At 38.4% G+C, this 72,089-nt stretch overlaps 2 protein-coding genes across 2 annotated transcripts; one reads left to right on the top strand and one right to left on the bottom strand.

Moving 5' to 3' along the window:
* Positions 1-18,611: 18,611 nt before the first annotated feature.
* Positions 18,612-23,617, top strand: LOC147637695 (uncharacterized). Its single transcript, XM_086799009.1, has 2 exons — positions 18,612-19,158; positions 23,571-23,617. Exons 1-2 carry the CDS (start codon positions 18,612-18,614, stop codon positions 23,615-23,617), a joined length of 594 nt encoding a protein of 197 aa, XP_086655135.1.
* A 296-nt stretch (positions 23,618-23,913) lies between these two features.
* LOC147637694 (uncharacterized) lies at positions 23,914-59,419 on the bottom strand. The gene is made up of 3 exons (XM_086799008.1): positions 59,078-59,419; positions 58,561-58,630; positions 23,914-24,119 (listed from the first exon to the last, which is right to left on the bottom strand). The coding sequence occupies exons 1-3, from the start codon at positions 59,417-59,419 to the stop codon at positions 23,914-23,916; spliced, it is 618 nt and encodes a 205-aa protein (XP_086655134.1).
* Positions 59,420-72,089: the final 12,670 nt, after the last annotated feature.

Here is a 72,089-nt window from a genome sequence, read left to right as displayed (position 1 = left end):
TTGTCTAATGAGATAAAAATTTCTAGAGAGTGGTAAATCAATATTGAGATATTTTTAGATATATAAATTCTACAAATATCAAAAATAAGTTTTTTTGAAACAAAAAATCAAAATAAATTTTCCAAGGTGCAATTGGAATTAATTAAAAATGATTTAGAAGACCTTAGCCGCGTAAGGGTCAAGATTTTTTGAAAATTTTAGATTATGGTCCAATTAAGGTTCCTATAGACCAATTAAGGTTCCTATAGACCAATAAGATTAATCCAAGTGTTAGGATGAGAAAAATCCAATGGATACAAGAACATACCCAAAAATGAGTAAATTCCCACATAAGATGAAGAGTTGACTGAGTACAAGTTTTATTAGTTTAAAATTATGATTTATTACTAAAAAATGAGATATTTTGGAGTAATCGTACCATTTTGACAGCTTGGTAAGGAAAGGGGGAGCCTTCAAGGAGGTACCTATTTCACATGTGTGGAGGTAAGGAAAGGGGGAGCCTTCAAGGAGGTACCTATTTCACATGTGTGGAGGAGTTTTAAACTAAAAAATAATAGGATATTTTTATCTCTCCTCTCTCCTGGATCAAACCAAATAAAAAAGGGAGCCAAACTAGTCTAAATCTTGTCCAAACTGCAGCTAGAAAATTATAGAACTTAGTTGGACTCAATTAGTAGCCTCCCTCACCTATAAATAGACCCTCATTCTTTTGTATTCTCATCTGTGAACTAAACTATGCTGGTATTACTCTAAAATAAGCATATTTTTTATTATTCACTAATAATCCTCTACAAATTAAAGAGATTGGAGCTTCTCTCTCTCTTCAACCTTCCTTGAGTCTTCATCAACATACTAAACCAATTGATTGGTTGGGGGCCTCTCCATAGACTAAAGAATCAACAAATCAAGAGGTAAAGTGTGATTTATGGTCTTTTTTCTTAATCTCAAAATGTTTCTCACTTCTCAACCCCTCTCAAGCTTGAGAAGAATTCAATAATGGCTCTTTAATGCAATTGGAACTCTCTAATGAATTTTAGTGATAAATCTTATAAAGTTTCCATTTATGGTTAAATTAAAATATTTTTTTAGCATATCTCTCTCCCTCTCCCCCAAAGAATGGTTATTCCTATGACCTATTCTATATTCAAATGATGCTTTTCATGAAACAATTGTAGGTGGTATGCCTACCTTAATTTTTACATGAATCGCCAGGTAGGGGGACTGGGAACTCTTTTCCTCAGTACCCGGGCAAAAACACAACCAAATCTTTATAAAGGAATCCCACAAATATAGTGGTCGGGTGGTTGGCTAACCCATGGGCCAGATAGGCTAGATCGAAGGATTCCTGTGAAACAAATAAATATGATTAGTTATGTTAATTAGAATAAATCCTAAGAAGAACTAGTTTTGTGGGAGGGGATCAGCGGGGGTGTGCCTCGTAAAAGAGGAAAAAAGTTGTTATTCCATGGACCAAGTGCAAGTCTCTTCTTGATTTGACCATGTGACTTTAGGTTCGGTCAGATTAGTTTAACTAGCTACCTTAGCATAATTCCCCCGTTTGTAGATTTTCCATGGAGGAATCTCCCGTGCCTTCCGGGTGAGGGGAGTTTTTCTGGGCCCGGTTTCGGAGGAATCGCCCAGGCTAGCCTCTCGTCCGGACATCCGCGGTGGGTGAGGCCCCGAGTGTGGATCCCTGCCCTGCATGGGAGGCCGATGCCGCTTCCACTGCCGCCAGGGTACCACGGAGGGGGTAGGGGTCTCACTGAAAACTGGATGGAGCATCTGGACATCCGGATCCGGCTCCATCCTCAGGCCTAGAACCAACAAATGTGCTCAAGGTACCAACCTTGAGTGGAGTTGAAAAATAAGCATGAAGTAATAGAGAGTGGTTCTAGGGTTGAAGATCTGCACAAGGAGAATGAAGATCTGCATCAGGAAGTGGAGGAGATTTGTTATCCTGAAAGGAGAAGGAAAGAAGCTTGAGCTGAAATATACGCTAAGGGAAAGGAGATAATGCTCTGAACTAGCTTTGCACTAGACCTTAAACTGTGGGGCGAATGAACTAAAGGAATATGCATGGGCATCCATAAAGAAGTTTAAGGAGAAAGCAAGCAATGAAGCAGCTCTACGTGTCCAGATAGAGGAACTAGAAGCACTCATTGAAGAATATAAGGAACAACCAAAGCAGGATGGCCAGATCATCAAATCATTGATGAAAGAGGTAGAGGCAACCATACCCACAAGGGTGACCAAGGGAAAAAGACAAAAAATGGGTGTCAATGAGCTAAATGTGGCACAAATGTTAACATTAGGAAAAAAGCCCAAAAAATGGATGCCATGAAAAAGGCCCATGCCTAGGAATTGCAAGCCAAAGACAAAATGGTTCAGGACTTCCAAGGCTGGGCCAAAATGGAGAAGAAGGCAAGGGAAGACTTGCAACTTAAGCTGTAGGAGGAGTTGAACCTGAGCACCTAGAAAGAGATGACCCTTAAATAAATGCAAGAGTTGGTAAACTCTACGTAACAAGTGAGCACCTTGAAAGAGATGACCCTTAAATAAATGCAAGAGTTGGTAAACTCTGCACAACAAGTGAGCACCATGAGGCCTTCTAACTAGGAAGATAAAGCCAAATTTATGAATAAGTTGGAAGTGTCTAAAGTGGCAAGACAAGGCCAAATTCATGAATAAGTTGGAAGTGTCTAAAGTGGTAGGACAAGGCCAAAGCTCTTCAGAACCCAAGGCCAAATCTAGAGCCATGCAGAATGTTATGACTTGTAGATTCGGGTGAGGAGGCAACAACTCAATCAAAGAGCAATGTTGTTAGTGCCCCTCACCAACAAAGTAAGCTAGCACCAAACAAAGCAAAAGGGATGTCAAGGTCAGCTTAGTCCAGAATACCACACTACGGATGGAAGTGAAGCCCACGCAGTAGAAGAAACCCAAGAGAACTAGAGCATAATATTTTCAAAGATAATGATATCTGTCTACAAACAAACAAAACCACATGCCTTCGCAGTAGCGCTGACATGGCAATGGCAATGAAGAGAGCTAAGGACAAGTATCTAGATGCACAACCCATTGACGTGTAGTTCAGAAGGTTTGATGCCTTAGTGAGCAGCCGAAGAAGAGTATATAAGCCTAGGTATAGCCAAGAACGAACAATTAGGCTTAACATTTGGAAGACGTTCATCATGCTGCCTAGCTCTCCTTAACAATTTGAATAGGTTTTCATTGGCACTAGGCTCATCTGTTACCTCTTCAAGTATCTCTGCAACTTCCAAAGGATCATAGCACTGAACCACCTGCTCCATTCTCAAATTGCTTGGCCACACAACACGAGGATGAACAACTAACAAGAAGTGAAATTGCTAATCGCATGGTGAATTGAAGGCGTAAGTGAAGTGGGATGGAAGCCAGCCACGACACAAGGACGAAGAATTGACCAGAAGCAAATTTGCTTATCGCACGGTGAACTGAAGTCACGAGTGAAGGAGGACCGAAACCAAAAATGTATGGCACGCGGAAGGGGGACCGAAATAAAAAAAGCAAAATTTAAATAAGGCATGACTATATATAGATATTATTAGGTCTGATGTCATACATGTACGACGGAAGTTGTAAGATTCCTCCCCCAACCCCCTTTTGATGTCTAGTATCTTTCCCTGTAATCAATCCCTCTTCAGAAATATAAAGACCTTGTTTCTAACTGTTTTAACCTAGAGAGAGAAAATATTCTAGAGAGAGAATATTCAAATTTTTAATATTTTTGGATAGAAACTTATCTCATCTTATTAAAATAAGTTCCCCTGAAACAGAAATTCAAAAAGAACTTTCCAATGTGCAATTGGAATTAATTGGAAATGGGTATAAAGGACCTTAGCCTAAGGGTCTAGATTTTCAGAAATTTTTGGATTATGGTCCAATTAAGGTTCCTATGGGCCAATAGCATCAATCCATGTGTAGGGAGGAGATAAATCCAATTTGTAAAAGAAGATACCCAAAAATGAGTAAATGCTCACATAAGATGAAGAGTTGAAAATGTACAAGGTTTATTAGTAAAAAACTATGAGCAATATTAAAAATATGAGATATTTTGGGTATCCAAAAATGAGTAAATGCTCACATAAGATGAAGAGTTGAAAATGTACAAGGTTTATAAGTAAAAAACTATGAGCAATATTAAAATGATGCCATTATGACACATATGTAAGGAAGGGGAATTCTTTAAAGGAGGTGCATATTTCACATAAGACAAAGAGTTGAAAATGTACAAGGTTTATTAGTAAAAAACTATGAGCAATATTAAAATGATGCCATTATGACACATATGTAAGGAAGGGGAATTCTTTAAAGGAGGTGCATATTTCACATAAGATGAAGAGTTTAAAATGTACAAGTTTATTAGTAAAAAAAAAACTATGAGCAATATTAAAATGATTCCATTATGACACATATGTAAGGAAGGGGAGTTCTTTAAAGGAGGTGCATATTTCACATGCTTGAATGAGTTTTAAACTCATAAAAATTGAGATATTTCATCTCTCCTCTCTCCTCATTTAAGTCTAGTTCCAAAAAGTTAGCTTAACTGACCTAAAAATGGTCAAATATTGACCAAACTGATTTAGAAAATTCTAGAATCAGTTTGTTTGGTTAGGAGCTCAATTTTTCTTATAAATAGAAGCCTCCCCCTTGTTGAAAAATATATAGTGTTTATGCATCGTTACTCTACTCCACCTAAGCCAAGAACTGTGAATTCATTTAATAATTCACTAGTTTTTGGAGCTTCTCTCTTTCTTTAATCCCCATTAGTGGCTCCATCAACATACTTAACCAATTGATTGGTTGGGGGCCTCTACCGTGAACAAAGAATCAAGCAAGTTGTAAGGTAATTAGTGAATATTGATCTTTCTATAATTTCTCAATGTTTCTCTCTTCTCAACCCCTCTCAAGCTTGAGAAGTTTAATTGGTATGGTTTTTTTTTAATGCTATTGAAGTTTGAATAGTAGTGAAGAGTTACATAATGTTATTGAAGTTAATTTTCATTTATGTTTAAATTCTAATGATTTTTATGTAAATTCTCTCTCTCACTCAAGAAATGGTCATACTCATGACCCGTTCTCAATCCAAATCAAGCTTTTCATAAAGCTTTTCCTTAACCCAAGATTAAGCTATGCTTGAGGCCAAATTAATGGCTTTTTTTAATGCTTTTAGTTTATGTATATTAATGATTCAATCCATTATGGATTGATAATCCAATTAGAGATTATTTTAATTATTTTCTTAATGATAAGCATTATCCCTTAGAAAAATTGAGATTTATCAGTCATAGAGCAGCGGAGCTATGGTAAAATTTTTATAAAAATTATGCATAAAATAATCTCATTCAAAGCATAAAAAGAGGACTTCCTACCATATTCTAGGAATTAACATCCTAGATTAATTGAAAGAATTTCATTACAATCATGGAGAAATTGAATTTTAATATTATGCATAATGGATAAATTTTTATATCAAAAGTGTTATTTTTACCATTTTTATTTCATGCATAGAAGTATGCATAATGGATAAATTTTTATATCAAAAGTGTTATTTTTATCATTTTTAATTTTCATGCATAGAAGTATGCATAAAGGAAAATTTTTATATCAAAAGTGTTACTTTTATCATTTTTAATTTTCATGCATAGAAGTATGCATAAAGGAAAAATTTTTATATCAAAAGTGTTACTTTTATCATTTTTAATTTTCATACATAGAAGTATGCATAAAAGAAATTTTTTTTTATATCAAAAGTGTTACTTTTATCATTTTTAATTTTCATGCATAGAAGTATGCATAAAAGAAATTTTTTTATATCAAAAGTGTTACTTTTATCATTTTTAATTTTCATGCATAGAAGTATGCATAAAAGTTGATTATTTTATTATAAAAGTGTGACTTTTATCATAATTGAATTTCATGCATAGAGGTATGCATAAAAGTTGATTATTTTATTGTAAGAGTGTTACTTTTATCATATTGGATTTCATGCATATAGGTATGCATAAAAGATATTCTTTTTATACTAAAAGTGTGATTTTCCTCATAAATGGGTTTTATGCTTAACTTAGATGCATAAGAGAAATTCTTTTATTCTAAAAGTGTAATTTCCTACCAAACTGAATTTATGCATAAGAAGATGCATAAAAGATTGATTTTAATTTCGAAAGTGTTAGTCTCCTTAAATGGAATTTATGTATAAATAAATATGTAGAGAAATCTTATATCAAATATAAGAATTCTCTTTAAAAAAAAAAAAGATATGAAATGTGATAAGATGTGATAAGAGGTGTATGAGATGTGATAAGAATTGATAAGATGCGTATGGAAAGTCATAGGATGTGATAAGAGGTGTATGAGATGTGATAAGAAATGATAAGATGCGTATGGAAAGTGATAGGATGTGATAAGAGATGTATGAGATGTGATAAGAATTGATAAGATGTGTATGGAAAGTGATAGGATGTGATAAGAGGTGTATGAGATGTGATAAGAATTGATAAGATGCGTATGGAAAGTGATAGGATGTGATAAGAGGTGTATGAGATGTGATAAGATTTGATAAGATGCGTATGGAAAGTGATAGGATGTGATAAGAGGTGTATGAGATGTAAAAAGATGTGATAAGATGTGTATGAGATGTGATAGAATGTGTTAAGATGAGTTAGGATGTGTTAAAATGTATATGGGATGTGTTAGAAAGAGAATGGATGTAATATGGTTGTATGAATGTGATGTGGATGTATACATGTAGATGTATATGTATGAATGTGAATGTCAATGTGGATGTATGTATGTATGTGGATGTGGATGTATGAATGAGGACGTGATAATGGATGTATGCATGTAGATGTGGATATATGGATGTGAATATGAATGTAGATGTGGATGTGGATGTATGGATGTGGATATGGATGTGTATGTATGAATGTAGATATGGGATGTGGATGTATAAATGAGGATGTGAAAATGGAGGTATACATGTAGATGTATATGTATGAATGTGAATGTCAATGTGGATGTATGTATGTATGTGGATGTGGATGTATGAATGAGGACGTGATAATGGATGTATGCATGTAGATGTGGATATATGGATGTGAATATGAATGTAGATGTGGATGTGGATGTATGGATGTGGATATGGATGTGTATGTATGAATGTAGATATGGGATGTGGATGTATAAATGAGGATGTGAAAATGGAGGTATGCATGTAGATGTGGATGTATGGATGTGAATGTGGATGTGGATGTGGATGTATGGATGTGGATATGGATGTGTATGTATGAATGTGGATATGGGATGTGGATGTATAAATGAGGATGTGAAAATGGATGTATGCATGTAAATGTGGATGTATGGATGTGAATGTGAATGTGTATGTGAATTAATGTGTCGTCGATATGAGAAAATGGATGAGAATGAGTACACATTGAATGGAATGTGGAATAAGTAATGTGGACTAAGGAGGGATAATGTGGACTAAGGAGGGATAATGTGGAAAGACGAGAGTTCAATTTAGAAACTGTATTTTTGTGACTGTTTGTAAATGACTGTTTTATGTCAAGAATGCTGGGGAAGCATTTTGACCGTCTTATGGATTAAGGTCATGAAGACCTAACTGTTAAAGTTGCAACTGCTGACGGAGAGTCAATGGAGGACGTCTCGCGTAGCAAGGTCGACCGAGGTCTTGACCAGCCTCGGTTCGATTTAAATGGTGAGCTTCCGGTACGGTGGATGAGGGACCAAGGAAGCGGCCTATGAGTGAAGCGCTAGGTCACCTGCGAAGGATCCTAGAGGGTGCTGACCATACGGTGCTCGGGCTCTCGGTCGCCTAAGATACCCACGCGTGCGTCGAGGAAGATATTGGAACAAGGAGTAAGAGTTGTTTTGTGAAACCGGGCATGGATCTAGTTGATTGACCTTGCTGGTCTTCAATGGATGAGTCCATGGCTCTTTATATGGATCTGTTGGTTGATCTTGCTGATCTTCAACGAGAGTCCATCTTGATTTTTATAAGTGATTATATTGCCGAGTATTATGGGCTAGGAACTATTGAAAAGGCCCCTGTGTGGACAGGTGGTGAGCGTTCTAGTTGCCAATGATGCCATAGATACTCTGATGAAGGAATGATGGGAAATTATGAATCAACCAGATAAATTGGAAGGTTGTGATCAGTGGTACTATGGTTTCCTTAAAGGATTGTTTTAAAGTTAGCTGAAGCTAAGAAAAAGGCAATTTCATATTGGGTGTGTAAGTGGTGTGGCTAGTTTTATGTTTGCATGAACTTCCGGCTAGGGGGCCTTGGAACTCTTTTCCTTGGTACCCGGGACAAAACCTAACCAAATTTCAAATTGGATCCCATCACTACAGTGGTTGGGCGGTTGGCTAACCCATGGGACTGGATGGGGTTAGGCTGGATTGATGGATCCGTAAATCGAGATTTAATTTCTATTATTACGATAGATGAAGTAAATCCCGGATAGAAATTGTTCTATGGATAGGAATCAACGGCTGTGCCTCTTGATGGGGAAAAAAGCGTTGATCCCAATGATCCAAGTGCAAGTTTCTTCCTTGATTTGACCAAGTACCGTTAAAGATGCAGTCAGATTAGTTGATCCGTAATGATCTTGACTACGTTAGAGTAAAGAGTTATCCTGGTGGAATCGCCCATGCTTTTCGGGTAAAGGAAGTTTTTCCGGTTTCGGTTTTGGACAAACCGACGGATTAGTCTCTTGTCCGGATATCCATGGGCGAGGCCCCGAGTGTGGACCCCTGTCCCGCGCGAGAAGTGCTACTTCCGCTGCCAGTATCCTGAATCCGTTGCTCGGTGGGAACAGGGATCTCACAGTTGGTATCAGAGCGAATTGGTTAATAAAGATCAACTGAGAAGACAAATATGTCAAAAATTTATGTAGAAACACAAAAAGGTTGTAATTGTGTGATATAATTCATACAATTTGATATTCAAACTAAAATTCGTAATTTGGTAATTGGGTCTTCAGATGGAAGTACCGTAATTATATAGAATCCCTTACTTGCTTGAGGCCTAGACATGATGGTATTTACCTTATAATTCCAAGGGCCGTGACTACCCGTATATACCGAGAGTATACTGCAGCTCTTTACTGACAGTATATATGAGTAAATCTAAGACTTGAAATTATAAGCGTTAATGCTATCCAGAGGATGATTTCGAATGTGGTTGATATGATTTTTAATTCTGTTTGAGAATTGATGAATTGATTTGGATTCTGATTGAAAAATGATGATCCTTGAAATTTGGTTGAAATGTAATAAGCTGAACGAAACCTCAATGAGGATGAATGGGACGAGTCCCTGTGATGATATTCATAACTGGAATGATGATAATGATTTCAGCAAATCACTATGAGATTAGTGGATTGTGCTGTCAGATTGCTACTATTAATACTTGACCGTTAGATCAAGTTAAGGGATGACAAATTGAGAACTTACTTGACTAAAATTCCCGTTGAGGAATGTTCAGAAGGAAATTTTTCGATCTACATGTTAAAGATATGAATGATATGATCTGAATGAATTGTTGATGAGTTCTAAGGGATATTTATCCCAGTATTCTGTTGGGTTGACCAGAATATAAGGAACCCCAGAATAAAATTGGATCTTAAGAAAAAGAGTTATCCTCTACCTTGCGAGATGAGGACATCTCGCACTTTTTTAAGTGGGGTAGAATGTAAGATTCCTCCCCAACCTTCGAGGTATACAGGAGTAAGAATCTCCCTTTTTGATCTTATAATTATTTCCTTTATAAAATAAAAGAAAGATTCTGTTTAAAAAAGGAAGACCCTCTCCCTAGAATACTTCTCAAAAGTCACACTGTTTTAAGGATTCAGAACAATGAGTTCAGAAGTGAAAATCGGTGTTTTGGATACCACGGTTTTGGTTTTCATTCGAGTACGGCCCAAAAGAAGTTCTTTATCTCTTGGGGAGTATATGAAGTTATCCCCCAGATATTGTGAGCCTTATATCTGAATTCAATGAAAGTAGGTGACTTAGCCTACAAGCTTCTTTTATCTCTTCATCTCAAAATTCTTAATGCCTTCTATAAAAAAATGTGTCAAACTCAAATCATGGAAAGACGGTAAAACTTCAGTGGCAAGTTACCGTTGGCTTCTAAGTTACGCTAGGGCTCCTTCCTTTATATAAGTCGTAACTTTTACTTGTCGCTCACAGTAATCTTACTTCCATCGATCTCCTTTCTTTCTTAATCTCCTTCATGGCTTGGCAACAAGAACTAGTTTTATCCATAATGATTCCTCACCTTCAAGACGCAAGTGAATCTGTGAAGAAGGATTTTATAGAGCAGTATGAGCGCTCACTTTTCCCTCACTTGGGAACTTCTGTAGCACAAACCAAATGGCGGACCTATCAAAACATAACTAGGGTAACACCCTGGGGTCAGCAGCACTTTCGTAACAATGTCCGCTTGGCCATGGTTATTGAAGCTTTGGGTTTGGGTCCCCGATACTACTGCGTCATGAGATCAAGGCATCCTGGGTTTTCTGAGCGGGTCTTCTTACTGGCGTGTTTTCTTCCTCATGAGAAGATATGCCTTTACCCCGTTTTTGGCTTACCTCTCAGAGGTCCTTTTGTTAGATCACCTCATACCACTGAGATAGGTGCGGCAATAACCAGCAGAATCATTCCCATAGATGAGTTACCCTATACTTGTGCAGCTTGTGAGGACTGCTTTTGTGACCATATGATGGACGGGCTTATGGAAGTGTAAAGAGTTCTTCTATCTTTACTGTATAAGTTCCGACAATGAATAAAGTTTAAATCTTGTTCTTATCTTGAATCTTGCTCTCTTTGAGACTTTTTCTTGGTGGTTAATCCTGATTTAAATTTTTCTCTAACTCTCATAATTCGTGCATCTTGCAAAATTATCCCAATTTTGCGAGATGAGGACATCTCGCGTTTTTTAAGTGGGGTAGAATGTAAGATTCCTCCCCCAACCCCCTTTTGATGTCTAGTATCTTTCCCTGTAATCAATCCCTCTTCAGAAATATAAAGACCTTGTTTCTAACTGTTTTAACCTAGAGAGAGAAAATATTCTAGAGAGAGAATATTCAAATTTTTAATATTTTTGGATAGAAACTTATCTCATCTTATTAAAATAAGTTCCCCTGAAACAGAAATTCAAAAAGAACTTTCCAATGTGCAATTGGAATTAATTGGAAATGGGTATAAAGGACCTTAGCCTAAGGGTCTAGATTTTCAGAAATTTTTGGATTATGGTCCAATTAAGGTTCCTATGGGCCAATAGCATCAATCCATGTGTAGGGAGGAGATAAATCCAATTTGTAAAAGAAGATACCCAAAAATGAGTAAATGCTCACATAAGATGAAGAGTTGAAAATGTACAAGGTTTATTAGTAAAAAACTATGAGCAATATTAAAAATATGAGATATTTTGGGTATCCAAAAATGAGTAAATGCTCACATAAGATGAAGAGTTGAAAATGTACAAGGTTTATAAGTAAAAAACTATGAGCAATATTAAAATGATGCCATTATGACACATATGTAAGGAAGGGGAATTCTTTAAAGGAGGTGCATATTTCACATAAGACAAAGAGTTGAAAATGTACAAGGTTTATTAGTAAAAAACTATGAGCAATATTAAAATGATGCCATTATGACACATATGTAAGGAAGGGGAATTCTTTAAAGGAGGTGCATATTTCACATAAGATGAAGAGTTTAAAATGTACAAGTTTATTAGTAAAAAAAAAACTATGAGCAATATTAAAATGATTCCATTATGACACATATGTAAGGAAGGGGAGTTCTTTAAAGGAGGTGCATATTTCACATGCTTGAATGAGTTTTAAACTCATAAAAATTGAGATATTTCATCTCTCCTCTCTCCTCATTTAAGTCTAGTTCCAAAAAGTTAGCTTAACTGACCTAAAAATGGTCAAATATTGACCAAACTGATTTAGAAAATTCTAGAATCAGTTTGTTTGGTTAGGAGCTCAATTTTTCTTATAAATAGAAGCCTCCCCCTTGTTGAAAAATATATAGTGTTTATGCATCGTTACTCTACTCCACCTAAGCCAAGAACTGTGAATTCATTTAATAATTCACTAGTTTTTGGAGCTTCTCTCTTTCTTTAATCCCCATTAGTGGCTCCATCAACATACTTAACCAATTGATTGGTTGGGGGCCTCTACCGTGAACAAAGAATCAAGCAAGTTGTAAGGTAATTAGTGAATATTGATCTTTCTATAATTTCTCAATGTTTCTCTCTTCTCAACCCCTCTCAAGCTTGAGAAGTTTAATTGGTATGGTTTTTTTTTAATGCTATTGAAGTTTGAATAGTAGTGAAGAGTTACATAATGTTATTGAAGTTAATTTTCATTTATGTTTAAATTCTAATGATTTTTATGTAAATTCTCTCTCTCACTCAAGAAATGGTCATACTCATGACCCGTTCTCAATCCAAATCAAGCTTTTCATAAAGCTTTTCCTTAACCCAAGATTAAGCTATGCTTGAGGCCAAATTAATGGCTTTTTTTAATGCTTTTAGTTTATGTATATTAATGATTCAATCCATTATGGATTGATAATCCAATTAGAGATTATTTTAATTATTTTCTTAATGATAAGCATTATCCCTTAGAAAAATTGAGATTTATCAGTCATAGAGCAGCGGAGCTATGGCAAAATTTTTATAAAAATTATGCATAAAATAATCTCATTCAAAGCATAAAAAGAGGACTTCCTACCATATTCTAGGAATTAACATCCTAGATTAATTGAAAGAATTTCATTACAATCATGGAGAAATTGAATTTTAATATTATGCATAATGGATAAATTTTTATATCAAAAGTGTTATTTTTACCATTTTTATTTCATGCATAGAAGTATGCATAATGGATAAATTTTTATATCAAAAGTGTTATTTTTATCATTTTTAATTTTCATGCATAGAAGTATGCATAAAGGAAAATTTTTATATCAAAAGTGTTACTTTTATCATTTTTAATTTTCATGCATAGAAGTATGCATAAAGGAAAAATTTTTATATCAAAAGTGTTACTTTTATCATTTTTAATTTTCATACATAGAAGTATGCATAAAAGAAATTTTTTTTTATATCAAAAGTGTTACTTTTATCATTTTTAATTTTCATGCATAGAAGTATGCATAAAAGAAATTTTTTTATATCAAAAGTGTTACTTTTATCATTTTTAATTTTCATGCATAGAAGTATGCATAAAAGTTGATTATTTTATTATAAAAGTGTGACTTTTATCATAATTGAATTTCATGCATAGAGGTATGCATAAAAGTTGATTATTTTATTGTAAGAGTGTTACTTTTATCATATTGGATTTCATGCATATAGGTATGCATAAAAGATATTCTTTTTATACTAAAAGTGTGATTTTCCTCATAAATGGGTTTTATGCTTAACTTAGATGCATAAGAGAAATTCTTTTATTCTAAAAGTGTAATTTCCTACCAAACTGAATTTATGCATAAGAAGATGCATAAAAGATTGATTTTAATTTCGAAAGTGTTAGTCTCCTTAAATGGAATTTATGTATAAATAAATATGTAGAGAAATCTTATATCAAATATAAGAATTCTCTTTTAAAAAAAAAAAGATATGAAATGTGATAAGATGTGATAAGAGGTGTATGAGATGTGATAAGAATTGATAAGATGCGTATGGAAAGTCATAGGATGTGATAAGAGGTGTATGAGATGTGATAAGAAATGATAAGATGCGTATGGAAAGTGATAGGATGTGATAAGAGATGTATGAGATGTGATAAGAATTGATAAGATGTGTATGGAAAGTGATAGGATGTGATAAGAGGTGTATGAGATGTGATAAGAATTGATAAGATGCGTATGGAAAGTGATAGGATGTGATAAGAGGTGTATGAGATGTGATAAGATTTGATAAGATGCGTATGGAAAGTGATAGGATGTGATAAGAGGTGTATGAGATGTAAAAAGATGTGATAAGATGTGTATGAGATGTGATAGAATGTGTTAAGATGAGTTAGGATGTGTTAAAATGTATATGGGATGTGTTAGAAAGAGAATGGATGTAATATGGTTGTATGAATGTGATGTGGATGTATACATGTAGATGTATATGTATGAATGTGAATGTCAATGTGGATGTATGTATGTATGTGGATGTGGATGTATGAATGAGGACGTGATAATGGATGTATGCATGTAGATGTGGATATATGGATGTGAATATGAATGTAGATGTGGATGTGGATGTATGGATGTGGATATGGATGTGTATGTATGAATGTAGATATGGGATGTGGATGTATAAATGAGGATGTGAAAATGGAGGTATACATGTAGATGTATATGTATGAATGTGAATGTCAATGTGGATGTATGTATGTATGTGGATGTGGATGTATGAATGAGGACGTGATAATGGATGTATGCATGTAGATGTGGATATATGGATGTGAATATGAATGTAGATGTGGATGTGGATGTATGGATGTGGATATGGATGTGTATGTATGAATGTAGATATGGGATGTGGATGTATAAATGAGGATGTGAAAATGGAGGTATGCATGTAGATGTGGATGTATGGATGTGAATGTGGATGTGGATGTGGATGTATGGATGTGGATATGGATGTGTATGTATGAATGTGGATATGGGATGTGGATGTATAAATGAGGATGTGAAAATGGATGTATGCATGTAAATGTGGATGTATGGATGTGAATGTGAATGTGTATGTGAATTAATGTGTCGTCGATATGAGAAAATGGATGAGAATGAGTACACATTGAATGGAATGTGGAATAAGTAATGTGGACTAAGGAGGGATAATGTGGACTAAGGAGGGATAATGTGGAAAGACGAGAGTTCAATTTAGAAACTGTATTTTTGTGACTGTTTGTAAATGACTGTTTTATGTCAAGAATGCTGGGGAAGCATTTTGACCGTCTTATGGATTAAGGTCATGAAGACCTAACTGTTAAAGTTGCAACTGCTGACGGAGAGTCAATGGAGGACGTCTCGCGTAGCAAGGTCGACCGAGGTCTTGACCAGCCTCGGTTCGATTTAAATGGTGAGCTTCCGGTACGGTGGATGAGGGACCAAGGAAGCGGCCTATGAGTGAAGCGCTAGGTCACCTGCGAAGGATCCTAGAGGGTGCTGACCATACGGTGCTCGGGCTCTCGGTCGCCTAAGATACCCACGCGTGCGTCGAGGAAGATATTGGAACAAGGAGTAAGAGTTGTTTTGTGAAACCGGGCATGGATCTAGTTGATTGACCTTGCTGGTCTTCAATGGATGAGTCCATGGCTCTTTATATGGATCTGTTGGTTGATCTTGCTGATCTTCAACGAGAGTCCATCTTGATTTTTATAAGTGATTATATTGCCGAGTATTATGGGCTAGGAACTATTGAAAAGGCCCCTGTGTGGACAGGTGGTGAGCGTTCTAGTTGCCAATGATGCCATAGATACTCTGATGAAGGAATGATGGGAAATTATGAATCAACCAGATAAATTGGAAGGTTGTGATCAGTGGTACTATGGTTTCCTTAAAGGATTGTTTTAAAGTTAGCTGAAGCTAAGAAAAAGGCAATTTCATATTGGGTGTGTAAGTGGTGTGGCTAGTTTTATGTTTGCATGAACTTCCGGCTAGGGGGCCTTGGAACTCTTTTCCTTGGTACCCGGGACAAAACCTAACCAAATTTCAAATTGGATCCCATCACTACAGTGGTTGGGCGGTTGGCTAACCCATGGGACTGGATGGGGTTAGGCTGGATTGATGGATCCGTAAATCGAGATTTAATTTCTATTATTACGATAGATGAAGTAAATCCCGGATAGAAATTGTTCTATGGATAGGAATCAACGGCTGTGCCTCTTGATGGGGAAAAAAGCGTTGATCCCAATGATCCAAGTGCAAGTTTCTTCCTTGATTTGACCAAGTACCGTTAAAGATGCAGTCAGATTAGTTGATCCGTAATGATCTTGACTACGTTAGAGTAAAGAGTTATCCTGGTGGAATCGCCCATGCTTTTCGGGTAAAGGAAGTTTTTCCGGTTTCGGTTTTGGACAAACCGACGGATTAGTCTCTTGTCCGGATATCCATGGGCGAGGCCCCGAGTGTGGACCCCTGTCCCGCGCGAGAAGTGCTACTTCCGCTGCCAGTATCCTGAATCCGTTGCTCGGTGGGAACAGGGATCTCACAGAAGTGAAGGGCTGACGTCAATGAAGTGTACCATAAGGGCTAGGCAATTGAATGGATTTTTGTAGAGGTGCTATGTGCTCCTCTATGTCCCCTTCAACTTCTCCTACAAGGAGGTGAAGGAAAAGGTCTCACATGTGCATGATAGCTTAGAGACCCTTGTGCAGTTGGAGAAGGCCAATTCCTAGAGGCTTGCCCAAGTACCAGGGCAGCTAATCTGCAATGTTGGCATAGTGGAGGAAGACTATCTCTATATTGCACCTGGGGACATTTACATGCTTGTAGATAAGGATAGGGAGATTCATTAGGACATTTTGGAGGTCATTTGTAGGGCCTTGTAAGAAAATAGTCGATTCTTATTTTCTCTCTCTGGAAAAAATCTTGAAATGTTAAAATAAAGAGAATGTAAGAGTCATAAAAGTGTACTCTCTGAGCCAGAGAGGTAAATCTTCTCCTAGGCGGCCATCATAAAGTTCATTGGAACCTTCTTTGAATTGATACAATCAAAATTGCAAGAATAAAGTTAGTTTAGGAGGATGTTATTGCACAGAAGATAGTTTGGAGGGAATGAGAACCTTCCTCTCTAATTTTAAAAGACAAATGCAAGCCTTCTCTCACCATAGAGAGACATATTCTTTCACTCTGCCTCTCATATCCAACTTACTCATTTTTAGAACACTTCAATGGAGAACAACCATGTACACAGTCATTCTATTGAAGAGTCCAATCATGAAAGCATTAAGAGAAATTATCATCTGCACATTGATCTAGAGAGTGATTATGTGCCCATTCAAAAACGCAGAAGTGGTCAACTATTGCTCTCATTAGATGTCAAAGATCATATGAGGTTGTCGGGGAAGCAAAACATAGATCTTTGGTGTGATGGCTCCATCTATCCTATTGACCCCCGTACTGCTTCACATCCTCCATCCAACAACTCTCTTGTGTTTTGCAGGTGATGGCGCCAAAGGCTTACTAGGATATTGCAAGTCAATTTCTTACATGCAAGAAAGAGAGAGGCATTATTCACAACATTTAGCAATTGAGCTTCTTGGCTTGTTTGCTAAATGTAAGACACAGAAAGTTAGATTGGAAGAACAAGAGTGTTTGTTGCCATATACATAGGCAGTGATGTGTGTGAACACACTTAGGACCGTCGGGGTACTTTTTTCCTCTTTAGGAGGTTTTTTCCCCCAGCTTGTATATACGCCCATCATTCTAGGGCTAACTTATCTTTTGTACATTGACACAATTTAATACACTTTGTGTTGTGTGCATTCTTGCTTCTTCTTCTCCAAGCTTTGTGTGCTTTCCTGCAACCCTAATTCCAACAATTGGTATCAGAGCAGGCATCGGCTCTTAGGGCTACGCCACCAGCACCCTCCGACTCACGTTCTCCGATTGAGGTGAGCTTTCACGAGCGCTTGCAGGTCCCTATACTCTGCAAATCGCATCTGAGGTCGTTTTGGGCTCTGTTTTTGCATTTCAAGTTCTGCACAGGTGTTTTCGTCATTTTCTGTAGAAATTTTGACAGTGCAGTTTTCTGCAAAACAGGCATACGTACTCTATTGTGGACCGTGCTACATAGCACGAGTTGTTTTCTGTTCAGTCTTTGCTTCATTACAGGTAGCTTTTGCATCAGTTTCAGTCAGTGGTCATGGCTGATAACAGCAATGATGTATTTCGCATGTTATCTGCTGCTGATGACAAATTGGATGGAGACAGCAACTACCCACTTTGGGCATACATGATGCAGCATGTTTTGGTTGCAAAAGGAGTGTGGAACATTGTGCAGGGTATGGATGTACGTCCAAGTTCTGTGGATGTAGGATCTGTTGGAGGATGTTGCAGGTTCTAGCAGCTCTACTGTTGCTGCTATTTTACCCACTGCTGAACAAGCTTGTTGGGATGGTAAAGATGCACAGGCTCATGCCTTGATTGCACTTTCTGTCAAACGTAACATCACCCCACATATTCATTTAGCTAAAACAGCAAAACAGACTTGGGATATTCTAGCTGGTTTGTATGTAGGTCGTAACGAGGCAAAAATCGCTTACCTGCGTAAAGAGCAAGAATTGAAGATTATGCAGGAAGACGATGACATGAATGTTTTTCTTGCTGAGATTAAAGATCTCAAAGAACAGTTGATTTCTGCAGGTGAGATTATTCCTGATCATTCTCTTGTGCAGACTGTTCTTGATGCTTTACCTGAGACATATCAGACTTTTGCTTCCACATGGAGACTTCTTACTGAGGACAGACCTGATGCTGTCAAGTATGATACTTTAGTCAACAAGATCTTGCAAGAAGCGCAGTCCATGCAAAACAGGGCCAAGCAATGTGCAGTTGATCACGCATTTATGGCTACCCAGCAGCAGCAGAGAAGAAGTGGTAAGGCAGCCCCTTCCACTGTTTCTTCTCCTATTAGTAGGTCTGCAACTTCTTCTCCTTCCACAGGTAGCAACAATAAGTCTGAGAAGGCTCTTAATAAAGGCAAGAAAAAGACCAGGTGCAACTATTGTAAGGCAAATGATCATGTCATTAAGAATTGCCCTAAGCTAAAGGCTAAAGAGGCAAAGAAGAAAGAGTTAAATGCAGCTACAATAGCGGATGCTTCTACAAATGCAGATTCTGCAAATGTTGTGCAGGATACAAAATGGGCGTTTAGCGTGTATTGCCAGTATGACCCATTTGTACATGATGCATGTTTGGCAGTTTCAGTTGACTCTCATGTTTGGTATTTTGACAGTGGTGCTACAAAGCACATTACCTCGCATCGTGATATGTTCACTTCTCTTGAGGCTGTCCCTAATGGGAATACTGTCACATGTGCTAATAATGCTTCTTACCCAGTGAAGGGCATTGGTAAAATTATGCTTACGGTTGCAAATGGCAGAGCTTTCACACTTTCAGATGCTTTCTATGTGCCAGGGATAAAGAAGAATCTATTGTCTATCTCTACGCTTGCTAGACTTGGACTTGTAGTCAAATTTGTGGATGACAGATGTAATGTTCATGATTTGACTTCTGGTGATACGATTATTGTATCTGGCACCTTGTTTTGTGGACTGTATAGGCTCAATTCTTATCACAAGTGTGTGGAAGATTCAGCAAATGCAGTTTCTGATGAAAAGGCAGTTTCAGATGCAAAACTATGGCATGCTCATTTTGGTCATCTGAACTTTGCTAGTTTGCTGCGTTTGTAGAAATTTGATATGGTTGCTTCATTGCCCCCTCTTGAGGCACCATTAAAACATGTTTGTGAAGGCTGTATTTTGGGCAAAATGTAGCGTTCTGCGTTTCCAAATGATGGTTTTGTGTGGGCCACTCGCAAATTGCAACTTGTACATAGTGATGTATGTGGGCCTATGCAAACTCCGTCATTTGGTAAACACTTGTACTTCGTGACTTTCATTGATGATTACTCAAGGCATGCATGGGTATATCCACTAAAGGCAAAGTCCGAAGTGTTTTTGTGCTTCAAATAGTTTTTTCTTATGGTTGAAAATTTATCTAATTGTAATGTGGGCACCCTCTGTTTTTCTGATCGAGGGGGGGAGTACATGTCTAAAGAGTTTGATGCATTTCTGGCTAGTCGTGGGATAAACACCAATGTACAGTGCCGTATACCCCTCAGCAAAATGGTGTTGCTGAGAGAAAAAACAGGTCACTTATGGAGATGGCACGATGTATGGTCAAGAGCCAAGCTTTGCCACATGCGTTTTAGCTTGAAGCTGTCATGTGTGCTGCATATGTACTCAACAGGTGTCCCACTAAGGCCTTGCAGTCTATTACTCCATATGAAGCTTGGCATGGCAGGAAACCGTCTATTGGTCACTTGTGTGTCTTTGGTTGCTTGGCCTATGCTTTAGTGCCTGTGCAACAACGTAGAAAATTGGATGATAAGGCTGTCAAATGCATTTTTGTTGGTTACAGTGCTGAGAGCAAGGGTTACAGATTGTATCATCCGCAGTCAAAGCGTATCTTGATTAGTCGAGATGTTGTTTTTGTGGAGGATGCTGTGCAGCCTTTGTTATCATGTACCAAAGAGACAGGTGTGAGCTCACGAGATGTATTTGATACGTTGTTGCCTCTATTTATAGGTGGGAATTCAAATGTAAGTCCTAATGAGGCAAATATTCAGCCTATGCAAATTTCAAATGACATCATAGATCAGCCTATTTCTGATGCAGATTTACAGGATATAATTCATGAGGATAGGGCTGAAAATGAGCAGGCTAGAGGTATGCCTAAATGGCTGGTGCAAACCTTGCATGATAGTAAAATTGATGCACCTATATCTAGTCGTACTCGTTCAGGTTTTCAGCATGCCTCTTATGCATCAGATTGTTATGCTTTGGCTGTGTCTAGTATGTGTGAAGAGGAAGAACCTCTTTCATTTGATGAGGCACAAAAATCAGAAAATTGTTTGGCTGCAATGCAAATTTAATATGATGCTATAATGAAGAATGGTACATGGTCTTTGTGTGATTTGCCTATTGGTAAAAAGGCCATTGGATGTAAGTGGGTTTTTAAGTTGAAACAAAAGCCAGATGGCAGTGTTGATCGCTATAAGGCTAGGCTTGTTGCAAAGGGTTATGCTCAAGAAAAGGGCATTGATTTTGATGAGACCTTTGCTCCCACTCGTCGTATGACTACCATTCGTAGCATTTGTGCATTGGCAGCTCATAATGGTTGGAATGTACATCAGTTGGATATAAAGACTACGTTCTTGAATGGAGATTTCCATGAGGAGGTGTATGTATCGCAGCCTCGTGGTTTTGTTCAAAGAGGGCAGGAAAACAAAGTGTGCAAGTTGAAAAAGGCTTTATATGGTTTAAAGCAAACTCCACGAGCTTGGTATGAAAAGATACATGCATATTTGACTGCACATGGTTTTCAGAATAGTCCAACAGAAAGCACTTTGTATGTTAAACGTGTGGATGATGTACATCTAATCATTGCTCTCTATGTCGATGACATGTTTCTCATAGGACCAAATGAGAGTCATATTGCTGATTTTAAGGCTGATTTGAATGCCTCTTTTGGGATGTCAGATTTGGGGCATTTGCATCATTATTTGGGGATACAATTTAAGCAGTGTGATGGAGGTATTGCTTTGTGTGAGACAAAGTATATTGAGACATTGTTGCGGAGATTTGGCCTTGAAGACTGCAAGCCTATTGCTACTCTAATGGAGACAGGTTTGAAGTTGAGTCTTCATGATGATGGAGATCACTTTGATGTCACACTCTATCAGACAGCTGTTGGTTGCCTCATTTATGTATGCATTACGAGGCCGGACATTCAGTTTGCAGTCTCACAGGTGAGCAAGTTTATGCATAGCCCAGGGTCTCAGCATTGGAAGGCAGTTAAACGCATCTTTTGCTACTTGAGTGGCACCATACATCTTGGGTTGTTTTATCCCAAGGGGGGATCGTTGCTGCCAGATTTACATGCCTTTTCGGACTCAGATTGGGTTGGTTGCTATGACACAAGAGTGTCCACAAGTGGTTTTTGTTTCATGCTTGATAGCTCATGCATATCTTGGTTGAGCAAGAAGCAACCTACTGTGGCCACTTCTAGGTGAAATTGAGTACAGGGCAGCTTTCACAGCTACGGTTGAGTGTGTGTGGCTCAGACGGCTTATGGCTGATTTGGGTGTTGGACAGGAGTCTGCCACCTCTATTTACACTGACAGTCAGAGCGCATTGGCAGTTGCGAGAAACCCAGTTTTTCATGCTCGCACAAAGCACATTGAGGTGCATTATCACTATGTCAGGGAGAGACTCTCAGCAGGAGAGATCAGCTTGGCCTATGTGCCAACACAGGACAACCTCGTCGATCTTTTTACAAAGGCGCTTCCTCGTGAGAAGTTCGAAGCTTTCCGCAAAGCTTTGGGCTTGCTCCCCTTTGTGGATTGATCTACTTTGGGCATGGCACTCCCCTATACATGAGTGCCAGCTCTCGTTCACACCATCACTCCCAGGGGAGATTTGTTGCCATATACATAGGCAATGATGTGTGTGAACACACTTAGGACCGCCGGGGTACTTTTTTCCTCTTTAGGAGGTTTTTTCCCTCGGCTTGTATATACGCCCATCATTCTAGGGCTAACTTATCTTTTGTACATTGACACAATCTAATACACTTTGTGTTGTGTGCATTCTTGCTTCTTCTTCTCCAAGCTTTGTGTGCTTTCCTACAACCCTAATTCCAACAGTGTCAAATCAACAAACTAAGAAGTAACCTCCGCAAATACAAAGAAAAAGACATAAGCATTGGACCGCGCATACGGAGAAGAAAGCTCAAAAATGTCAAGAACATGAGGCTCAATTCTGGAGGCCTGAAGAAGAGAATCCAAGCCATAAGGTAAGATTGTACTCAATGCATTCCCATTCACATGTGTTTTATATTAGCAATTAATATTATTTTATTTGCAGGGCTGCTTTGTGATTTACATGTTCTATATGTTAGTAATGCATAGTGTTGTATTTGTAGGGTTGTCATACATCATGATAAAGAGAATATCAATCCCAATCTTAATCCAACAAAGCAGCTGAAATCATTAGTAACATCAAGAATGGCAAGAGAAATGATAATGGAGAAGAAGTTCAAGGTGGTTCAACGAGATATAGTGGATGAATTTGTAACGAGCTGTCATCTTCTAAGACAAAACCACTGTTCTCTTCCTGAAATTTGGCAATAGCACATAGAGCAACATCTTCCCTAAGTCTGAAAATATTCTGAATGCTAGATAGTAGCACATAACGTTTGTTATCCACAATACATTTTGGTAGTAGTGTCAATATTAGACCACACTGGTCCACTTTATAGAGATCTACATCCAGAGGTCTCTGTATGGTGCATGTCTTAAGAGCACCAATATCCATAGACTTGGCCTCCTCTTCCTCCTGTACTAACTGTATCTCTTCCTCAACTCCTACCTCTTGAGAAGGTAACTCATCTTCTTGGGGAATCTCATCTTCAATAGTACCTTCATAGAGCGATTCTTCACCTCTTTTAGGAAGCTCTTTATAGAGGCAGTGCAAGTAGCAGAGGAATCCATTAGCTCATACAGCAGCCTGCAGCAACTCATGTGCATGGTACACCAAGTAGGCTTGTAGGAAGATGGGAGTTTGTTGGTACTTCTTATATAAAAAATTGTTTTCCTTCTTGCTTGGTGCACAATCCAATAAGTGTACATAAGCCTGATCCCTTAGCAGTAGCCTTCCTTTGCATACTGCATTTTCAAAACCATCCCTCTATTTTGACAGGTACTCTGCATGCTGGTCCAAAATTGACTCTACTGAAGGCTTGTTAAACATCTCAACAATTATGTGAAAGTCATCAGCAGCTCCAATGTTACAAATAAAATAGAAAAGTCTCTCATCAATTAATGCAAGATCATTGCTCTCAACAATTTACTCCTTTTTGTCCTTCATGTTTGTGCTAAGGAACTAGCTGCTTCTTCTTCTTCTTTTGCATCTCTATGTCACCAGTTGGCCCTTTCTCCTCCTTAGCCTTTGTTCAGAAATCAAAATCTCTCTTAATAGAGGGCCTCCCAACGCGAGCAAGTCGTTTGGAGAGGGACACCAAATTGAGAGTACCAACTTTCTCCTATTCATCTTCATCTACCCCCATATCCTGGTCGTAAGTTTGAAATACTTGCTCTTGTGTTTGTCCTCTCACAAGCTGTGGCTTCTTTATCCGTGCCATAATTTCCTCATGGTCGTCAGTAGTGAAGTCAATAGACCTTTTCTTTATGGTTCTCAACAGCTTTGGAGCCTTCATCAGCACGTCACTCCTCCCCGCAGCACATAATTCTGTGCGTCCAGTGCCGTGGCTCCCCGCTTAAGCCTTCTCTATTCTGATCAGTAAAACACTGGGAGAAATTAGTGTCCAAGTGACCCCTTTACCTATATTTGTGCGGTTTGGCACGATAGTGCACTTCCATTCCCCTTGCAAGCGCCATATCGCACCAAACTGCACAAACCTCTCTCTCTCTCTCTCTCTCTCTCTCTCTCTCTCTCTCTCTCTTTGTGGGTGTACTGTATGTGTGTGTTTGTGTGCGTGTGTGCAAGATTGTGTGTGTTTGTCTATGCATGCATGTGTGTGTGTGTGTGTGTGTGTGATAGAGAGAGAGAGAGAGAGAGAGAAAGCAAGCAAACTTGCCATTACTGCCTGCTTACGTGGGAGTGGATTCTCTCTCTCTCTCTCTCTCTCTCTCTCTCTCTCTCTCTCTCTCTCTCTCTCTCTCTCGGGTTCCTGGACAGAGTGGATTCTCTCTCTCTCTCTCTCTCTCTCACCGTTGGTCGTATATGCCCTTGTGTTGCATTCTACTGTTGTTAATACCTCTCTCTCTCTCTCTCTCTCTAAAAAATGAGAACCGTTAATAGTAGCGTGAGGTTTAAATAACTCACACGTGTGAGGTCATTATTTTTAATCTATTTGTAAGGGTCCACATGAGAGAGAGAGAGAGAGAGAGAGAGGCTACAACATTTGTCCACATGTGATAGTAATAACTGACACGTGTGATGTTGACCATTCATACATGTAAATTATGAATATTAAATACGACACATTTTTTATTCTATTTGTAATAGTGCACGTGAGAGTGAGAGAGAGAGAGAGAGAGAGAGAGAGAGAGAGAGAGAGAGAGAGAGATTTGTCCAGTAACACGAGAAGGCACTGACAGCGGTCCATCGAACACAACAAGCTACTGATGGCTTTGGAATGTCTTTCTTTTGACGTAAACACACACACATACATGCGCGCGCGCACACACACACACACACACAATCTTTCTCTCTCTCTCTCTCTCCCACACACACACACAAACACACACACATGCGCATGCACACACGCACACACACATAGAAACATATACAACACACATACAGTACAACCAAAGAGAGAGAGAGAGAGAGAGAGAGAGAGAGAGAGAGAGAGACCTAGAGAGAGAGTGGTTTTTGCGGGTTGGCGGCGATATGGCACTTGCAAGACTAACGAAAGTGCGCTAGCACGCCAAACCACACAAATAGTGATAAAGGCATCGCTACACACACACACACACAGAGTATGAATGTGCGGTCTAGCGCGCGATAATGCAAATGCACCCTAAATGGAATAGCTATTGCATGCCAAGAGGCACACATTGAGAGAGAGAGAGAGAGAGAGAGAGAGAGAGAGAGAGAGAGTTATGTATCTTTTTTCTAGGATTTTTCATGGCTCATGGGATGGCGAGGACAAAAGCTACTGGAAGGAGATAGGGTAAGGGCCCTGGACTGGCAGTAAAGGCTGCCTCACAGAAGAAGCCAAGAAAGGAAAAGCCTATCCACATTCTGAAATAGGCTAGAACAAGAAGGTTTTCCCAAAACGTCTACATTCTGACGGAAATCAGGAAAGCTTAGAAGTGTGTAGAGTTGTGTGTTCCAAAGCTCCCTTTTCACAGGCTGTGCAGATCCATTTGTGAGTAGTGGAACCTAACTCTAAGGTGGAAGAGGACAGCCTTGTTCTGTCTACAGGAGGTTGCTAAAGATTTTCTCCTAAAGTACTTCAATGACCTATGTGGTTTGAGTGCCCACGCGCATAAGATGACAATAATTCCCAAGGACAGCAACACACTAAAGAGGCTTAGATGGAGATATGAAAAGATTCTACACCCTGCAGAGTTTATAGATCCAAAGATGAGAGATCTCTTGATGATTCCACCAGCGAGAGGTCCAGGCGAAAAAATAAAAATTGTAGAGATTACACATGATGTTACACAAGAGCAAGGGCAAAACAGGAGGTCAGACGAGAGGAAAAGAATAGTATCAGAAAAGAAAAGTGTGAGACCCCTCTGCCCCCTCCGTGCACCGGATTCCCGATTGCTAGCAGCGGAAGTAACTTCCTCTTGCGCGGGGCAAGTTTCCCACTCGGGGCCTCGCCCTCGAATGTCTAGACACGAGACTAATCTAGTGGTCATTCCGAAACCGAAGCCGAGAAAAATTCCCTTGCCTGGAAAACGGGGACGATTTCACCTTTTTTATTTTCTTAAAATGAATATTCTAACGGGGTCAAGAGACTAAACTATCCTTCACCTGACTAAACCAGATAGAAGGAAAACTATTACAGACTTAACTTGAAGAAATCAACGCTTTTTTCCTAACTGAAATCAGGCATAGCCGTTGATCTATTCATTTGAGAAAGTCTTTAGGTTATTATTTGACTATTCGAGTTCTAAGTGTATTCATTTTATTCAATTTCATTATTAAAACTCCACTGATTCCAGCCTAACCCCATCCAGCCCACTGGAATTGGTAGAACCAGACAATTACTCGCCCACCCATAATTGAATGCCTTTCTCAACTTTTTCTTTCAAATACAGATACACACACACTCCTCTTTAAAACTTTAACTTATAAAACAATCCATTGAAACAGTTATTGGTTATAGATGTCAAAACTCAAAAATTCCATCTAGTCCCTTATTTCTCAAAAACAGTATCACTCTGGACTCTCCGTTGAAACCAACTACTTAACAACGAGATCTAGTAAACAGATTATAATAATAATTCCGTCCATCATACATATCTTCCACAACATACGCATGGGTGTCCTAGGCACCGTGAGCCCGTGCATCTCTTGGTCAGAACCAATAGTTAATGGTTACAGATATAACTCAAAAATTCCATCTAGTCCCCCTTGTTTCTCAAAAATAGTATCACTCTGGACTCTCCCTTGAAACCAACTACTTAACAACGAGATCCAATAATAGATTACAATAATAATTCCGTCCATCATACATATCTTCCACAACATACGCATGGGTGTCCTAGGCACCGCGAGCCCATGCATATCCTAGTTAGAACCCTCTAGGATCCTCCTTAGGTGTCCTGGCACTTCACTAAGGGGCTGCTTCGTCAGCCCTTGTCTATCGTACCAGAAGCATACCAGAAGCGTACCAGAAGCATACCGGAAGCGCACCATTTTAACCATACCGAAGAGGTTGGTCAAGGCTTTCCCGCGTGAGCTATCCTTTGAACACTCCTCGCCAGCCATTTGCAACCAAACTTCCCTTAGAAAAACACATACCAAATGCTCCCTCCAACATTATGGCATAAGATAGTCCTTTAAGAAAACGGGGTTTCTATGCAAGTTTTCAGTTTGATTTTCTTTTGAATACAATGAGTATATCTTAAATCAGTATCCCCAAAACTTCTTGATCGAGTTTTTGAATTTCATAACAAAATTCTTCGAATTCTATAACCTTGATCCACAGATCAGTTCGAAGGGTCTCAAACTTAGTTTCAGATTTGGCAAGAGATTTGAGTGTATTTTCATGACTTGTCACATCTTCGTTTCTCGAAACTGACGAAAGAGTTTGGTCAATGTCTGATTCAAGGTTCGAGTCTGGTAAGATTTCTCTTGAACTATCTTTCTCGAAAAGGGGTGATATTTCAGTTACTATTTTACTGAATTTCATTCATTAAATATTCAGTTAACTGATTTCTAAATTAATTACGAGTTTTGATGAGGGATAAATTAATTATTTATCTAAATATTTCGACTTTGATAGATTTTTTGAATTTTCTCTTTACAATTCGAGTGAATATCAAAAAATTTTCTCTCTCAGAGTATTTACTTATTCATTTATCAAATACTCATAGAAATTAAACATAGAATTAAAGAGAATTCTAATTTTGATTTAAAAAAATTCTTTATGCATCTATTTATGCATGAAAATCAACTTCAATGGGAATAACACTTTTAAAATAAAAAGAATTTCTTTATGCATCTATTTATGCATAAAATCAATTTTTAATAGGAATAACACTTTTGTAATAAAAATTTCCATTATGCATCTTTCTATGCAGAAATTAAATTCAATGAAAGTAACACTTTTATAATAAAACAATTTCCATTATGCATCTTTCTATGCATAGAAATTAAATTCAATGAAAATAACACTTTTATAATTAAAAAATTTCCATTATGCATCTTTCTATGCATAGAAATTAAATTCAATAAAAATAACACTTTTATAATCAAAAACTTTTCATTATGCATCTTTCTATGCATAGAAATTAAATTCAATGAAAATAACACTTTTATAATAAAAAAATTCCATTATGCATCTTTCTATGCATAGAAATTAAACTCAATGAAAATAACACTTTTATAATAAAGAAAATTCCATTATGCATCTCTCTATGTATAGAAATTAATTTTAATAATTAATATCAGTGATATCCATGCATATTCATAGGTGATATGTACATGGAGTAAATTAGAATATTTCTTTTAGAATGTACAAACGGTGGGAATTACTCTTTTAGAATAACATAAAAATAAACTTTCTTTTCCACAAAATTCTAAAAAATTTTACCATAACCTCCTTTGTATGGCTGACCATTTCTCATTTTTATTCTTCTATTTTAAACTTATATTAACCCACTTAGATATAAAGGACTCTAATCTATACAATTTTCAATTTCCAAGAGTGTAAACAATAAGAAAAGTTTAATTAATCTTTTTGTTAAACATTCTAGGATAAAGAAAGGCTGAATTGTAAAGAAGAGAAGGGGATGGCCTTTTCATCAAGGCATAGCATCAGAATTTACTTTAATCAACTATAAAAACCAAGAAATTCAGAAAACCATAGATTTGAAATTAAAAAGTAGAAATTTTAGCTTACATCGAGTTTGTAAGCTTTCCTTTGGCTTGAGGGATTGAGGGTTCTACTCTTGTTTGGATCAAGAGTGGCCACCAATTACTTTGGAGAGGATTAAGTCAATGTTTTGGTCAGTTCAGCTTACTTTTTGGAACTAGACTTGAAATAGGAGAGAGGAGAGATGAAATATCTCATTTTATTGATTTAAATTTTCTTTGGTCCTTAGTCCATTGTTCATCTTATGTGAGCATTTACTCATTTTTGGGGGTTTTTCTTTATTTCTTTAATTTATCTCCTCCCTACATTTGGATTAATCTTATTGGTCCCTCAGAACCTTAATCCAAAATTTTTAAAAAATCTGGACCCTTAGGCTAAGGTCTTTAGAGCATATTATAATTTATTTCTAATGCACGATAGGAAATTCTTTTTAAACTTCTTTTGAGCATATTATAATTTATTTCTAATGCACGATAGGAAATTCCTTTTAAACTTCTATTTCGGGGGAATTTATTTTAATAAGAAAGGATATTTTTCCATCCAAAGATATCTAAAAACTCAATTATGTCTCTCTAGAATATTTTTTTCTCTCTAGGCCGAAACAGTTAGAAACAAGATCTTTTATTATTCTTAAAAGGGGATTGATTATAGGGAAAGAAACTGGACATCTTGAGGGGATGGGGAGGAATCTTACATCCTCTCCCACTTGAAAAGGGCGAGATGTCCTCATCTCGCAAACTGGGGATAATCCCGAATCAGTTCAACTTCTTTCTCCCATGTGGCATCTTCAAAAGGATAGAACTTCCATTTGACGAATAATTCTCTTGTCCCTGAACCTTCTCTCGAACATCAAGGATTTCTTCAGGTTGGAGTTCCATCAGTCCTTGGGTTGACGAAGTTAAGAGTTCATCATTAAGCACATGATTCAGGCTCGGTACATACTTCTTAAGTAGGCTGACATGAAATACATTATGTACTTTGAGATGAGGAGGCAGAAGAAGTTCATAGACCCTACTTTCTTTGTAATCAGATATGGCCCACAATATCTGGGGGATAACTTCTTGTACTTCGCAAGAGATAGAGAACATCTTCTGGGGCGTACTCGAATGAAGACCATATCTGCTTCTTTGAATTTTCTATCTGACCTCTTCTTATCTGCATACTGTTTCTGTCTATCGTGGGTAGCTTTTATATCTTTGTGGATTGACTGCATTTGTTGCTCCATGTCATCAAGCATCTGTTTGGACTTATCAAACCTAATCAATGGGTCGGACCAAGTTAATGGCGTTAAGCAGTCTTGTCCATACAGAGCTTTGAAAGGGCTCATCCTGATACTTCGGTGATAAGAAGCATTCTAGGCAAACTCGACTAGGTGTGCAGATAGCTTAGCCACTTCTTGGGTTCTCTGCCAGCATGACCAAAGTATATCTTTGATTACTTGGTTCACCCTTTCTGTTTGGCCAATCGGTCTCGGGGTGGTAAGCTATGCTGAGATCCAAGAAAGTTCCTACTGCTTCAAAGAATGCAGTCCAGAATCTTGATGTGAACTTGGGATCTCGATCACTTACTATTCTCCTAGGTAGGCCATGCAATTTGAAGATTTCCTTGAGGAACACTCTGGCCACATCCACTGCAGTGTAGGTTTCTTTTTTTGGAATCAGATGGGCAACTTTGGTTAGTCTATCAACTACCACAAAGATGTAGGTTTCTTTTACTGGAATCAGATGGGCAACTTTGGACTACCACGAAGATGGAGTTGTAACCTGATTGCGCCGAAGGTAGTCTAGTAATAAAATCCATACTGATACATTCCCACTTCATCTGGGAGATGTCTAATGGATGTAGCTTCCCATGCATTTTTACTCTCTCTTCTTTGACTTTTTGACATATCAAGCATTGTCGTACATGATTAAGTATATCCTTTTTTAGTCCAGGCCAAAAGAAGCTTTTCTTTACGGAAACCTAGATGTCCTGCTCATGGGCTTCATTCAAAATTTGACCCTTAGTTCCCTCATGATTGGGAATGCATAGCCTCCTATTATAATACGTAATTCCATCATCCAGGCTATACCCTTAAACTCGGTTCAACTCCTGAGGAGTTTTGCTTTCCTGCATAAGTAGGGTAGCAATAGGGCCAAAGAATTTATCCTACATAATCTTCTCTCTTGCTTCATTAATCAATGGATTTGACACCACTGTGATTGCAAGCAAGGAGGCTTTTCTGCTGAGGGCATTTGCTACCACATTTTCTTTTCCTGGGCGGTACTTGATTTCAAAATCAAATTCTTGCAGAGTCTGCATCCACCTTCTTTGGCGCATGTTGAGATCCTTTTGAGTGAAGATCCACTTTAAGCTCTGATTATCTATCATCAAAGTGAATCTTTTACCCAATAGGTAATGTCTCCACAACTTCAGGGCATAGACTACTAAAAGTAGCTCCAGGTCGTGGACAGTATAATTTCTCTCATGCATTCTGAGTTTTTGGGATTCATAGGCCACTGCACGACCTTCTTACATGAGCGCACCTCCCAAGGAAAAACCACTGGCATCAGCTACTACCTCAAAGGGTAGAGAGAAATCTGGCAACTTCCGAACGAGATTGGTTACCAAGGCAATCTTCAGCTTATCAAAAGCACTCTGACACCTAACAGATCAATGAAACGGAGTATTCTTCTTGAGAAGATTAGTCAGGGGAGAAGCTATGAGAGAAAACTTAGGTATAAAAATTCTATACCAACCAGTTAATCCCAAGACTCCCTTGACTTCTTTCACTATCTTAGGTTCAAGCCAATCTATGACTACTTGGACTTTTGCAGAATTTGGAGAAATTCCGTCTTTGGATACCAAAAAGCCCAAGTATTGAACATAGACAACAGAGAAAGTGCATTTGCTCTTTTTTGCAAAGAGTTGGTGCTTCCTTAGAATCTCAAGAACTTTACCGATGTGAGCTTCATGGTCAGCTGCATTCTTTGAGGAAATGAGAATATCATCAAAGAAAACAAGAACAAAATCATCCAAGTATTCTCTAAGAATGTCCTACATTAGGCAATTGAATGTAGCTTGGGCATTTGTCAATCCAAATGGCAGTATTGTAAATTCATAGTGCCCATATCGAGTATTGATGGCTGTCTTCAGGATATCTTGCTCATTAATCCTAATCTGGTAATACCCTGATTTGAGATCTATTTTTGTTAAGATTTGGGCTCCACTTAGCCTATCTAGAAGCTCATCAATTCTGGGACTAGGATACTTATTCTTAACTGCTGTCACCTGATTGAGACCTCTGTAATCCACACAGAGTCTTAGCGTTCCATCCTTCTTTTTCTGAAAGAGAACTGGCGCTCCCCAAGGTAAAACACTGGGTCTTACAAACCCTTGTTCTAGCACCTGCCTAAGCTGTTCCTTGAGTTCAATGGCTTCAGGGACTGGCATTTTGTACATGCGCTGGGCTATTGGCTGAACTCCGAGGGTCAATTCTATCACATGATCTACTTCCCAAATCGGAGGCATCTCTGTTAGCTTTGCTGGGAATAAATCATCATACTCACTTAACCATTCTGGTTCTTTAGCCTTTAGCTTTGTGTCTACCGGGTTCATTTTGACAACATAAATGAGCTGCTTCTTTCTAACTCCTTTCAGTAACTTAGAAGCTTTTACTAATTGCAAATCTGGGGATCCGAAAACTTTAGTTCCATGAACTTTGTTCCCATGACGGTCACGGAAGGAAATGGTTCCATTGTGACAGTGAATGTCAGCTTGATTTGAGTGGAGCCAATCCATTCCAAGGATTCCGTCAAAAACTCCCAAAGGTAAGACTCTAAACTAGCAGTTACATTCCCATCTAGATTAAATTGAATACAATCTGTTTCATGGTGAGTGAAAAGAATCTTCCCACTGGCCAATTCAACTTGCATAGGTTTTCCTGATTTTTGTTCTAAGACTAGCTTACGCAAGCATGTAAGGGAAATAAATGAATGAGTACTGCCTAAATCAATCAAAAGCTTAAATGGCTTACCCTTATACTCAGCTGGAGTATGGATGACAGAGAATTGATGATTTCGAAAAAATACAGGGGGGAAGAGAGCTTGAGCTCTTTCAAGCACACACACACTCACAAAACCCTAATAGAGAACACACAAGGTGTGAGAGGCTGGAAATCTTCTTCTTCTTCACTCAACACTCAACACAACACATATACAAGATAAGAGTACTCATAATATGTACTCAACCAATACATACACGGGTTCTCTATAGTGTGAACCACCCAACTAAATGAGCTGGCGCTACTAACTATGCGAGTCTCTAGAATGGCTATCACACAGCCTGTCATCCCACTAGCCGCATATCACCCAACATCTCACCAACCATGCCAGTGGTGTAAGTGTGGGGCCTATCCCCCCCAAGCGGGTCATCAGTGTCCACCGTCTCACTAGACGAGCTCGATATCTCAACACTCCCCCTCGAGCTCAACTCCATCTCATGTACACCAAGCGAAGCCCTGAATCTGCGAAGCTTCTCTGTACCCAATGATTTGGTGAAGATGTCAGCTACCTGATCCTCTGTGCTGACATAAACAAGGTCAAGTTCTCCTGCCAAGACCTTCTCTCTGACGAAGTGGTAGTGGACCTCTATATGCTTCGTGTGAGCATGAAAGACTTGGTTCCTGGCCAACTGTATAGTGCTAATGTTGTCACAAAAAATGACAACTTGTTTATCCACTGATAGACCCAAATCTGCAAGTAGTTTTCTCAACCAAGCTACCTCACGTGCTGCCATAGCAGCTCCTCTGTACTCGGCCTCTATACTGGATAGAGAAACCGTAGGCTGCTTCTTGCTGCTCCAAGTCACAGCAACACTCCCCAAAGAAAACATGAATCCACTGGTAGATCTTCTATCTGAGATACTACCAGCCCAATCAGCATCTGTATACCCATGTACACATATCTCTATCCTAGTCTCATAAAATAGTCCACAATGCAAAGTAGACCTCACATACCTCAGTATGCGTCTCAATGCATCCAAATGCGGTTTCCGTGGAACCTGCATAAACTGACTCACCAACCCAGCAACATAGCTCAAATCTGGTCTGGTGATCGTCATGTAGATCAAGCTTCCTACTATGCACCTATACATAGCAGGATCCTCCAAGATCTCTCCTGAATCTGCACTCAACTTGCCATTCTGATCTAATGGCACGGAAATAGGCTTACAGCCTGTCATACCATACTTGGACAACATGTCCAAGCCATACTGTCTCTGCAGCAGTAATCCAATACCATGTGGTGACCTAATCACCTCAATGTGCCCAAGAAATATCTGAGCTCCCCCAGATCCTTCATCTCAAACTTCTGTCTAAGCAAGATCTTTACATCAAAGATCTATGCATCATGGTCCCCCATAATGATCAAGTCATCTACATAGATGACAATAAGCACAACCCCTCTATCACCATGTCTCACATACAGCGAGAAATCTGCATTGGCTACATGAAAGCCAATAGTGATAAGATATTCAGAAATCTTGTCAGACCATGCTCTTGGTGCTTGTTTTAAGCCATACAAGGCTTTCTTCAACCTGCAAACATGCTCGGGGTGACTCACATCCTCATAACCAGGTGGCTGCAACATATACACCTCTTCTTGCAAATCCCCATGTAAGAATGCATTCTTTACATCCATCTGATGTAAAGACCATTGCTTTGATGCAGCCCCACTGCTATCACAACTCTCATTGTTGCCATCTTGGCAACTGGGCTGAAAGTTTCCTCATAATCAATGCCATATGTATGCACATATCCTTTGGCTACCAATCTAGCCTTGTATACCTGTTTATGCTTCCATCACTGTTATGCTTTACTTTGTACACCCACTTGCATCCAATGGCTTTCTTGCCTTCAGGCAATTGCACTAAATCCCAAGTCTCATTTCCATATAGTGCATCCATCTCCTCATCCATAGCTTTCTCCCAACACACATTTCCAATAGCCTAATCAATGCATGTGGGCTCAACAACCTGCACAACCTTTGCCATATATGCATAGTGATGTGCCACATAACCATCATATGTAAATCTCTACACAGGGTTTTTCACTCTCCCAGATCTTCGCAGCTTTTTATTCATGGCTTCCATAGCCTTCTTTACACCAGGTGTTCTCATAGCTGGGATCCCAAGCTCCTCTCATCAAGGCTCATATCTGAGCCACTAGTCCATCAACATGAGAATGCCCTGCAGAAATGTCAGGCATACCAAGGGACTCAACCACTTTCTCTTTCCCTTTACGTCATGTACTAATCACATTTGCAGGACTGGTATTATGATGCAGCCTGCCACTCCATGGTCTATCAACAGACCCACTAGATGAGGACTCTCCTGGTCCACTCAAAGACTGTGATTGCTGACCTGCATTCTATGCAACCACACTTCCACTCACATCAGCCCCAACAGCTTCTTTTTCAGCAGCATACCAGCTACTCATCTCATCAAAGACAACATCCCTGCTTACCCTCAACTCATGTGTAGCAGGGTTATAACACCTGTATCTCTTTTGCTCAAGGGAATATCCAATAAACACATATTTTTCAGCTTTCGGATCCAGCTTAGTTCTCAGCTCATCTAGCACATGCACATATGCAATGCATCCAAAAACTTTCAGATGAGACAAATCAGGTTTTTTGCCAGTAAACCTCTCCTCTAGAGTTACATCATGTATGGCTGCAGTTGGAGTCCTGTTCATGATGTATACTGCTTTAGAAACAGCCTTAGCCCAATAGCTATGCGGCATATTTTTCTCTTCCATCAATGCTCACGCAGTCTCAGCAATGTGCTTGTTTTTCCGCTCAGCAACAACTCCATTTTGCTACAGAGTGTATCTACATGTAAACTGTCTCCGAATACCATTCTTCTTCAAAAATTCAGAGAACTCATTGGAGAAGTACTCTCTCCCTCCATCTAACCTTAGGCACTTTACATATTTCCCTGTTTGCTTTTCAACCAAAACTCTAAAATTTTGAAAGTGAGTGAACACCTCACTCTTCTCCTTCATGAAATATACCCACACTTTCCTTGTGTGGTCATCAATGAATGTCACATAATACCTGCAGCCTCCCATAGACATGGTCTTCGTAGGACCCCATACATATGAATGCACAACATCTAATGCATTTCTTCTCACATATCTGTTACGTGGAAATACATGCTTTGTTTGCTTTCCAAATTGGCATGCTTCACATATTCTCTGCATACCTTCCACTTAAAACTTTGGCAGCCCTGTCACAATTCCTTTAGTCTGCATAGACTTCATTCTCTGCACATTCACATGTCCGATTCTTTTATTCCAAATGTCTGTGTCTGCAACAATCCCTGAACCATTTGCAAACATCGCAGCACTCACTTCAGGCATGTCTACATTCAACGTAAACATTCTGCCCACTCTATTGCCTTTTACAACCAACTTTTTAAAGTCTTCAACATAACAACCATCAGGGTTAAACCGAACCTGCAAACCCTGCTCAATCATCTGGCCAACTGAAACCAGATTCTTTGTTATGTTCGGAATGTGAAGTACATCTGCAAGGTACTTCACTTTGCCATCCTGCATATAGACAATGGCATGTCTCCAAACATGGGCAATTAGATGAGCAGTGTCATCCCCTGTTTTCACAAAACCTGGTTTTTTTGGGTTTTTCATCTCCTTGAACCACTCCCCATGACTTGTCATGTGGTTCTAAGCACCTGAATCCACATACCATACATCATCTTTTTGTGCTCTATCAACATTTTCAGACATGGCATTCACGACATGCTGCATAACAAACAACCTTTCATTATCCTCATTATTTCTGCTTGAGGACGCATAGTTGTTTTGCTGCACTTTCCCATTTTGCATGTCAGCCTACTTCTTATAACATTCTGTCTGCACATGTCCAGGCTTACCACAATAATAGCATTCACGTGCATCATTATACTGCCTTTGCCAATTTCCACGGCCTCTTTGACTCCCCCTGCCTCTGAATTTGCCTCTTCCACCTGCGTGTTGTTGTTGTTTGTTGTTGTGTATTCTGGGACTGTTGTTGTTGCTGCTGCTACCCATAATTCTGATTACCTGTTCGGTCACCTCCTTGACCGCATCCACGGCCTCCTCTACCTCGTCCTCTTCCTGAACTTGTGTAGAAGGCCTGTCGTTCTAAACTGTTTTTGTTTTGTGAAGACTGTTGGTCTTCACCCAAGCTCTTCTCTTCTATAATCAGCATAGACACCAACCTACCATTTCACGTCTAAACCATTTCCACATCTAAAATCTCCGTCTAATTTTAGTTCTTGATATAACAAAAGTCACCACATCTAAGAAAATATAAACAAAACACAAATGACTGCTTAACAAATTCACGTTGTGAGATGCACCCTGCATTTTCATGAACTAACCTTTTCACATCGTGAGATCCACCTTGTGTTTTCACGAACTAACCATTTCATGTCTTGAGATGCACCTGCATTTTCATGAACTAACCTGTTCACGTCGTGAGATGCACCCTGCACTTTCACGAACTAACCTTTTCACGTCGTGAGATGCACCCTACATTTTCATGAACTAACCTTTTCACGTCGTGAAATGCACCCTACATTTTCACGAACTAACCTTTTCATGTTATGAGATGCACCCTGCATTTTCACGAACTAACCTTTTCATGTTATGAGATGCACCCTGCATTTTCACGAACTAACCATTTCACATCTCTACTGTTTTACAACTAACTCAGCTAATTCACAATATCACTACACTTAGTTGTTGCTCACTGTACTAAACCTCTTCCCATCATCAAACAAATCTTAGAGAGGATCTTACTGCCATTATACATAAGCTACACACTATCACTTTTGTGAAACCGTCTCTAGCTAATATCTACCCTCATAAATGAAATTGCTAAGTGATTTATTACAAGCTTTTGTGTTTGATGAGATTCAATCCTCAAGGGTGTTTTATGAAAGGGTATAAACTAAAATAGGAGGATATTGACTTTAGATGTGAACATGCCTCAGGTGAAGGTAACAATGTTTATGCATGGGACATTGTAGATATTGACTTGAACGCCTTGTATTGTGGCCCGAGACCATGTACTAAGACTTCCACCTTATCATCATCATCTACTGACACACCAATAGATACAAGGGATTCCACAATACCCTTTATCTTCAATGCATAGTCATTCACAGACATGCTCTTTTTCTCCACAGTATGAAGTTCATTCTTTAACTGTATCTTACGTGCCTTGGTATTTGTTTCATAGAGCTTTACCAAGGTGTCCCACGCCTCCTTGTCTTGGCATCCTGAATGTGCCCAATCATGGTGTCCTGTATACTAATGGAGAGCCAATACATAACTTTCCTGGCTCCTTGGTTCCAGTCTTTAAACTCTTTCACATCTGCAGAGCAGTCGGATTTATGTCCGGTATCTCTGGTGCCTGTTCATGCTCACCTTCTATGTAGTCCCAATAGCCCTTTCCCATCAGGAAATTCGTCAACCTGAACCTCCAAGCATGGAAGTTATTCTTATCAAGATTCTCAACCACAATCTGGGTTATCCTATCATTTGACATCTTGGTAAACACACAATTTTACCAGAAACAGCACTCTGGTTTGTCCTGCACAAACTGCTATATTGTCTACAGCGGTATTGTAGTACTCTCAAATGTCATAACCAGTGACTTCAATGTGCATACATACACCCAATGGTAACTGTTGACCTCTTTGTAGCACCCACAGTGTCTGCACAGTCAGTCTGTCTTCTTGCAGTTCTTAAAATAGAGTTCTGCAGAGAATCGATGACTTACCTGCAGTGCTCGAAATCGCCTGCTTTTTGAAAAACGGAGGTCCAGACACGCCCGAAATGCATTTTCAGCCACGAAATTCCGTCCAATAGGACAGGATAGTTGTCCTATAGCTTTACTCCCGCGAAGAAAGCTCCTCAATCAGAGATCGTTTGCCGGTGCCTCTAGTAGAGTTTCCGACAAGGGTGTAGTCACCAACACAAATAGGGAAGAGTAGTTGAAGCTCTTACCCTCGTACCGCTTCCTATGGTTCTCTTGCTTGCAGCTCAGCCCTTAGCACAAACCAGGCTCTGATATCATGAAAAGATGCAGGGGGAAGAGAGCTTGAGCTCTTTCAAGCACACACACACTCACAAAACCCTAATAGAGAACACACAAGGTGTGAGAGGCTGGAAATCTTCTTCTTCTTCACTCAACACTCAACACAACAACACATATACAAGATAAGAGTACTCATAATATGAAAGCTACTCAACCAATACATACACGAGTTCTCTATAGTGTGAACCCAACTAAGTGAGCTGCCGCTATAACTATGCCAGTCTCTAGAATGGCTGTCACACAGCCTATCATCCCAATGGCTGCATATCACCCATGATCTCACCAACCATGCTAGTGGTGTAAGTGTGGGGCCTATCCCCCCTCAGTGTCCATCACCTCACTAGACGAGCTTGATATCTCAATAGATTTGGACCTTGGTTTTCAATTGAGGCATAAATCTAGCCTCTTTCCTCTTCCACTACTTCTGCTATCATAACTCCTCTGGCTGCTGCATATTGGGGCAGAACTCTTTCTCTTTGGTTACCCCAATTCTGGGAGGGAGTTCTGAGATTACTCTAAACAAAGGCAGATGGCTGAGCTGGATTCCTCTCGGGATTGCACTGATTTTGATGAGACGGACCCTAATTTGACTGAAACAAAGGGGGTGGTCTCTGCACTCTGGGTCCTTGACTTCCCTGTCCTCTTGACATGGCAAGAGTCGGGTAGTCTTTAAGCTGGTGACCGAAACCCTGACATCCAAAACACCTGTTCTCACTTCTAAGCTTGTCCCTCTGAGACCTTAGAAAAGGTGGGGCTCCTGAGAAAGTGTTCTGAGGGAAGGGTCTTCCTTCACATCTGAATCTCCCACCATCTTGATTCTGATTAGGGCCTTGGGTGGAAAGTTTGAAGCACTTCCCGGGGTTTTGAACCTTTTAAAGTTTGAGGGTGTAGGCTTGGGTGGGACCTTAACAACAAATGCCTTGGCAAAGTCCTTTGCCATTCTGACAGCTTCTGCCATTCAGACTGGTTTGGCATTCTTCACTAAAGTATCCAATGGCTCGTTCATCCCTCGAATGAATCTGGCCATCAGCTACTCTTCATCCAAAAGTGTAGAATATTTGAGGAGAAGGGCAAATGCCAAATGGTATTCTTCAATTGCTAGGCTATCCTGCTTCAATTCCAAGAACTCATTCATTTTGGTTTCCAGGAAGCCCGGAGGACAGAACCTCTTCCTGAGGTAAACCTTAAGATCTGACCAGGTCTAGGTATTTCGATCCGAGATGGTTTGTCTCGCAATGGTTTCTCCATGCAGTGACCCTTGTCGTTTCCATAATTTTTAATCTAGCAAGAGCCATCTTGCTCCTCTCATTTATACTGGTTACATCAAAGTACTCTTCCATTGTCTCGATCCATTTTCCACTATTTCTCCTAACTATTCCCCTTCACCCTTGAAGGGACCAGGCTGAGATCGGTGCAGAGCTTTACAAACATCCGGATCTAACTCTTCATCATCGGTAAGAGGATCCCGTGACCAGGTCTAGGTATTTCGGTCAAGATGGTTTGTCTCGCAATGGTTCCTCCATGTGGTGACCTTGGCCGTTTCTACAATTTTTAATCTGGCAAGAGCCATCTTGCTCCTCTCATTATTATAACTGGTTACATCAAAGTACTCTTCCATTGCCTCGATCCATTTTCCACTATTTCTCCTAACTATTCCCCTTCACCCTTGAAGGGACCAGGCTGAGATCGATGCAAGGCTTTACGAACATCCGGATCTAACTCTTCATCGTCATCGGTAAGAGGATCCGGTTGCCTAGCATGGGCCACGTGCCTCATGATTATGACAAAACGAGATTTTTGTCAACTTAACTTTGACATCAGATTTATGACTATTTAATTTTTGAGGTTTATTTCTTAAACAATAATTATTCCATCATAATTCTTAAAAACAAGATTCACTCTGATAATTTTATTAACCAATATTCACAATCTCAAAATCAATTTGGAATCTTTTGCAAAACATCTTCCATTATCAAAAGTTTTTGATGTATACATAGAGCGTCTCGGCTCCAAAAGTCACTGCCTCAATCACATATGCATAAAAAGGCGATACTACGATGGAGACATGCTATGATATACATGATTCATCACTGATAATGGTGCGGTAATTCTACTCCTAGGAATAAAGCGGCTCAGAAGTCTAAAAATTCGACAAGAAATTCTAAAATTTCGGGGTGAATAATTATAGAGTTGGACATAATGATTAACTCCTAGCCTTATCAAGATCATGGCTAGCAAGATATTCTGCCTGAGTCTTTGACGCTGATTAGTATTGATGTTAATACATCGCCCTCTAAAGAACCACATGTGCGGATGTCGCTCTACTAGATCAGGAAAGTATAGATCCTCAAAGTGACGAGCGAGCCTCACTTTGCTCTGGGAAAGTCTAGGAATGCTAGACAGATTTGGGGTATCCATCTAAAAATCCAGTTCAATTTATGAGTTTTGAATTTATGAATTCATTTCAAACATAATCTAAGCAAGCGAAAACATTCTTTCCCAGATTTACTTTAAAATTTTAGGCAGTTTTTGCTACTGTTTCATAAGTTTACAACAGCGCTCTGATACCAGCTGCTATGAGACCCCTTTGCCCCCTCCGCGCATCGGATTTCCCGTTGCTAGCAGGGGAAGTAGCTTTCTCTTGTGCGGAGCAAGCTTTCCCACTCGGGGCCCTCGAATGTCCGGACATGAGACTCATCTGGTGGTCATTTTGAAACCAAGATCGGGAAAAATTCCCTTGTCCGAAAAACGGGGAAGATTCCACCTTTTTTATTTTCTTAACAAATTTTTAAACGGGGTCAAGAGACTAAACTATCCTTCACGTGACTAAATCAGATAGAAGGAAAACTATTACAGACTTAAGTTGAAGAAATCAATGCTTTTTTCCTAACTGAAATCAAGCACAAGCATTGATTTATTCATTTGAGACAGTCTTCAGGTTATTATTTAACTATTCAAGTTCTAAGCGTATTCCTATTATTCAATGTCATTATTAAAACTCCACTGATTCCAGCCTCTAACCCCATCCGGCCCATGGGTTAGCCACCACTAGAATCGATAGAACCAGACAATTACTCACCTGCCTTTCTTAACTTTTGCTTTTGAATACAGATACGCACACACTCCTCTTTAAAACTTTAACTTATAAAACAATCCATTGTTACAGATGTCATAACTCAAAAATTCCATCCAGTCCCTTGTTTCTCAAAAACAGTATCACTCTGGACTCTCCGTTGAAACCAACTAGTTAAACAACGATATCTAGTAACAGATTACAATAATCATTCCGTCCATCTTACATATCTTCCATGACATACGCATGGGTGTCCTAGGCACCACGAGCCCGTGCATCTCCTGGTCAGAACCCTCTAAGATCCTCCTTAGGTGTCTTGGCACTTCACTCAGGGGCCGCTTTGTCGGCCCTCATCCATCGTACCAGAAGCGCACCATTTTAACCGTACCGAGGCTGGTCAAGACTTGGGCAAGCTTTGCCGCGTGAGCTATCCTTTGAACACTCCCCTCGCCAGCTATTGCAACCGAACTTTCCTTAGAAAAACACATACCAAATGCTCCCTCCAACATTCTGGCGTAAGACAATCCTTTAAGAAAATGGGGTTTCTATGCAAGTTTTTAGTTTGATTTTCTTTTGAATGCAATGAGTATATCTTAAATCAGTATCCCCAAAACTTCTTGATCGAGTTTTTGAATTTCATACCGAATTCTTCGAATTCTATAACTTGATCCACAGATTAGTTCGAAGGGTGTCAAACTTAGTTTCAAATTTGGCGGGAGATTTGAGTGTGTTTTCCTTACTGGTCATATCTTCTTTCCTCAAAATTGAAGAAAGAGTTTGGTCTTGGTCAATGTCTGATTCAAGGTTCGAGTCTGATAAGATTTCTCCTGAACTATCTTTCTCGAAAAGGGGTGATATTTCAGTTACTATTTTACTAAATTTCATTCATTGAATATTTACTTAACTGATTTCTAAATTAATTACGAATTTTGATGAGGAATAAATTAATCATTTATTTGAATATTTTGACTTTGATAGATTTTTTAAATTTTCTCTTTACAATCCGAGTGAATATCAAATAATAGAAATTTCTCTCTCAGAGTATTTACTTATTCATTTATCAAATACTCATAGAAATTAAACATAGAATTAAAGAGAATCCTAACTTTGATAAAAAACAATTCTTTATGCATCTATTTATGCATGAAAATCAACTTCAATGGGAATAACACTTTTAAAATAAAAAAGAATTTCTTTATACATCTATTTATGCATAAAATCAATTTTAATAGGAATAACACTTTTGTAATAAAAATTTCCATTATGCATCTTTCTATGCATAGAAAATAAATTCAATGAAAATAACACTTTTATAATAAAAAAATTCCATTATGCATCTTTCTATGCATAGAAATTAAATTCAATGAAAATAACACTTTTATAATAAAACATTTTCCATTATGCATCTTTTTATGCATAGAAATTAAATTCAATGAAAATAATACTTTTATAATTTAAAAATTTCCATTATGCATCTTGCTATGCATAGAAATTAAATTCAATGAAAAAAACACTTTTATAATTAAAAAATTTCCACTATGCATCTTTCTATGCATAGAAATTAAATTCAATGAAAATAACACTTTTATAATTAAAAACATTTCACTATGCATCTTTCTATGCATAGAAATTAAATTCAATGAAAATAACACTTTTATAATAAAAAAAATTCCATTATGCATCTTTCTATGCATAGAAATTAAATTCAATGAAAATAACACTTTTATAATAAAAAAACTTCCATTATGCATCTTTCTATGCATAGAAATTAAATTCAATGAAAATAACACTTTTATAATAAAAAAACTTTCATTATGCATCTTTCTATGCATATAAATTAAATTCAATGAAAATAACACTTTTATAATTAAAACTTTTTCATTTTGCATTTTTCTATGCGTAGAAATTAATTTTAATAATTAATATCAGTGATATCCATGCATATTCATAGGTGAATATGTACATGGAGTAAATTAGAATATTTCTTTTAGAATGCACAAATGGTGGGAATTACTTATTTAGAATGACAAAAAAATAAACTTTCTTTTCCATAAAATTCTCAAAAATTTTGCCATAACCTCCTTTGTATGGCTGACTATTTCTCATTTTTCCTGCTATTTTAAACTTATATTAACCCCAATTAGATATAAAGGACTCTAATCTACATAATGTAATCAACTCAATTTTAACAATTGTTTTTACTAAGTGCTTGATGTAATGTAACCAACTCAATTTTAACAATTGTTTTTACTAAGTGCTTCTTGTCCCTTAACAATGATTATAAGTTTCAATCATATTAACACTGATTAGAAGTATGAATCATGTTAATAATGGTTACAGACACTGAGGAGGCTTATCATCCTTGGATGTGAATGGATTGCTACTCAAAAGACACCCCAAGAGCTTTGGACCAAGTGTTGCAGGGACTTATAAAGTCGGGGGCATGCACGTCATGGTAAGGCCCAAATTGTATCAATTCATCAACTTTGTAACTAGGCACTTTAGATTGGCCATCTGGTCCTCAATGATGACGCATAATTTGAGGCCTCTTGTCCACGCTAGTATTGAGAGAATCTAAGATTGAGGAGACAGAATTGTATTTTGTATATGACCAAAGGCACTGTTATCGTGACCCAGGTGTTTGTCATCCTAACAAACCTAGGGTACTATTACATATGAAGCACTATGAGGATATCCAACATCCCTATGATCCCACAAATACATTATTAATTGATGATACCCCTGAAAAGGCAATGTATAATCCCATTGGAACATGGATATCACCCCTTCCTTTCAAAGGTAACCCAAATGATGTTTATTTGGAAGAACAATGGATTCCATATTTAGATGGATTTTACTTGAATCAAAAGACTCTTTACAAGATTATGTAATGAGAAACCCATTTTTGTAATGTAATTTTTTCAACTATCCTATTCTCATTGAAGTAATGTGTCAAGTAGGAGTGTCATTAACAAGATAGACTTCATTAATTATGTGAGAAGAGTACATTGAAATGGGTAGAGTCAAGTAGGAATGATCTTGATTGTGTTACCCACCAATTCTTTACATTGTATTAGTCGCTCCCTTCTAAGGAGGACCCTTCTTCCATTGTGAATGAGAGTAAAGTGTGCCAGCATGTCTTGTAAGGATTCTTCGACAATATCCTTCCTTAATTGTTGTAGATTGCATTTCTCCCGTATAGAAACAATTGTCACCAGTGTTGAAGCTTCATCAATCACTTCAATGTCTATGACTTTGTTGTCCACCATTGCACTTGCGGCTTCCTGATCCATTGGCACCAAATCTCCATTTGTAAGATTCCTCCCTCCAGATTTTGAGGTGTAAAGGTGGAAGAACCTCCCCTTTTGTTCTTGTAATTATTCCCCTCTCTGAAATAAAAGAAAGATCATGTTTTACCCTGTTTTGGCCTAGGGAGAGAAAATATCTAGAGAGAGATAATCCAAAATTGAGATATTTTTGGATATAAAAATCCTCCTAGTGTCTAAAATGGTTTCCCCTCCTGAAACAAAATTTCAAAAATAACTTTCCAATGTGCATTTGGAATTAATTGAAAATGTGTATAAAGGACCTTCTCCTAAGGGTCCAAATTTTTAGAAATTTCTGGGTTCCTATCCTATGGAGGACCAATAGGATTAATCCAAGTGTGGGGATGAGATAAATCCAAAGAATAAAATAAAATATCTAAAAATGAGTAAATGCTCACATAAGATAAAGAGTTGACTGAGTACAAGGTTTATTAGTTAAAAACTATGAGATATTACTAAAAAAAATGAGATATTTTGGTATAATGATACATTTTTGACACCTTGGTAAGGAGGGGGGAGACTTTAAGGAGGTGCCTATTTCACACATGTGAAGGAGTTTTCAACTCAAAAAAATTATGATATTTTTATCTCTCCTCTCTCCTGGATCAAACCAAATCAAAAAGGGAGCCAAACTGATCCAAATCTTGTCCAAATTCAGCCAAACTAAAGTTGAAAAATTCTAGAACTTAGTTGGACTCAGTTAGTGGCCTCCCTCACCTATAAATAGACCCTCATTCTTTTGTATTTTCATCTTTGAGCTATACCATGCGAGTATTACATTAAAATAATGATATTTTCTATTATCCCTTAAAAATCCTCTACTTTTGGAGAGAGTGGAGCATCTCTCTCTCTCTTCAACCTTCCTTGGAGCTTTCTTGTCAACATACTAACCAATTGATTGGTTGGGGGCTTCTTGTAAGATAGAGAAGCAAGCAAAAACAAGAGATAAAGTGTAATTTTATGGTTTTTCTCTACTATTCTTAATGTTTTCACTTCTCTACCCCTCTCAAGCTTGAGAAGTTTCTAAATTAAGTGTTTATAATGCAAATCAAGCTTTTCTTAAGAGTTATAATGAATAATTAAGAAAAGTTTACATTTATGCTTAAATTATGATGCTTTTTATGTTTATCTCTCTCTCCTCAAAAGAATGGTCATTCCTATGACCAATTCTCATATTCAAATGATGCTTCTCATTGATAAATTATCAGTTTACAAATAAAACTCTAGGCTTGTGAAGCTAGAGGTTAAGAAAGTGGCTTTTTATTTTTTTATGCTTTTAAAATTATGATAATATTATGATTTAAATCCATAAATTGGATTTAAGATTAGAATATAGTTATACTATCATAATTGTATTACTAAGTTTATTCTTTTCAAAAATATTAAAAATTATTAGTAATAGCAGCAGAGCTATGGCAAAATTTTTATGAAATTGATACATAATTCATTCTTAACGTGAAAAGAGGACTTCCTACCATATTCTAGGATTGGTCATCCTATGCTAAAAGAATGATTTTCATCACATTCAATGGAAAACTAATTTTTTAGGTTTATGCATAATTAAATAATTAAGAAAAGAGAAAACTATGATAGTTTTATTTAAATGATAAAAGAGAAATTTCCATGACATTTGAAATTCAATCATTTAAATGGGAAAAGTGAAATTCTTAGCATATTGAATTAATGGATATTTTTATTAAAATTTAAAGAGAAATTTTAGACAAATTTATTTTATGCATGAGAAATATTTAAATGATAAAAGAGGAATTCCCATGACATTTGGAACTCAATCATTTAAATAGTAAAAGTGGACTTCTTGGCATATTGAATTAATGGATATTTTTATTAAAGAAAAGATGAATTTTAGATAAATTTATTTGATGATAAAAGAGGAATCCCCATGACATTTAGAAATCAATCAATTAAATGTAAAAAGAGAAATTCTCATGATATTTGAGATCCAAGAAATTAAATGAAAAAAAGAGAAATTTTTGGCATAATTCAAAGTATGAGTATTTATCAAAAGTGGAATTTTGAGCATAATTGGGAAATATAGGTAGAATTGATTTTTTTTAATCCATGAATTCTTTTATTCAAAATAAGAATATTGAATATAATTCATTTGAGAAATTGAGAAATAATTTGAAATTAGCCGTTGAGTAAAAGAACCTTTATCTAGGCCAAGCAATTGACAGAAATTAAGAAAAAGTCCCATTATCGGTATCAAAGTAGGAAAAGCTACTAAATGGGAATAAAATGTGAATGGGATGTGATAGGATGGGAATGGATGTGATAAGATGTAAATGGGATGCGATAGGATGTGAATGGATGTGATAAGATGTGAATGGGATGTGATAGGAGGTGGTGTGATGTGAATAAATGTGGATGAGATGTAAAGTAAATGGATGTGGATGTGGATGTGGATGTGAAAGAATGTGATGTAAATGAATGTGGATGTGAATGATGAGATGAGAATGAGATGTGAGGTTATGTGAAAGGATGATATGTAAAGTAAATGATGTGGATGTGTATGTGAAAGAATGTGATGTAAATGAATGTGGATGTGAATGATGAGATGAGAATGAGATGTGAGGTTATGTGAAAGGATGAGATGTAAAGTAAATGGATGTGGATGTGTATGTGAAAGAATGTGATGTAAATGAATGTGGATGTGAATGATAAGATGAGAATGAGATGTGAGGTTATGTGAAAGGATGTGATGTGAAGTAAATAGATGTGGATGCGGATGTGATAGGATGTGATGTGATGTAAATGGATGTGGATGTGGATGTGGATGTGATAGGATGTGATGTGATGTAAATGGATGTGGATGTGATAAGATGTGATGTGGATGTGGATGTGATAAGATGTGATGTGATGTGATGTGATGTAAATGGATGTGGATGTGAATGGATGTGATGTGATGTAAAGGAATGTGGGTGTGATGTGATGTAAAGAGATGTGGATGTGAATGTGATGAGATGTAAATGGATGTGGATGTGAATGGATGTGATGTGATGTAAAGGAATATGGGTGTGATGTGATGTAAAGGGATGTGGATGTGAATGTGATGAGATGTGAAGTGATAGGTGTGAATGTGAATGAATGGATGGATGTGAATAGTCGTGCATGTAAATGACTGGATGGATGCGGATAAATGAGATGGGATGTGTATGAATGAGACATGATATGGATAGATGTGGATGTGATGTAATGTGGATAGAATGTATGTGATGGGATGGTGATGAGAATGAATATGATGGATATGAATGGATGTGAATGGATATGATGAGAATGAATATGATGGATATGAATGGATGTGATGTGATGGATGTGAATGGATGTGATATAAATGAATGTGATGAATGTGAATGGATATGATGTGAATCAGGGTAGATGTGAATGGATGAGATGTGATGAGGATGGATGTGATGTGATGTGATGTGATGTGAATCAAGATAGATGTGAATGGATGTGATGTGATGTGATGTGAATCAAGGTAGATGTGAATGGATGAGATGTGATGAGGATGGATGTGATGTGATGTGAATCGAGATAGATGTGATGTGATGTGAATCCTGATAGATGTGAATGGATGAGATGTGATGTGAAATGGATGTGATGTGAATCGAGATAGATGTGAATGGAGGAGATGTGATGTGAAATAGATGTAATGTGATGTGAATAGGGATAGATGTCAATGGATGAGATGTTATGTGAAATGGATGTGATGTTTTGTGATGTGATGTGGATCGGGGTAGATATGTCTTTTCACAGCTGAATCTGTGAAAAAGGCAATTTCATATTGGGTGTGTAAGTGGTGTGACTATCTTGAAGTTTGCATGAAGTGCCGACTAGGGGGCTTGGGAACTCTTTTCCCTGGTACTCGGGACAAAACATTACCAAATTCCTAAATGGATCCTATCACTAGAGTGGTTGGGCAGTTGGCTTGGTTAATCCATGGGACTGGATGGGGTTAGTAGGCTGGACTAATGGATCCCTAAATTGAGACTCAATTCTGTTATGGTATGATAGATGAAGGAAATCTTGGACAGTCCTTGTTCTAACGGCTGTGCCTCTTGACAAGGAAAAAAGCGTTGGTCTCTATGATCCAAGTGCAAATCTCTTCCTTGATCTGACCATGTGACTTACTCGCTCGATCGGATCAGTTTGGTTAGTTAAGGCTCTTGAATACGTTAGAATAAAAATATCTGTGGAAGAAACGCTCGTGCTTTGTGGGTGAGGGAAGGTTTTTCGAGTTTGGTTTTGGAAGAACTGAGGGATTAGTCTCTTTTCCAGATATCCGTGGGCGAGGTCCCGAGTGAGAGGCTCTGCCCTGCACAAGAAGTGCTACTTCCGCTGCTGTTGGCAACTCTGAATTCATTGCGCGGAGGGGGCAAGGATCTTTCACCATTGATGTAATGGGACGTGCTATACCAAAAGGACAAGATAAAAGTCTAAGTTGCAATTATGTACTTTGCAACTATTGTCTCTAGTGCAATGTTACAATGGATATCGTCAAAAACTTTACTCTGCCATCCCTCATCAAGAAGTGTTGCTAAGAGGAATGTATCCAAATCTTTGCAAACGAGCATGGCTCTTGCTATCTTCACACTATAAGATTCCTCCCTCTAGCTTTTGAGGTGTACAGGTGTAAGAACCTCCCCTTCTCATCTTGTAATTATTCCTCTCTTTGAAATAAAAGAAAGATTTTGTTTTACCCTATTTTGATCTAGAGAGAGAAAATATCTAGAGAGAGGTAATCCAAAATTGAGATATTTTTGGATATAAAAATCCTCCTAGTGTCTAAAATGGTTTCCCAAAAATAGAAATTCAAAAAGAATTTTCCAATGTGCATTTGGAAATTAATTGAAAATAAGTATAAAGGACCTTAGCCTAAGGGTCTAGATTTTAAGAAATTTTTGGATTATCGTCCAATTAAGGTTTCTATGGACCAATAAGATTAATCCAAATGTAGGGAAGAGATAAATTGAAGAATAAAAGAAAAACTCCCAAAAATGAGTAAATGCTCACATAAGATGAAGAGTTGACTAAGGACAAGGTTTATTAGTAAAAAACTATGAATATTACTAAAAAAATGAGATTTTTTGGGTATAATGATTAATTTTGACACCTTGGTAAGGAGAAGGGGGCTCTTCAAGGAGGCGCCTATTTCACATGTGTGGTGGAGTTTTAAACTCAAAAATATTGTGATATTTTTATCTCTCCTCTCTCTTGGATCAAACCAAATCAAAAGGGAGCCAAATTAGGTCCCAAATCTCGTCCAACCTGGAAAATTCTAGAAACAAGTTGCAGCTAGTCCTCACCTATAAATAGATCCTTAGCCCTTTGTAAAAATATATAAGAACTGTACCATGCTAGTATTATACTGATATAATGATATTTTCTATTATCCTCTACAAATTGGAGAGATTGGAGATTCTCTCTCTCTTCAATCTTCCTTAGAGTCTTCATCAACATACCAAACCAATTGATGGGTTGGGGGCCTCTACATTAATTAAAGAATCAAGAAATCTAGGAGAGGTAAAGTGTGGTTTGTGGTCTTTTTTTTTAAATCTCCAAATGTTCTCTCTTCTCAACCCCTCTCAAGCTTGAGAAGCATTCAATTGAATGGCTTTTTAATACAATTGAAGTTCTTTAATGAATTGTAGTGATAAAACACATAAATTTTCATTTATGCTTAAATTAAATGTTTTTTTAAAGCATGTCTCTCTCTCCCCCAAAGAATGGTCATTCCTATGACCCATTCTATATTCAAATGAAGCTTCTCATGAAGCAATTCTCTAATCTAAAAGTAATTTCTATGCTTGTCAAATTGAGGCCAAATAAGTGACTTTTTAATGCTTTTATGCTATTTAATTCATGGAAAATTTAGGAATCGAGTCCATAATTGGAATTGATCCAATTAATGGTTATTCTATCATATGATATTACTAAACTTTATGTTTTCAAAATCATTGAGAATTATTAGTAATAGTAGCGAAGCTATGGTAAAATTTCTAAAAAATTAACACATAAATCATTTTCATTGATAATATGAAAAGAGGACTTCCTACCATATTCTAGGATTAATCATCCTAGATTAATTGAATGATTCTCATTATAATCATGGAAAATTTAATTTTTATGTTTATGCATAAATAGTTAATTAGAAAAAAGAGGAATTTCTAGTAATTCATTTTTATGTTAAAAGAGTAATCTCCATGACAATGGAAATCCATGTATTCCAATGAAGTAAGAGAAAAATTGGGATGCTAAAATAATGTATATTTTATTTAAAAATTAAAGAAGGATTTTAGTTAAATTTATCTTTTTGCATAGATAAATTTAAATAATGAAAGAGGAATTCCCACCATATTGGAATTCAAACATTTAAATGAGGAAAGTGTAATTTTTAGCATATTGATATTTAAATTCAAAGGTGAATTTTAGATAAATTTATTTTATCCATGAGAAATATTTAAATGGTAAAAGAGGAATTCCTATGAGATTTGGAATTCATCATTTAGATGGGAAAAGAGAAATTCCTAGCATATTGAAATTAATGGGTTATTTATTTAAATTCAAAGATGAATTTTAGATAAATTTATTTTATCTATGAGAAATATTTAAATGGTAAAAGAGGAATTCCTATGACATTTGGAATTTCATCATTTAGATGGAAAAAGAGAAATTCCTAGCATATTGAAATAATGGATATTTTATTTTAGATAAATTTACTTTATGAGAAATATTTGATGATAAAAGAGGAATTCCCATGACATTGGAATGCAAATAATTAAATGCAAAAAGAGGAATCCCCCATGGTAATTGAGATCCAAGAAATTAAATGGAAAGAAGAGGAATTTTTAGTATAATTCAATTTATGATTATTTATCAAAAGTGGAAATATGGGTAGAATTGATTTCTGTGAATCCCATAAATTCTTTTATTCAAAAGAGGAATATTGAATATATTTCAATTGATAAATTGAGAAGGAATATAGAAATAGTCATTTGAGAAAAGGAACCTTTAATTGGGTAGAAATTTAGAAAAGTCCCATTATCGGAATCAAACTAGAAAAAGCTACTAAATGGGAATAGCATGTGAAATGAATGTGATGAGATGTAAATAGGATGCGATAAGATGTAAATGGATGTGATAAGATGTAAATAGGATGCGATAAGATGTGAATGGATGTAATAAGATGAAAATAGAATTTGATAGGATGTGATGTAATGGAAATAGATGTGAGTGTGTATGTGAGAGAATGGATGTGAGAGAATGGATGTGGATGTGTATGTGAAAGAATGGATGTGAATTTGTATGTGAAAGAATGGATCTGTATGTGAAAGAATGGATCTATATGTGTATGTGGAAGAATGGATGTGGATGTGTATGCAGAAGAATGGATGTGGATGTGTATATGAAAGAATGGATGTGGATGTGTATGCGAAAGGATGTGATGTCAATGTGAGTGAATGGATGAGATGTAATGTGATGTGAATGAGGATGTGAATGAATGAGATGTGATGTCATGTGAATCGGATGTAAATGAATGATATGGGATGTGAATAAATGACATGTGATGTGATGTGAATCGGGATAAGAATGAATGAGATAAGATGTGAAATGAATGCAATGAGATGTGATGTAAATTGAGATAGATGTGAATGAATGATACATGAATTGAGATAAGAATAAATGAGATGAGATGTGAAATGAAAGTGATGAGATGTGATGTAAGTTGAGATAGATGTGAATGAATGATATGTGATGTAAATGAATGAGGTGTGATGGAATGTGAATAAGGGTAGATGCTGAGGCAGTCCGGGGCGGGCAACAAGAAGAGCGGCCTCTAAGCACTCCTCAAGGCTCCCGTGTTGCTCAATGGGCTTGGGGCACAACGCAACACAAACATAAGAACCCCAAAACCACACACCCAACAAGAAAAGGGGCACCACCTAGTTATGTGTGTGAACTAGGACACCAAAGATCTTTCCTTGTAGCCAATCAATACATGCTAACCATATACATCAATCAAAAGACACACACACTCTCAACAAACACTCATAACATATGGTATTATGTGTGGAGGAGACTAGCATAACACAAATAGATGCACACCAAACTTGGAGAAGAACTTAGAGAGACAATATAAGCTTGATTTTGTTGTCGCTATGCACTTGGTCTTAAGGTTACGGGAGCCCTCTCACCATACAACCCTCTTACCATGAATTGAAAGGCAACAAATAAAAAACAAGCCCTCAAGCCTCCAAGCATAAAACCACGCCACAAAATACAAGGATTGAATTTACCTTAAATCAAACATCGGACCGCTTTGCTAAATCAACTTTGGAGATGTAGGAGTCCAAGATTTGTACACAATTGCACCCAAACTACTAATCTTATTGATGCACAAAGGCAAGATACAATTATGATAGGGAGTATGGCATCACTCAAGCCCTCACAATGACATAACTAGCTTCAAGCTTCAAGCTTCACTATCTCCTTACACACTAGAGTTAGGAGTGGTGTACAATGTGTGTAATCTCCCCTTTACAAGGAATGGAAGGGGCTTTATTTATAGGTTTGAGAAGCCCCAATTAGGATTAAGCCTAATCAATCTTATTATGAGAAATCATAGATTATGGATTTTTTATTTTGAAATAAGAGTGGGCCTCTTCTTATCCCTTGAGTCACATGGATGTGGGCTCAAGGTGAGAGAATTATTGAAGATGAGAGGAGAGTGTGATGTAGAGGTTTAAGCAAATAACTTGTAATAATGCCTACTCCAAAAGTAGTAGAGTGGGTGCTTATTTATAAATGTTAGTGGTTAGTAGTTAGTAATCACTATAAAAGGTTAGTAATACAATGTACAAAATGAGTGTGAGGAGTAAAGATTTGGAAAGATCCTTGTGTGGTTGAAAGCTCGAAGAAGCTTGGATTCTCCCATGTGTAGATCTTTAAGTTAACCGCCGGTCTCCTTCTTGCATTTGACGCCACAAAAGTTGATTGAGGTGAAGAACATGGGGATTTTTGTAGATGGAAACCCCATATTTGCAGAGGCTAATATGATACATTCATGCTGAATTTTTATGTATTTTTTGAGATTGGGAAAATAATTTAGTAATATGGGAGTAGTAGGGAGAGAAATGGAGATGAGGTATGGGTGTAGAGTAGAAATGAGAGCAAATGGAGATGGAAGGAGAGGAAAAAGGTGGAGAGGGTGAGGGAGGACATGAAGTTTGCAGGTTTGATGGAGTGAGAAAGGAATGAGTAAGTATGTAGGTGATGAATGTGTAAGGGAAGTGAGAAGAGACTAGGTGTACCTTGCCAAAAAGTGGGCAGACTGGGGTCCAATAAAAAATTCATATCTCACTGCCATTAGCTCCAAAGATTCTAAAACAAATTGAGCATATTTTTAAGCTCCTGAGCTAACTTTTGTCTCTTGAAGACCAGTCCAAATTCGGAGTGGAGGAGGGCGCAAAAAATTCAGCAGAATCATGTATTGTTTGAATTTTTAAAATCTTTGTGTGGGTCCCCATTGGTGGAATTTCTTGATAGCTCCAAGAGTGAGCCCCCCAATACATCATACCCTGACCTTAGAGACTCAAGTGTATGTGGACACTTACATGGAGGAGATTTTTTCCATTTTATAAAGGATTTACATAATAAGAAAAAACAAACTAGTATTTAACTAGTCAACATATCATGACAATATGGTTATTATGATAGGAAAATAAATAAAGAGATCTAATTGTGAATAAAATATACAAAAATAATTGATATATAAAAAAGTATTTAATAAAAATATATAAAATATTTAATAGTAAAAAATATATACAAAAATACTAAACTATGGAAGTCAAAAGGGAGGGAGACCCTCATTATTTTAGGGTAGATGAGAGAATAAGAGATGAAATAGTCTAAGGGAAAAAGTGATTTGGGTAGTAGGCTTTCTACATGGTGTGGATAGAAATGTGAGGGCATAGGATTTACTTATGTATGGTGAAGTTGAAGCATATGTACAATGATGGTCCAAAAGTATTATGAAGAATAATAATAATAGTAATAAATAAATAAAAATATATTTAGGTTTTGTAATACACACACCTAATGAAGTATTTATATAATTAGAGAAAATAGAGACCCCCATATTTAGGCCCTTGTATGAAATGAAATATTTACACAAAATGGGCCATAATAATTTTATTTATTTTTGATGAGTAGCTAGCAATTTTTTTTTATATCATAAAAAATATATATATAGAAGATATGGGTAAAGTCCCTAACGCACACACTCCTATTTACAGAGTGAAAAGGTATTTATGACAAAGAGTTTATGTGATTTTCCTTGGCCGAGGTAGCTCCTTATGGTAATGTGGATAGCCGAAAAAATGGCTATCATTTAGCCCTCCCCCTAGATGATGGTATATTCATGTACCATCATAATGTAGGCCTTCTAAAGCAAGTGGTGTAATGTGGTTCTCTTGTCCATCTTTCTTCTGTTCCTTGTGTTTTGCACCACATCCATCACTCAAACCACATAACTTACATGCCCTTTTATCTCCTTTTTGTGGTTGCTTCTGTAAGTCTGTCGGTAGAATGCGACTCAAGTATGGCTTGAGTCTGTAGCCATTAACCTTCTTAGAATGTACTTTGCCATCCAAATCCATGAGCTGATAATAGCTAGAGTTGAAAACCTTCTTGACAATGTATGGTCCCTGCCATCTAGTTTCAAACTTGGCATCAAACCGATTATCAAGTCGATTGTCATACCTTAGCACAATATCTCCTTCTTTGATGCCCTTGTCTTTCAAAGTTGCATTGAACTTCTCCGCTGCTTGCATGGCTTTTCTTCTATAACACTCGTATGCAGCTTCTCTTTTCCACTCTAGCTCAACTAAAGTGAGAAGTTGATCTACCCATGCATCTTGATCTCCTAGTCCACCTTTTCCATGTAGCCGCATTGTTGGAATGTTGAGCTCAATAGGCTGCAATGCTTCTTGACCATAAACCAAGTGAAAGGGCGTAAACCCCGTTGCTTCTCGGTAGGTAGTCCGGTATGCCCATAGTGCTCCATCAAGGAACTCATCCCAAAGATTCGTCTTGTTCTCCACCATCTTCCTTATGATTCCTGCAATAACACCATTAGCCTTCTCTACTAACCCATTTGATTGGGGATAGTAGGGTGTGCTATGATGATGTGAAATATGAAGCTCTTCACAAACTTCGGTGACCAAACCTTTTCTAAAACCTGGACCATTATCAGAAACAATCTCCAAGGGGGTGCCAAATCTGCAACATATATGAGTGTAAACAAATTTGCTTACAGTCTTTCCATTCACCCTTGCCACACTTTGAGCCTCCACCCACCTAGTCATGTAGTCTATGGCCACTAAGATGTACAATTTTCCATTTTTAGTTCTAGGTAGTGGACCCATAGCATCAATGCCCCATTTTTTAAATGGACCACTTGCAATGACTAATTGGCGTGGACCATGTAGCAACCTCTTATTACCATTGACTTGGCAGTTATGACAGCTCCTACACCAATGTTGGACATCCACATGTAAGCTTGGCCAAACATGCCCAGCAAGCAAAATCTTTTTCACAGTTAGTTCTTGAGCAAAATGGCCACCACATGTTTCTTCATGCAAACCCTCTAAAATGGCTGGAATCTCCTTGGTTGTTGGTACCCTTCTGCACACTTGATCTTTTCCTTTTTGGTAGAGGGTGCCTTCTAAGAACAAGAAAGAACTTGCCCTCTTCATGAGCCTTCTCTTTTGTGCCTTTGTGAAGTCTTGTGGGAATTCACCTTCCAAGATGTAGCTCACTATGGGAGCCAGTGCCTCCATTCCTTGGTACCGTGGTTGCTTAATAGCCGCTGCAGCCAAGACTACTACTTGCATTTCCTTCTTAACACATGCAACAGCTGGTTGTGCAAGTAGATCAGCATCCTCATTTTGTTTCCTAGGAATATGATACAATTGCACCTCCTCAAATTGATTAAACAGCCTACGGATAGCATGAACCTTTTGCCTTAATCTTTCATTCTTGCATGCCCAAATGCCTAAAATTTGCCTTACAATAAGAAGTGCATCCCCTTTTACCAAGAGACGTTGTATCCCTTGATTGATGCACACCTTCAAGCCATGAAGTAGTATGTCGTACTCTGCTTCATTGTTGCTATTAGAACTTGGCAAGTTGACCTTCTCCTTCATAACCACCTCTCCATTTGGGTTGAGCAGCACCAGCCCTCCCCTTGCTTTACCTGTGGCTTTTCTAAAAGCTCCATCAAAGAACAAGGTGAATGCATTAGATATAGTTTTGGGTGGTGGCAATGGTAGGGTCTTTACTTCAGGCACCTTAATCTCCTTTTCATGCACTCTATAAGTGAGAATCCCTGCCAATTGTGCACGCACATTATCTTCTACCTTGAAAGAGTATTGGAATTCTTGCAATTCCATAACCCACTTTGTGATTCTAGCACTGATAGTCATTTGAGAAGACACCCAAGGAAACAAATTTTCTGTAGTGAGAATTACAAAAGGTTTTGGTAACAAGTAGGATCTAAATTTTCTCACCGCAAAGATGAGAGCAAGCATCATGAGTTCCGCTTCCGTGTAGCCTTTCTCCATGACATTCATGACCCTACTAACAAAGTAGATGGGCCGCATTCTAGTATTGTGGAGATCTTGCTGTAACAAAACTGCACCCACTGCTGTTTCCTTTCCAACACTAGAGTTAACAAAGAAAGTGTACTCCCAACAAGGAGGCATGAGTGTTGGTAGCTCTGACAAAATGACTTTAATGTTACAAAAGTACTCCTCAAGCTCATCAGACCATGCAAACTCTACTTGTTGAGTCAATTTTTGCAAAGGGTGAAGTAACTCTGAGGCTAAGTGAATGAAGCGTGACATGTACTTCACCTTTTGAATGAATGAGATGGCCTCCTTGAGACTCTTTGGAGATGGTAGGTCGATAAGAGCCTTTGCCTTTGTAGGATCCACCTCAATGCCTTTGGAAGAAACCTTATGACCTAGCAAGATTACTTCATCCTCACCAATATGACATTTGTCGGGATTGAGTTGGCCCCCCATGTCGTAGAGTTTCTTCAAGCCTTCTTCCACCCTCTGCACATGCAATGACTTAGAGCTATAGATGCAAAAATCATCTATGAACACTCTAATGGATTTCCCAAAGAATGCTTGAAACACCATGTTCATGAAACGTTGAAATGTCGCTGGAGCATTGGTTAAACCAAACGGCATGACTCTGAAAGCATAACAACCCCAAGGAGTGATGAAGGTTGTTTTCAATTGATCCTCCAATGCAATCCCAGTTTGAAAGTAACCCGAGTAGCCATCACATATTGTATACTTCTCATGACCTGCTACCTCATTTAGGATCTCATCTTGAAATAGGAGAGGAAAGTGGTCCCTTTTTGTCGCCTCGTTCAGTGGACGATAGTCCACACACACCCTCCATTTGCCGTTCTTCTTGGGAGTGACCACGATGAGAGAGACCCACTCTGAATTTTCTACAGGATATATGAATCCCGCTGCTAGAAGCTTCCTCACCTCTTTGAGTAGTGCTTGCTCCTTGATGACTCCTAGTCTTCGTAGCTTTTGTGCCTTAGGTTTGGCTTCTGGCTTTAGCTCGATCTTGTGTTGAATGGCCTCTACGCCACGCACATCTGTGTAATCTTTAGCAAAAAACCTGGGAAATTTCCTTAGTACACATTTAAACTCCTCTCCTTCCTCCGATGTAAGCGTTTTTGAGAGCATAGCATCAAACATTTCTTCATCATGCACAATTTGGTCTTCTTGAGAGCCTACCTCCTCCAAACCTTGACAGGGTGTCTCTTTGTCTTTTGCTCTGAATCTTACCCCCATGACTTCAATGGAAGACTCCTCGTCCATAGTGCTACTGCTGTTTTCTTCCTCTGAGGCGTCATCGGTCCAATCCGCCTCTGTTTTGCCTTGAGAAGATTCTTCATTTATCTCCTCTTGTCGTTGCTCCTTCATGTCAAAGATAATCTTCTTACGATTTTCATTCCTGCAAATTAACTTTCCATTTTCCCAATCCTGCAAAGCTCGCATTCTCATTAGCCATGGTCTGCCTAGAATAAATGGATAACCACTTCCCTTGGTAGACATAACATAAAAATCAACAACCTTCTTAATGCCAAAAACTTCCACAGAAACATTCTTACAAATCCCAAGACACTTTGCTTTGCTATTGTTTGCCATTTTCACCTTAATTTCAGGTGTTTCATGAATATGCATGCCTAGTTTTTGCATAAGGTCCTCTGTCATGATGCAAATTTGTACACCCCCATCTACTAGACCCTTCTTAACTAGCCTTCCCTTGATGTAGCAATCTAATATAGGTGTAATGTCCTCATCCATCTCAGCTTGTGAAAATTTTACAACAGGCACATTCTCTTTTGTTTTTCTCCTAGTGCTCACGGCCTTTGTTAATTCCCTCCTAACTTGTGGACATAAGGCTAGAAATTGAGGCCACGAGATATCAGGACCCTTACCTCTCATGTCTTCCAAAAGGTTGTATGGAGCCATACCATGTCCAAGGGGGAAATCTTGGAGGTTTATACGACGTCGTCTCCTCTTGACTTCCTTGTTTTCCTTCACTTTCTTTTCTTGTCCATGGTCACTTTGTGATGCCACACCCTCCTTTTCTTTCTCTTTTCCACAGCCTCGTTTGACACCATTTGCTTCAATGTCTACCTCCTTGGTCTTTGTTACCTCTACCACATGTACATTTGGGTCCGGCAAGGGTGGCATTCCTTCCACTCCTCGTGGAGGTGGTCTTGTTGCATTGGGCCTCTGCAAAATCATCGGTTGTTGTTGACTAGTGCTTTCACCTACATTCATCACTGGATAATTCATGTTAGGCTTCCCTGGCTCCCCACGAGGCCAAGGACAATTATACATCCCATGCCCTGACTCTCCGCAATTCCAACATTGCAAGAGTCGTCTAGGTCGTTGCTCTCGTTCTTCAACCCTTTTAGCTTGGCTCTTCTGTTCCACAGCTTGTGCAAAGTGGACAGACAAGTTATTTAAAGACTCATTTAACTTTTCTATCACCTCGACTGTGACCTCAGGTAATTCTCTACGAGTGCAAGACTGTACCTCTTCCCTAGGCATTGAGTCATCAAAGATAAAGCCCCCCCCAAGCATACACCTCATCTTTCGGAGTTTCTTGGTAGCCCTAGCCTCAACAGCATCAAATGTTGTGGGCTCTCCTGACTCTACTTGCAATTTTAGTGATGGGTACATCCCTGCAATAAATCTCTCCTTCTTCAAGAATTCAGCACCATCTCCAGGGTTAGGAAGACTACGCAACCAAAGAGTCCAAAGACGTAAGAATTCTTGCTTATAGCTCAAGTAGTCCTCTAGATCCTTTTGCTTATGAGCAACTATTTCTTGCCATAGCTTTTGTGTGTTCAAAGGAGTGAAGTAATTGTCTCTAAAAAGTTGCATGACCCCCTTGTAATCTACTCGTGCGGGTGCAGGTAGAGATTGAAACCAAGTGGAAGCATCTCTTCGTAGGACCAACTCAAACATGTCTAAGCATTCTTGGTCTCCTACCACTCTCTTTATGTGGAGTGCCATTCTAAAGTTTGATAAGAATAACTCGGCATCCTCACCGGGCTCTCCAAAGAATAAGGGATAGCCACTCATTTGCCTAGTGGTATCCATGCTTGAGAAGAAGGAAGCACAAATATGATTGAACAAAGGTCTTCCTTCACTCTCTTTCTCTCTCACTCCTTTTTTCTTTTTTCTTTTTTCTTCTTTTTTCTTTTTCAAAGTATAATGAAAATGTAGACGTCAAAGCTTATGTCATAACGAATCAAAGGCAAAATAAATGGATTAACTGAGGCATTAATGGCTGCTACTTGCCTAGGTCCAAACATACGACGAATGACACGCTGAAATTGTAACTTACTACCAACAACTATGTGTATTTCTTGCCTAGCATAAGAGATTGGCCTACGGTATAAGACTTCTTGATTCATAAAACTAAGCTAAAATAAGATGAAAATATGCACATCAAAGGAAATGGTGTAATCTACAATCGGAAGTATGACAGGATTAGGTGATGCTAAAATCTCACTTAGTCTTTCTGGACCAAAAAGAAGAACCATGCGTTGTTGGTAAAAAATCTTTCTATCAATGCAAACATTCACTCTAATGGAGTGCACCCAATGAAACTGGTTGAATTGAATCCCAAGAGGATTAGGAGGAGGTGGATTTCTCATAAAAGATCACACAAAAGTACCACTTTCCTTCTTAAAATATGATACCCAACAAGCAAACAAGAAAATTTATGTGTTAGAGAGATACCCATTTAAAAACTGCTTGTTCCTCAGTGGGGGCACCAAAATTGAGGCAGTCCGGGGTGGGCAACAAGAAGAGCGGCCTCTAAGCACTCCTCAAGGCTCCCGTGTTGCTCAATGGGCTTGGGGCACAACGCAACACAAACATAAGAACCCCGAAACCACACACCCAACAAGAAAAGGGGCACCACCTAGTTATGTGTGTGAACTAGGACACCAAAGATCTTTCCTTGTAGCCAATCAATACATGCTAACCATATACATCAATCAAAAGACACACACACTCTCAACAAACACTCATAACATATGGTATTATGTGTGGAGGAGACTAGCATAACACAAATAGATGCACACCAAACTTGGAGAAGAACTTAGAGAGACAATATAAGCTTGATTTTGTTGTCGCTATGCACTTGGTCTTAAGGTTACGGGAGCCCTCTCACCATACAACCCTCTTACCATGAATTGAAAGGCAACAAATAAAAAACAAGCCCTCAAGCCTCCAAGCATAAAACCACGCCACAAAATACAAGGATTGAATTTACCTTAAATCAAACATCGGACCGCTTTGCTAAATCAACTTTGGAGATGTAGGAGTCCAAGATTTGTACGCAATTGCACCCAAACTACTAATCTTATTGATGCACAAAGGCAAGATACAATTATGATAGGGAGTATGGCATCACTCAAGCCCTCACAATGACATAACTAGCTTCAAGCTTCAAGCTTCACTATCTCCTTACACACTAGAGTTAGGAGTGGTGTATAATGTGTGTAATCTCCCCTTTACAAGGAATGGAAGGGGCTCTATTTATAGGTTTGAGAAGCCCCAATTAGGATTAAGCCTAATCAATCTTATTATGAGAAATCATAGATTATGGATTTTTTATTTTGAAATGAGAGTGGGCCTCTTCTTATCCCTTGAGTCACATGGATGTGGGCTCAAGGTGAGAGAATTATTGAAGATGAGAGGAGAGTGTGATGTAGAGGTTTGAGCAAATAACTTGTAATAATGCCTACTCCAAAAGTAGTAGAGTGGGTGCTTATTTACAAATGTTAGTGGTTAGTAGTTAGTAATCACTATAAAAGGTTAGTAATACAATGAACAAAATGAGTGTGAGGAGTAAAGCTTTGGAAAGATCCTTGTGTGGTTGAAAGCTCGAAGAAGCTTGGATTCTCACATGTGTAGATCTTTAAGTTAACCGCCGGTCTCCTTCTTGCATTTGCGCCGGTCTCCTTCTTGCATTTGACCCCACAAAAGTTGATTGAGGTGAAGAACATGGGGATTTTTGTAGATGGAAACCCCATATTTGCAGAGGCTAATATGATACATTCATGCTGAATTTTTATGTATTTTTTGAGATTGGGAAAATAATTTAGTAATATGGGAGTAGTAGGGAGAGAAATGGAGATGAGGTATGGGTGTAGAGTAGAAATGAGAGCAAATGGAGATGGAAGGAGAGGGAAAAGGTGGAGAGGGTGAGGGAGGACATGAAGTTTGCAGGTTTGATGGAGTGAGAAAGGAATGAGTAAGTATGTAGGTGATGAATGTGTAAGGGAAGTGAGAAGAGACTAGGTGTACCTTGCCAAAAAGTGGGCAGACTGGGGTCCAATAAAAAATTCATATCTCACCGCCATTAGCTCCAAAAATTCTTAAAAACATTGAGCATATTATTGAGCTCCCGAGCTAACTTTTGTCTTTTGATGACCAGTCCAAATTCGGAGTGGAGGCAGGCGCAAAAAATTCAGCAGAATCATGTATTTTCGGAATTTTTAAAATCTTTGTGTGGGTCCCCATTGGTGGAATTTCTTGATAGCTCCAAGAGTGAGCCCCCCAATACATCATACCCTGACCTTAGAGACTTAAGTGTATGTGGACACTTGCATGGAGGAGATTTTTTTCATTTTATAAAGGATTTACATAATAAGAAAAAACAAACTAGTATTTAACTAGTCAACATATCATGACAATATGGTTATTATGATAGGAAAATAAATAAAGAGATCTAATTGTGAATAAAATATACAAAAATAATTGATATATGAAAAAGTATTTAATAAAAATATATAAAATATTTAATAGTAAAAAATATATACAAAAATACTAAACTATGGAAGTCAAAAGGGAGGGAGACCCTCATTATTTTAGGGTAGATGAGAGAATAAGAGATGAAATAGTCTAAGGGAAAAAGTGATTTGGGTAGTAGGCTTTCTACATGGTGTGGATAGAAATGTGAGGGCATAGGATTTACTTATGTATGGTGAAGTTGAAGCATATGTACAATGATGGTCCAAAAGTATTATGAAGAATAATAATAATAGTAATAAATAAATAAAAATATATTTAGGTTTTGTAATACACACACCTAATGAAGTATTTACATAATTAGAGAAAACTGAGACCCCCATATTTAGGCCCTTGTATGAAATGAAATATTTACACAAAATGGGCCGTAATAATTTTATTTATTTTTGATGAGTAGCTAGCAAATTTTTTTTTATATAATAAAAATATATATATAGAAGATATGGGTAAAGTCCCTAACGCACACATGCCTATTTGCAGAGTGAAAAGGTATTTATGACAAAGAGTTTATGTGATTTTCCTTGGCCGAGGTAGCTCCTTATGGTAATGTGGATAGCCGAAAAAATGGCTATCAATGCGAGTGGATGAGATGTGATGAGGATAAATGAGGAAAGATGTGAATAAGGGTAGATGCGAGTGGATGAGATGTGATGAGGATAAATGAGGAAAGATATGATGAGATGAAAAATGATGTGATTGGATGAGAATAGGAATACATATGAATTGGATATGGATTAAGTAATGTGGACAAATGTGGAACAATGTGAAAGACGAGAGTTCATTATAGAAACTGTATTTATGACCTGTTTTTAAATGATTGTTTTATGTCAATGATACTGGGGAAGCATTTTGACCGTCTTGAGAATGAGGTCGTGGAGACCTAACTGATAAAGTTGCAACAGCTGATGGAGAGTCAACGGAGGACGTCTCATGTAGCAAGGTTGGCCAAGGTCTTGACCAGCCTTGGTTTGATTTAAATGGTGAGCTTCCGGTATGCTGGATGAGGGACCAAGGAAGCGGCCTATGAGTGAAGCGTTAGGTGACTTGCGAAGGATCCTAGAGGGTGATGACCATATGGTGCTTGGGCTTTGGGTCGCCAAAGACACCCACACGTGCGTCATGGAAGATATTGGAACAAGGAGTAAGAGTTGTTTTCTGAAATCGGGCATGGATCTGGTTTATTGACCTTGCTGGTCCTCAACGGATGTGTCCATGGCTCTTTTATATGGATCTATTGGTTGATCTTGCTGATCTTCAACGGAGATTCCACCTTGATTTTTATAAGTGAATATAGGAACTATCAAAAAGGCCCCTGAGGGACTGGTGGTGAGCGTTGTGGTTGCCAATGATGCCATAGGTACACCGATGAAACAATGATTGGAAATTAGGATTCAACCGGATATTTTGGAGGACTATGATCAGTGATACTATGGTTTCATTAAATAATTGTTTTAAAGATAGCTGAATGTGTGAAAAAGGCAATTTCATATTGGGTGTGTAAGTGGTGTGATTGGCATTAAATTTGCATGAATATCTGGCTAGGGGGCCTAGGAACTCTTTTCCCTAGTACCCGGGACAAAACCTAACCAAATTCCTAATTGGATCCCATCACTACAGTGGTTGGGCAGTTGGCTATGGGCGGCTGGCTAACCCATGGGACTGGATGGGGTTGGGCAGTTTGCTAACCCATGGGACTGGATGGGGTTAGGCTGAACTAATGGATCCGTAAAATGAGACTCAATTCTGTTATAGTACGATAGATGAAGTAAATCTCGGATAGTAATTGTTCTATGGAAAAAGAATCAACGAGTGTGCCTCTCGATGGGGGGTAAAAAGCGTTGGTTTCTATGATCCAAGTGCAAGTTTTGTTGTCCTTGATCTGACTAAGTGACTCACAGGTTCGGTCAGATCAGTTTGGTCAGTAATGACCCTGACTACGTTAGAGTACAAATATCATGGAGGAATCGCCCGTGCTTTCTAGTAGGGGGAAGTTTTTTCGGGTTTGGTTTTTGAAGAACCAAGGGATTAGTCTCTTGTTCGGATATCCGTGTGGGCGAGGCCCCGAGTGAGGGATCCTGCCCTACACAAGAAGTGCTACTTCCACTGCTAGCACCCTCGAATCCATTGCACAGAGGGGGCAGGGATCTTTCATTCACTTGGAATAAACTAAAAATCTCCACAAACACAGTAATTGGTAGGTAAACCACAATTTTCACTACACGAGTTGGAATGCTCCCTCGTAGAGAGTGTTGCACATCCTTGAAAGAGCTTGGTCCTTGCTGACTCCATTACTGAGGAGTCTTGGATAGGCTAATCCATGTAGTTCCACTCAGCTTGCAAAGTTACCTCTTCTAAGCAGCCAGTAGAGCCAGAATTGTGTTTCTTGTTTACGATAGAAATGATCGTAGAAAATGATACCTACATCTACAAGGCTTTTGTTGCTCCTACCCTCATACTGTAGCCAACCAATGTGTGCATGAACCACATTCATAATTCCAGTGATGCACTCAACTGGCTCCCACTCCTCATATGATGAGAGATACACATGTGCAACCACAGAGATGGAGAGTTTACATAGTTCATGAGACCATTATGAGAAATTGAAGATTGACAAGCGATATATTAACTTATAGTTTGGTCTATGCGAGGGCAAAGATATGTCATCTTGACTCTCAAGCACAAGCTTATAATGCATATATACTCTAAAAGTAAAATATTACAACTCTTAAAGGGTTTTATAAGAAGAGCTCTAAATATTGTAATTCTAAAAGAACAACATAAAAAATTACAAAGGCATAGCAATCACAAGACAAAACTTTTCATTAATGAATTACATACGTAAATTTACAAAATCCCAAGAGTCGAAGGCAAATTTTATAGTTCTAAACAGACTTCATAAAAAAACTCCAAATCTTTCTTATTAAGTCATGCTTATACAATCATATTCCCAATCAGCATCTATCTTCGACTCCATTTGCATTCGAATCTTTATATTCTTCACCTGGAATTGTGCCCCATCCTCACTTCCCATGATATTGATTTGCTCCCTAATATTTAGGAGGCTCCAATGCCTACTTGCACTGACAATTTCCACCACACTATTGGGCAACCTAACGCATATGTCAAGAGGTAAAACAACTTGTTCAATGGGACCTAACTACTATTTTTCTTCATCCACCATTCGTAATAAAAGCAAATGTATAAGGTAGCAGGAGCTTTAAGATACCAAAATGTAACACTAGAATCTACTATTTTGCACTTGAATATATCATCCTTATGTTGCCCCTCTACAATGTTCCATTGCTCTCCACGCAAGGCAACCATGTCATCACCTAGTACTTTCTTACACACAAACATGGTAAGTGTGTGAGAAAGTAAATTGATTAAACATCTTAGCAAAAATATGATTTGGGCATACCCAACTGAGACCCACAGATCGAGATGGCTTTGAAAACTTCAAAGATCCTTGTATATCACAAAGCATTATTGATTTCATGACCATAACCATCCAAGCATCAGGAGTTGGCCATTCAAGAGAGAAGAGAGGAGAGGAGATATGATGATCTCTAGCTTACCAAACCCACCGTCATGCATTGGCACCACATAGGAGTGCCGATAAAAGAAGATCTTTTCCTTAAGAAGGTCTGCACTGGTTTTACAAGAAAATAGTGCCTCACTAATGTCTGCATGGAGTGCTTGAAATGTGCCGGTAAAAGAAGATATTTTCCTTAAGAAGGTCTGCTCTGGTTTTACAAGAAAATAGTGCCTTACCAATGTCTGCATGGAGTGCTTGAAATGTGCCAGTAAAAGAAGATCTTTTCCTTAAGAAGGTCTGCACTGGTTTTACAAGAAAATAGTGCCTCACCAATGTCTGCATGGAGTGCTTGAAATGTTCTGGTAACGCTTTGTAATGGTTGCTCCTCTGCTAAGTTGGAAGAAAAAATATCTGCAACCCAAAAATAATATCATTAAACATGAAAGATGTAGCTATCGTAATATCACATGCCTCCTTCCTTCCCTATGATACTTACAGTTGCATGGAATTGAGTTTGTTCACGAAGATGTATGTCTCGTGTGCTGTGTACACATGCTTGATTTTTTGAATCCCTCTAAATGACCCTTCCAATGAAGCTCCATCACATCTCATTATCAAACTTGGTGTACCAATAGCAGTAGGTTGCAGGAAAACCCAAGCACCCTTGCGAAATGCCTCTCTCACCCAAGTGTTGAGATATCGAGCTCGTCTAGTGAGGCGATGGACACTGATGACCCGCCTGGGGGATAGGCCCCATACTTACACCACTGGCATGGTTGGTGAGATCATAGGTGATATGCGGCCAGTGGGATGACAGGTTGTGTGACAGCCATTCTAGAGACTGGCATAGTTATAGCGCCAGCTCATTTAGTTGGGTTCACACTATAGAGAACCCGTGTATGTATTGGTTGAGTACCTTTCATATTATGAGTACTCTTATCTTGTATATGTAGTGTTGAGTGTTGTGTGAAGAAGAAGAAGATTTTTAGCCTCTCACCTTGTGTGTTCTCTATTAGGGTTTTGTGAGTGAGTGTGTGCTTGCAAGAGCTCAAGCTCTCTTCCCCCTTGCATCTTTTCATGGTATCAGAGCCTGGTTCGTGCTAAGGGCTGAGCTGCAAGCAAGAGAACCACAGGAAGCAATACAAGGGTAAGAGCTTCAACTACTCTTCCCTATTTGTGTTGGTGACTACACCCTTGTTGGGAGCTCTACGGGAGGCACCGGAAAACGATCTCTGAATGAGGAGCTTTCTTCGTGGGAATAAAGCGATAGGGCAACTATACTGTCCTATCGGACGACATTTTTCAGGCCGAAAACGCGTTTTGGGCACGTCTGGACCTCCGTTTTTCAGAAAGCAGGCGATTTCGAGCACTGCGACGGGTAAGTCATCGATTCTCTGCAGAACTCTATTTTAAGAACTGTAGGAAGACAGATTGGCTGTGCAGACACTGTGGGTGCTACAAAGAGGTCAACAGTTGCCATTGGGTGTATGTATGCATATTGAAGTCACTGGTTGTGACATTTGAGAGTAATACAGTACCGCTGCAGAAATATAGCAGTTTGTGCAAGATAAACCAGAGTGCTGTTTCTGGTAAAATTGTGTGTCTGGCAAAATGTCAAATGATAGCATAACCCAGATTGTGGCTGAGAAGCTTGATAAGAACAACTTCCATGCTTGGAGGTTCAGGTTGACGAATTTCCTGATGGGAAAGGGCTACTGGGACTACATAGAAGGTGAGCATGAAGAGGCACCGGAGATACCAGACATAAATCCGACTGCTGTGCAGATGTGAAAGAGTTTAAAGACTAGAACCAAGGAGCCAAGAAAGTTATGTATTAGCTCTCCATTAGTATACAGGACACCATGATTGGGCACATTCAGGATGCCAAGTCCCCCAAGGAGGCATGGGACACCTTGGTAAAACTCTATGAAACAAATACCAAGGCACGTAAAATACAGTTGAAGAATGAACTTCATACTGTGGAGAAAAAGGAAAAAGAGCATGTCTGTGAATGCCTATATGCATTGAAGATAAAGGGTATTGTGGAATCCCTTGCATCTATTGGTGTGTCAGTAGATGATGATGATAAGGTGGAAGTCTGTCTACGTGGTCTCGGGCCACAATACAAGGCGTTCAAGACGTCTATTTAGACTCGAGAAAACATTCCCAACTTTACAGATTTGGTGTCTATGCTGATTATAGAAGAGAAGAGCTTGGGTGAAGACCAACAATCTTCACAAAACAAAAATAGCTCAGAGCAATAGGCCTTCTACACAAGTTCAGGTAGAGGACGAGGTAGAGGAGGCCATGGATGCGGTCAAGGAGGTGGCCGAACAGGTAATCAGAATTATGGCCAGCAGCAGCAGCAGCAACAACAGTCCCAGAATACACAACAACAACATCAACAATACACAGGTGGAAGAGGCAAATTCAGAGGCAAGGGGAGTCAAAGAGGACGTGGAAATTGGCAAAGGCAATATAATGATGCACGTGAATGCTTTTATTGTGGTAAGCCTGGACATGTGCAGGCAGAATGTTATAAGAAGTAGGCTGACATGCAAAATGGGAAAGTGCAGCAGAACAACTATGCATCCTCAAGCAGAAACAATGAGGATAATGAAAGGTTGTTTGTTATGCAGCATGTCGTGAATGCCATGTTTGAAAATGTTGAAGCAGTACAAAAATATGATGTATGGTATGTGGATTCAAGTGCTTCGAACCACATAACAAGTCATGGTGGGGAGTGGTTCAAGGAGATGAAAAACCTTGAAAGACCAGGTTTTGTGGAAACAAGGGATGACACTGCTCATCCAATTGCCCATGTTGGAGATGTGCCATTGTCTATGCAGGATGGCAAATGAAGTACCTTCCAGATGTACTCCACGTTTCGAACATAACAAAGAATCTGGTTTCAGTTGGCCAGATGATTGAGCAGGGTTTGCAGGTTCGGTTTAACCCTGATGGTTGTTATGTTGAAGACTTTAAAGACAAGTGTAGGTTGGTTATAAAAGGCAACAGAGTGGGCAGAATGTTTACGTTGAATGTAGACATGCCTGAAATGAGTGCTGCGATGTTTGCAAATGGTTCAGGAATTGTTGCAGACACAGACATTTGGCATAAAAGAATTGGACATGTGAATGTACAGAGAATGAAATCTATGCAGACTAAAGGAATTGTGACAGGGCTGCCAAAGTTTAAAGTGGAAGGTATGCAGAGAATATGTGAAGCATGCCAATTTGGAAAGCAAACAAAGCATGTATTTCCACGTAACAGATATGTGAGCAAAAATGCAGTGCATTCAGATGTATGGGGTCCTACGAAGACTATGTCTATGGGAGGCTGCAGATATTATGTGACATTCATTGATGACCACACAACGAAAGTGTGGGTATATTTCATGAAGGAGAAGAGTGAGGTGTTCACTCACTTTCAGAATTTCAGAGTTTTGGTTGAAAAGCAAATAGGGAAATATGTAAAGTGCCTAAGGTCAGATGGAGGGGGAGAGTACTTCTCCAACGAGTTCTCTGAATTTTTGAAGAAGAATGGTATTCGGAGACAGTTTACATGCAGATACACTCCGCAACAAAATGGAGTTGCTGAGCAAAAAAACAGGCACATTGCTGAGATTGCGCGAGCATTGATGGAAGAGAAGAATATACCGCATAGCTATTGGGCTAAGGCTGTTTCAAAAGTAGTATACATCATGAACAGGACTCCAACTGCAGCCATACATGATGTAACTCCAGAGGAGAGGTTTACTGGCAGAAAACTGGATTTGTCTCATCTGAAAGTCTTTGGATGCATTGCATATGTGCATGTGCCAGATGAGCTGAGAACTAAGCTGGATCCAAAAGCAGAAAAATGTGTGTTTATTGGATATTCCCTTGAGCAAAAGGGATACAGGTGTTATAACCCTGCTACACGTGAGATGATGGTAAGTAGGGATGTTGTCTTTGATGAGATGAGCAGCTAGTATGCTGCTGAAAAAGAAGCTGTTAGGGCTGATGTGAGTGGAAGTGTGGTTGCACACAATATGCAGGATAGCAATCATAGTCTTTGAGTGGACCAGGAGAGTCCTCATCTAGTGGGTCTGTTGATAGACCATGGAGTGGCAGTGTGTCATAATACCAATCCTACAAATGTGATTAGTACATCACGTAAAGGAAAAGAAAAAGTGGTTGAGCCCCTTGGTATGCCTGACATTTCTGCAGGGCATTCTCATGTTGATGGAGAGTCTAGTGGCTCAGATATGAGCCTTGATGAGGAGCTTGGGATCCCAGCTATGAGAACACCTGGTGTAAAGAAGGCTATGGAAGCCATGAATGAAAAGCTGCGAAGATCTGGGAGAGTGAAAAACCCCGTGCAGAGGTTTACCTATGATGGTTATTTGGCACATCATTATGCATATATGGCAAAGGTTGTGCAGGTTGTAGAGCCCACATGCATTGATGAGACTGTTGGAAATGTGTGTTGGGAGAAAGCTATGGATGAGGAGATGGATGCACTATATGGAAATGTGTGTTGGGAGAAAGCTATGGATGAGGAGATGGATGCACTATATGGAAATGAGACTTGGGATTTAGTGCAATTGCCTGAAGGCAAGAAAGCCAT

The sequence above is a fragment of the Cibotium barometz genome, chromosome 6 (assembly GCF_041138505.1).
Source record: "Cibotium barometz isolate CiBa-2024 chromosome 6, ASM4113850v1, whole genome shotgun sequence".
Classification (NCBI taxonomy): domain Eukaryota; kingdom Viridiplantae; phylum Streptophyta; class Polypodiopsida; order Cyatheales; family Cibotiaceae; genus Cibotium; species Cibotium barometz.
This window is presented reverse-complemented; position numbering and strand designations above follow the sequence as displayed.

Coding starts and splice junctions, on each gene's coding strand:
- LOC147637695 (XM_086799009.1), top strand. CDS start 18,612: ATGCAAAACAGGGCCAAGCAATGTGCAGTTGATCACGCATTTATGGCT. Junction 19,159..23,570: donor TTACCCAGTGAAGGGCATTG/GTAAAATTATGC, acceptor CTATTTTGACAG/GTACTCTGCATGCTGGTCCA.
- LOC147637694 (XM_086799008.1), bottom strand. CDS start 59,419: ATGGACGAGGAGTCTTCCATTGAAGTCATGGGGGTAAGATTCAGAGCA. Junction 58,631..59,077: donor AGCAAGCACTACTCAAAGAG/GTGAGGAAGCTT, acceptor TTGCATGTGCAG/AGGGTGGAAGAAGGCTTGAA. Junction 24,120..58,560: donor TCCCGACAAATGTCATATTG/GTGAGGATGAAG, acceptor CTGGACGCACAG/AATTATGTGCTGCGGGGAGG.